Below are 72,089 nucleotides of genomic sequence, written 5' to 3' on the forward strand. Positions count from 1 at the left end.
CATATCTCTCCTTCTTCACTTCTTTCACCAAATTCACCTTAAAACCTGCACAAAAACACTGAAATCAAGCATAAACCTGTCCAACTCTCTTATTTCTAAAAATATGAAGAAAAGCATGATTTGAAGCTAGTTTCTAAGTATAAAGGTTGCTTTTAGTATCAATTTTAAGCATGAAAATAACAGTTTTTCAACTATTATCAGTGTGCTAGATGTCCAGTTGTGGTGGAGAGGCGTTAGTTCAGAGTTAATCTTATTTGCTTACCTCTACAAGGGTTGGAGGTGATTTTAGGGATGGTGGTTATCTACCAATCGCATTCTCATAGATTGTGGTAAGAAAAAGCTGTTATTTCCAAAGGTTGAGGAGTCAGCATTGTTGTCTTCGGCCAAGTGTGGCAAGAGTTAAATGGAGGTTCTTGTTGTTTTCTGGTGTTGACTCACATGGAGGTGGAGCAATGTGGTCAGAATTTGAATCACTTCGTTATGAGTGATTTTCTTAATGTGTTCCCTGAGGAAGTGTTAGGGTTGCCTCCTCAGAAAGAGGGTGAGTTCTCTATTGATCTGGTGTCAGGTGTAGGGCCAGTATCAATAACTCCTTATAGAATGGCTCCAATTGAGTTAGTTGAACTGAAGAAGCAAATTGAAGATTTTCTTGAGACATAGTTTATAAATTCGAGTGTCGCACCATGGTGTGCACCAGTGTTACCGGCAGTTGAACAAGTTAACCATCAAGAATAAGTATCTTCTGCCAAGAATTGATGATATGATGACCAGCTGCATGGAGCTGCTGTGTTCTCCAAGATAGACCTAAGATGAGGTTATCATCAGATTCTGGTCAAGGTAGGTGATGTGCAGAAGACTGTCTTGAGGTCCAGATATGGTCAGTATGAGTATGTAGTTATGCCTTTTGGTGCGACTAATGCTTCTACCATATTCATGGACTACATGAACATAATCTTCAACCCGTTCTTAGACAAGTTTGTTGTTGTCTTCATATACGACATACTTATCTATTCCAAGACTCGTGAGGAGCATGTGGATCATCTTAGGACAATGCTTGGGGTGTTGAAAGAGAAGAACTTCATGCCAAGTTGTTCAAGTGCGAGTTTTGGATGGAGGAAGTTCAATTCTTAGGGCATGTGATGTTAGCTAGTGGTATCTCTGTGGATCCAGCAAAAGTGCAAGTAGTGCTTCAGTGGGAGAGACCTAAGTTTGCCACTGAGATAAGAAGTTTTGTCGGGTTAGCGGGTTACTATCGTAGATTCATTAAGGGATTTTGTAAGATTGTGGCGCCTTTGACACAGTTGACTAGGAAGGATCAACCTTTTGCTTGGACGGACCGGTGTGAGACTAGCTTTTAAGAGCTAAAGCAGAGGTTGACTAATGCTCCTATGTTGGTGATCCCTGACACAGATAAACCTTTTAAGGTTTTCTATGATGTGTCCTATCAGGGACTAGACTGTGTGTTGATGCAGGAGAAGAAGGTAGTTGCATATGCTTTAAGGCAACTCAAGGTTCATGAGAAGAATTATCCCACTCATGACTTGGAATTGGCAGCAGTTGTGTTTGCCTTAAAGATTTAGAGGCATTATCTTTATGGTGCACAGTTCCAAGTGTTTAGTGATCACAAGAGTTTGAAGTATCCCTTTGATAAGAAGGAGCTGAACATGAGGCAGAGGAGGTAGATGGAGTTTTTGAAAGATTACAATTTTGATCTTCCTTACCATCTTGGAAAGGTGAATGTGGTAGCAGATGCATTGAGTAGGAAGATGGTACATGTTTTTTCTTTGATGTTCAGGGAGTTGGAGTTGGTGGAGAGTTTTAGAGATTTAAGGTTGTAGGTAGAGTTGGAGTCAGATTGTATTAGATGCAGCAACCTTGTAGTGTCGAGTGATCTTTTGGGTCGTATCAGAGAGAAGCACTTATCATATGTCAAGCTACAGAGATCAATGAATTTGATTAGTTCAGAGCAGGGTAGAGAGTTTACTTTGGGGGCTGATGGAAAATTGAGATTCAGAGGTAGGGTTTGTGTTCCTGATGATGGTGAGCTGAAGAGATTGATCCATAAGGAAGGTCATCAGAGTATTTTTATCATGCATCCTGGCATGACTAAAATGTATTAAGACCTCAAGAAATCTTTTTGGTGGTCTGGAATGAAGGGAGATGTAGCACGATTTGTTTCATCTTGTTTGATCTATCAAAGAGCCAAGGTGGAGCATTAGAGACCTGGTGGTTTGTTGCAGCAGTTGTCGATTCCTGAGTGGAAATGTGATAGCATAGTTATGGATTTCGTTACCCATTTGCCATGGACAGTTAGAGGTCATGATGCTATCTGGGTTGTGGTGGACATGTTAACCAAGAGTGCTAATTTCTTGGCAGTAAATTTGAGGATGTCGATGGCAAAGCTTGCATGGTTGTACATCAGAGACGTAGTGAGACTGCATGGAGTGCCTTCTAGCATTGTTTCAGACAGAGATCCTCGGTTCACTTTGAGATTTTGGCAGTCGTTATAGAATGAGTTGGGCAGTCGTTTGCAGATGAGTTCAGCTTATCGTCCCCAAATAGTTGGGCAGTCTAAGAGAACGATCCAATCACTTGAGGATTTGTTGAGGATGTATGTATTAGATCACTTGGAAGCTTAGGATGAGGTGTTTTCGTTGGTGAGTTCACCTACAATAATAGTTATGAGACCAACATTGGTATGGCACCGTTTGAAGCACTGTATGGGAGAAGATGTAAGACGCCTCTGTGTTAGTATCAGGAGGGAGAGTCGGTACTGACTGGGCCAGAATTGATTCAGTAGATAACAGAGAAAGTGAAACTGATTCAGGAGAAGATGAAAGCAGCTTAGAGTAAGTAGAAGTTCTATGCTGATCAAAGGCGAAGACCGTTCGAGTTTGTAGTTGGGGATCATGTTTTCCTTAGAGTGACTCCTACTATTGGTGTGGGAAGAGCTATTCGCTCTAGGAAGTTATCTCATAGGTTCATTGGTCCTTATCAGATCTTGAGGCAGGTAGGGTCAGGTTCTTATGAGATAGTCATGTCTCCCTAGCTGGCGAATCTTCATTCAATATTCCATGTCTCACAGCTTAGGAAGTATGTGTCTGACCTCTCTCATGTGCTAGAAGTAGAGGATGTGCATATTAGAGAAGATCTTTCAGTGGATGTGCAACCTGTCAGGATTGTGGAGAGCCAGACAAAACAACTCAGAGGAAAGACCATCAGTCTAGTCAGAGTTGTTTGGGATAGTAGGACAGGTGACTCTACCTGGGAGTTAGAGGGAGTCATGAGAGAGTCTTATCCTCACCTATTCTTTAGTAAGTCTAATTTTTGAGGTAAAAAATTTTTGTTGTTGGGGAGAATGTAAAAACCTAGAAAATGGAGTATTTGAGTTGATAGATGTATGAAAATATGAGACCGAGTATTTTATTATAAAATAATCTTATAACATAAATAGAATTTTCTAAGCTCGTCTCATTATCTAAAATATCATTTATCTCTCTAAAACTCGTTCTCTTTGTTTCCTCTTGCTTCTTTCTACAATTTCTTACTCCTAAATCATTTGTTCGACGATCAGGAGGTGTCTAGGTGATCCTTGTGACAAGGGCTACCTTTCCAAGCGATCAATTTCTTGATTAGAGCAAGTAAGTTTCGTTCCCTTTTCTTGGTAATTCCTTAATTTGTGATCATGCAAAAAATATGTCTTTGCATGTGAGTAGGATCTCTCTTTCTTGATTCTTAGCTCAATTTAGGTTCTAAGGTTGGTTTCCCAACACCAATTGGTGATTTGTAGGCATTCAATTATGGAAGTATGCATGATTTAGTTGGTTTCAAATGGTTTTTATGGTTGGTAATATGGGTTCCATGGAGGAACTCCTTCGGTACGGTTTAAGGTGTATTAGAATGAATACAGGGAGCTTAGTATTGGGGGTTATCATAACACTCTAATGATCTTTCATTCTCAAATAGAGAGGATTGATACATGTGGTGAGAGTAGTAGGAGATCCTAGTGTAGGCGCTACTTAGAGGAGTATTACGCGGTAATGGACTAACCTTGTTTGGGTGGTAGGGTGAAACCCATTGGCAATTTTGCAAAGCAATAGAGGCCACCACAAGTGCAAAATTCACCATAGCTCGGTATTCATTCTAAGTCCGGACGGTTAAATTCATTTTAGTGTCATGCATAAAGTGTGTTGTGTTGGTGAATGACTATGTGTGATTGTATGTAATGTAGTTGATGAATATATTGATTGTTCTTTTATTTAGACTAGCTTACCCTGTTGTTTGTGCTCGTGTTTTGTATGTTGCGGTGTTTTGTATGTTGCGGTGTTTTCTTCTTTGCAATGATCATTTTGTGGGTGTGAGCAGAGGGAGACGAGGTTTTCCTGGAGCAGACATTGGACGAAGGTGATGTTGCTGTTTAGTTAGTTTTAGATTAGATTTGTTTATAGTTTTGTTAGCCACTTGTATATAAAGTTTAAAATTTTATGGTTATTTTGGATGATTGTAAGTTTATACTTTATACTTTAGTTTGATAATTGTTCTATCATATCATATTTGTGATAACTCTTTATATAGTATTATACTATATTATTAGGATGTTACAATGAATTTGGCGATCAATAGAGAATAACTGATTTATGATAAAGAAAGTTTTTATATATACATAAAATATTTTGGAAGGATGATGATTTATACGAAGCTAAAAATTTAGTCATGTTAGATTATTTTTAGTACTTGAGAATGTTAGAGAATATTTTAAGGAGATATAATCAGAGTGTAAGAATATTGAAAAGAATTAAGGGAAGAGGACAACAATATTAGGTTTACGTTTTGAAATATTTGTGGGTAGGTGGGTTCGCTTAGTGCACCATTTTGTGTCGATGGGCGACATGTGTATTTGTTTGCTCTGGTTAGATAAAAAAGATGAGTTGTTGGTGACTTTAAGTTTTGGTGTAGATTTCACTAAGCGAGACATGAGGCGTTGGGTGTCATCAGGAAACTAACATGTTGTTTTTGAGTTTTGGGCACTGTTTGTTTGTATGTTGATCAAGTTTTAATTTTATATTGATTATTTGAAATAATGATAATGAGTTAGAATATGAGTTATTTCAATGAAATATATGTAATGTTTGGTTGAGAAGCATGTGTGTCTCATCAAAAGGTAAGGGAGATATGAAAGCTGACTTTGAAAATTTTGACTATGTTTTTAGGAGAGTAGCAAGGAATGACAAATTCAACATAGCTACATCAGAAGTGAACTTCATTGATAGAGTTCTTAAGAAAAGTAATGGGAAATGACACGTGCGTATTTTGTTGTAAAACTGATGGCAAATTCCTTAGCCATGGTCAAACACTTTCAAGAGAGTGGAAGTCATTTATGGAGATGACATCAACTCTACCCTGTGGACCACCTTTGGAACCATCATAGAGCATGGATTTAAGAGTAGTGTAGGATATTTAGGCCATTGTATTTGACCTTGTAGTGTAGGTTTGTTTAAGGCTTGTATTAAGGCCTGTATTAAGGCCTAAGTAGTATATGATTTTCCTTAAGTTAAACATCCAAACCAAATGAAAAGCGTGTGTCATGTGTCATGCTTCCATTGGAGAGGATTTTCTTTTAAGAAGTGGTCACATGGCATCCTAGGAGTGGAGAAAATATCTTTTTGGTAGTGGCCACATGTCCCTCCATCTTTGGAGATAATTTGCTTTTAGTAGTGGCCACATGGCACAATAGGAATGGAGATGATTGTGTTTTGTTAGTGACCAAATTTCCTCCCATCACTGGAAAGGTTAGAAGGCCCCATTTTTGGCCAATGAGAGAAAAAGGTGGGAGATCATTCTTTTAGGATTAGAAGGAGACACCCTTGACCTATAAATAGAGGTGTCTCCACTCTTATATTTCATCTTGGACTTAAGTAATGTTATTTTGCCAAAATATGGTCATACTCTTCTTTGATCAAAACTAGAACAATCCTAAAGGCCCTTCTAGTCACCTTCCTCCTTGAGTTGGCCTAACCTCTCTTGGAGCCACCAAACACTACATCATCATCACCATATCTCTTAGAGGCTTTGAGCTCCTACCCATCCATACCTTAGCTCATCATCCTTGGACTATTACCACCACATTTCCGCACCATTCATCCAAGAAAACACACCTACATGCACATCTCTTAGCTTTGGCCCAACCTAGCTAAGGAGGTTGCCATAAGAAACCTAGGGAGAAATAAAGAAAGTAGACTCTATCTGGAGATTCTTGGAGAGTAGGAAGGAAGAGTTAGTTTGTCTCTACAGGTGAGCTAATTTGAATGGTAAATTACGTGCGGAAGTTATACTGATAATTTAACCTCTTGAGCTGAGACTACACGTGGATTGTTATTATTGTATGAGACAACAATTGTTGTAATTGATTATGTGATATTTGATGAAAAGGCTTGGATGAATTGTGGCGTGATAATTTTATGATTGATATAACTTGAGTTAATTATGATGTTTTAAAAGATGATTATGATTTTTATATGTGATAATCTTATGACTTGTGTCATTGAGAACAAATAAGGTTGTAGATAATATTATGTATGTACATACTGATGAACTTGGGATTGCATTGGAAAGAAAGATTTTTATTTTGAATATATATGGAACAATTTTAATTATATGTTTTCATTATTGAATAAATTTTGAAGTGTAGAACATGAGGAAAAATGAAATTGTATCTTCAATATTTATTTTAAGATATGAAATAAATGTTTAGAAATGTGTGAAAAATTTTCAAGTGTTTTTAGGAACATTATGATGAAGTATTCTCAAGTGTTTTTAGGAGCATTATGATGAAGTATTATTTTGGTATCAAAAGCAGGTTTTTCTGTTTTGAGTGTTTATGATTTTTTTCTTGTTATGTATGTCCTGAATGACTCGTACATCAAGTAGTCAGGTAATAAAAATTTTAGAGAAAGTTGTTTTTTCAATAAAGTTAAAATGCTTTGTTGGATATTTCATTTACGTGGGTATTCTAATTAAGAAAAAGCTAAAATGATTTTAGTATTAGTATATTCACTACAAAAAAAAAATTTAGGTTTTCCGACGATTTTTTAAACTCCAAAAATTTTTTTGGCGGATTTTAACTAAAACTGCAGTTATTTTATTTTATTTTTTTGAAAGAATATTCTGGCGGTATAGAACAAAAACTGCCCCTAACATGTAAATTTTTTTATTTTTAAAATAATTTTCCAGTAACCCCTAAATAATTTCCTAATTATTTTCTCCCACGCCTTGGTTCCTTTCGCACCTAATTCGCTAGTTTTTCCCTCAAACCCTAATACCTCCCCACTACCGTTATTTCCCCCAAACCACAGTCTTTGTTTTTTTTGTCGCTTTCATTTTCTTCCAAACCATAATCTTCATTTTACTGCACCACAAGCTTCATTGTTGGTTGAGCTCGTATGGCTTCATGTTGGCTGAGTGAGGTCTTCAACTTCAACCTCTATGCTCGATCCGTGGATTTTTCCGGTTAAACCTTTCGTCTCTTACCAAGGTATGTGATGAGTCAATATTTTCTTGACTTCATTTACCTTATTGTATTAGATTTAATTAGGGAATTGTTCTTGAATGTTCATTATTTCCCCATTTTTATTAAGTGTGCTTAATTTGACAAGAAATTCTTATTTTAATTAATTTGAATTATTTGAGGCTAATTATTGTCAATTTTAAATACAGGGGAATTTTTGGAAATATATTTTGGGACATTAAAGAGTTGCCACATCATTCTTCACTTGCCACATCAGCATTTTAGCTTAGAATTAAATTATAATTTCGTTTAAGTGGATTTTTGGGCAGAATTAGTGTTTGGGCCGTTTTTAGTCATTTTTTAGAGAGGCCCAAGTGTAATTTCTGACCTACGTTTTAGTGCCCATGAGGGGGCAACCGTCACTACTCTCCCACACTCTCTCATTTTCACGTTTTGCTTATTCTTGGGGAGAGGAGAGCTCTCCAAGTTTAGGTTCCATCTTCATTTGCGTTTTCTTATTTTCTCTTCATTTTATTGAATTCAAATTTGGTTTTAAATATATTCTCCATTTTCGTTTCTCTCTCAACACTTGCATTCTCCAATTTAAATTTCGTTTTCCATTTGGTTCCAGCATTGATTTTCGTTTCTGCACCTTGCTTTTAATTTCATTTCGTTTTCTGAGTTTGGTTGTTGCATCTAATTTCGCATTCGGGCACATTCCAATATTTGGGTTTCATTTTCGTTTTAGGATTAGGGTTCTTGTTTCTGGGTTTTCACTTCTGCAATGGGGTTTGTTTTCTAATGTGCAATTCTATTTTGAATCTTTATTTCAGTAGCGTTTTTATTTTTCCACTGCAGTTCTGCATTTTCCAGTTCTTTGTTATACGTTTTTAATGCTTGGTTGTAGTTTCAATTCGTTCATAATGACCAATCTGTCTTTTCATTGTGTGAAGTTCGTGTTTTAGTTTGTTAATTTGTAGTTCAAAACTGTCCAATTCTTCCCACTACGTGTTTGAATTAATTCCTGAACCAAATTGGTCCTTGAGAGACGACCTAGGATTATTCTTCTAGTATACTGCATTTAATTGAACATTAAATTTAATTCGGGTACAACCTCGATTAGTATGCATAGAAAAAAGGTTTCTCTTCTTTTTAATTTATTTTCCAATCGATTTCTACTCCCACCCTCTGAATCCCTTTTTTTTCCCTACTATTCTCAAAATGGGAGAGAATGTTGCATTCAATTATTCCATTTGGTGAAAGTAGTGTTTCAATTTAGTTGGAGGGAGTCTTGTCTGATTGAAAAGTGTGCTTGAGTTACATAACTTTTTTTTCTAAAAAAATAGTTAGGAAGCAAAGCGTTGTCTAATGTTTTAATTTGGAGATTTTGGCATTTTTGTTACATGGTTCTAGGCCATTTTTGACTAACTACGAGTCATTTCTCAATTCTAGGATTGATTTTCTATTTTTGTTTGATTTTTTATTTTTGCTGTCGAACTTTCTAATTTTTGTTTAATAATTAGGTATAATGTCTCGGTAGGTCTCTATTTTTGTCCAGAATCTCAAATAAGTCCCCGACTTGTTTGGCGTCTCAATTGGGTCCTTATTTTTGTAAAACTGAATCAAATAAAGATTTGTCGTCAAATTGAGCAAACCCTGTAAAGGAGGGTGTTATGTGAAATGCTGACAATGTAGTTTTAATTTATGTGACATTAAAAACGTGTGTCATTTGTATTTTTTTAATTTTTGAATTGAAAAATTAAGTGTACAGTGTGGAAACATAAGTTAAGTAAGGGCAAAGTTGGGAAATCAAATTAAATTAAGTGCTGAAAGCCCCTTTCTCCTTTGCAATTACGAAATCGAAATCTGATTGGGGAAGGTGAGTTTTAGGGTTCGTGGGAGAAAACAAGTAAGTAGTGGAAGTTCCTTTCAGCTGAAACTACACATCGAATGTATTCATGTGTAGCTGAGGCTGCATGGAATGTTTTTCCTGAATATTATTTTATGTGATCATTTTGCTAAAAATTAATACGCATTTGATTTTCACTCCAGTACTGTTCTCCATTTTTTGGTTGTAGTGAGTAATAACAGTTTGAACAATTTGCCATTTGTTACTGTATTGCAGGTTCTTGGACAGGGCAACATTTATATCTTCAAGAGATCTAGATGATCAGAAAGGGAACGGTTATAACCCCTGGCGCCTCTGTCCAGTAAGTCAAGTTGAAGAGGTGAAGTGCATTAAAGAGACTTCTTCCAATTTGGCTCTGCACCATAATATACTCTATGGTTTTCACACATATGGCTTCACTTTTTGTGGAGCAAGGCGCTGCCATGAAAACCACTGTCTCCACTTTTAGAATACCACTAGTTAGCATGTCCAACTTTGATATACTCAATGTGGCAGTTTTCATTTTCTATTACCGTCGAGTTCTTGATCCGTTTGTGGGAAAACTCAAAAAGACAGATTCCAAGGGACTTAGAGAGCTTCAAAGAATAGGAGTTGGATTTAGATTTCTCCCATGAACCCTAAAACTCACATTCCCCCAATTTGATTTAGATTTCACAATTGCACATAATGGGTCTTTCAGCACTTGATTTAATATGATTTCCCAACTTTGCCCTTACTTAAATTATATTTTCACTCTGTACACTGAAGTTTTTAATTCAAAAATATAATTGACACACGTTTTTAATGCCATGTAAATTAAAACTACACTGTCAGCATGCCACGTAACACCCTGCTTAACATCGTTTGCTCAATTTGATGGCAAGCCTTTATTTGATTCAATTTTACAAAGATAAGAACCCAATTGAGACGCCGACCAAGTCAGAGACCTATTTGAAATTCTAAACGAAAATATGTACCTACCGATACATTAAACCTAATAATTACTACTTAAGGTATAACCTTCATAGTTATTGAATATATTTACGAGTCATATTTTTAGTATTGAACATTTGTATTGAATATATGTATTGAACATATGTATTGAACATATGTAATGAACATATGTAATGAACATCTTTCTTTTTAATTTTTATGTATGAACAATTAGTTGTATGAATGATATTAGGTTGAACAATGTAGTTTATTTTGTACAATATTATTCAATTTTAGTTCATATTAATTTATTCTTTGTTTTGTCAATAAAACCACTTTTACAATAATCTAATTTGTTAACAAAATGATGAAGATGAAGTTTTGATGATGTCCAAATCAAGTCAAGGGAAATCAAGATTCAAGAAGATGTTATGAAGACTGGTATTGTAATGTTTGTAATAATTGTAGTTCAGTGTCTAGGACTTAGATTTTTAGTGGTTTTGATTCCATGTACTTTTATATTATATAATTGATGTCTAGAGTCAAAATCACGCTATTTTAATCAATTAAACATAATATTAATCGATTAAAACAAGTAAAAGCTGAAAACTCAACTTTTACCGATTGAATAGATTAAAATAAATTTTAATCTATTAGCTAATCATTAAAATACATTTTAATCGATTAAAAGTGACCGTTGGAGTTTTCTAGCCATTAAACTAGCCGTTGTACTCATTTTAATGGATTAACACTAATATTCATCAATTAAAAGCGTTAAATGGCTGGAAACGAAGAATGGAAGAGTATTTGCTTGAGTCTATAAATAGGCTCTCATTTTCCATCAACAATAACTCTTCCCTTGTGCTCTAGTACTCATAAATCATTGAGACTTGTGTGTTCTTGTTCGGCTTGTGAAACTCGTGTCTGTGGAGCTGGTGAAGTGCTGCTACGGTGACAGAGGAAATAGTCGGTTAATCCTTGGTGTGTTTGAGGAGGTGTTCGGAAGAGGAAGTTCATCCTTCGTGAAGTATTATGAGGAGGTGTTCATCCTTTGTGAAGACTCAAAGGAGGTGCAGGTTCATCTCTTGTGGTATCAAGAAAGATGGTTTCTAAACGTTTACAAATTGTTTCTTTGTGATTGTAATTTGTAATTGTTTTGTGAGTAGTAAACTATTTATCTTGGTTTGAGATAAGCGACTGGACGTAGGATTAGTAAGATCCGAACCAGGATAAAATCATCTGTGTAAATTTCTCTCAACTTTACTCTCTTTATTTGTCTTTATTATTTGCTTAGTAAGTTTAATTGAGTAGAAATTAAAAGGCACAACTTCGTATTAAAAACCCTCTTGGTTTGTTATCCCACGCTAACAATTCCGCTACAGCCACTCTGATAATTGGCATCAGAGCTCGATTTGATAGTTATTCAAATGGGAGGATCATATAAAACTTTTACAGAGGGTGCTTCTATCAATAGGCCACCTCTATTCACATGTGAAAATCATGCATTCTGGAAGGTTATAATGCAAATATTTATTGAGTCTATTGATTGTGATATTTGGGAAGTTATTGTATTTGGTCTGTCTATTCCTACTAACAATATGCAGGAACCGAAGCCCCATGTTCAATGGACTGCTGAAGAAAAGAAAAGGTTTACAGGATCTCTGTTTGTAAGACCACTCAAGAGATGTGGGAAGTGATGAGAGTGACCCATGAAGGTACAAATGACGTAAAGAGAGCGAGAAAGAATACCTTGATCCAAGAATACAAAATGTTCAGGATGAAGCACGGAGAAACAATCTCAGACGTTCATAAACGCTTCACCAACATCGTTAATCATCTCATTGGACTAGGTAAGTCTTTCGAAAATGATGAGCTTAATATCAAAATTTTAAAATCTTTAGACAGGTCGTGGCAACCAAAAGTGAATGCAATTTCTGAGTCACGAAACCTCAACACAATGACTATGGTTGCACTATTTGGAAAGTTGAGAGAGCATGAGCTTAACCTCGGAAGACTAGATGAAGAAGAAGCAAAAGCAAAAACTAAGAAAAAGAGTCTAGCCTTAAAATCTGAGGTAGAAAGGAGCAAGAGCAAAATAGAAGATGAGGACTTAGAAGATGAAGAAAATTTAAGACTCATGATAAAAAGGCTCAACAGGTTCATGAGGTCAAAAGACAAAGGAAGTGCCAAATATGAAAAGAGAGAAAATCAAGGATCTTCCTCAAACTATAGATGCTACGGTTGCGGAGAAAGGGGGCATTTAAAAGCTGACTGCCCAAATCAAAAGAAGGATGAAGAAATAAAAGAAAAGAAGTTCTTCAAGAAAAAGAAAGCCTACATCGCATGGGACGATGACAACGAAACAATTTCCGACTTGAGCGAATCTGATGAAGAAGCAAACATTTGTTTGATGGCAAACGACGACGCTAGAAGCCAAGTAAGTACATCTAGCGATTCTGATAATTATAGTCAAATTAGTGAAGATGAATTGCATGAAACTCATGCTGCTTTAATAGTATAATCAGAAAAATTAGATAAAGCTCATAAGAAACTGAAAAAGAATTTCAAAGAATTAAAATTCAATTTTGAAAATATTCTTGAAGAAAATAAAAATTTTAATTTGAATTTTGAAAATATTCTTGAAGAAAATAAAAATTTAAATTTGAATTTTGAAAATATTTCTGAAGAAAATAAAAATTTAAAATTAAACTTTGAAAATATTCTTGAAGAGAATAAAAATTTGAAAAATAAATTTTTATTTTATGAAAAGGGTAAATTTACTAGTAGTGATGAATGTGCATCTTGTGAAAATTTTAAGAAACTACTAGAACAAACAATCTTAGGAGAATGTAGTAAAAATAATGAAAATAAGGTTGTTAAAAGTAAGTATGTTCCTAAAATTAAAAATAGACATAATAATAGAACGCGTAGAATGTTGGTAGAAAAGGAACAACTTATAGGAACATAAAAGTTGTATCATGCTTTTATTGTATGAAAAATGATCATACTTCAAATAAATGTAAAATTAAGCATTATGGTGTTCCAAGTGGTAGATATGTTTGGGTTGTAAAATGATTTCATTTTTCTAAATCTAACCCAAAGGACCCATACAAGTAGTTGGGTACCTATTGTTTAATTTTTAAGAATTTATTTTTAAAACAAAATTTAAGAAAATTTTATTCCAAGGCCGATGAAACAATTTTTTTTGGATATCTTCTAACATACAAAACATATATAGTTTCCAATCGGAAAACATTTGAAATAGAAGAATCTGTGCATGTTGTCTTTGATAAAATTGTAGACCTTGAGGCAAAACCTCTTGAGTCAGTTGAATCAAATGCAAGTAATGATGAAGACTTGTAGAAGACAACAAATGAAGCGAAGAATGATGTCAATCCTCAAGATGAAGATCAAAACAAAATATGGAAACAACCTAGAGGATTATCATTACACAACGAAAATGGAGACATATCTAAAGGGGTAAACATGAGAAGAGATCTAGGAATTTTAGAAATCTCTTAGGATTGCATTTTGATCCATTTTGTGCATGTTTAAGTGTTTTACGAAAAATAACGTTTTTAATCGATTATTCTTCAAAATAATCGATTAAAGCTAATCGATTAAACCTATCTTTAATCGATTAAATGCGTTCCAATTTCGCAATTTTGAAAAACTAGCCATATTTTGGTATGCTTTAAAATTCCTATCTTGTATGGTTCAATGTTTGTTTAAACAATGGTCTATAAGTTTTTTATCCTAAAATTATATGCTTTAAATCTCCTATGGTGTATGTTTGAAATGAATCTTTAAATTTGAAATATATTTAGCTCAGATGCATACATGCTTTTATTAATGGGGAATATTATCTTAGGGGTAGAAAAATTAAACACAGCTTTTTAATTATGATCAAAAAGGGGGAGAAAATGTTTAAAGCTTATTTGGGTTTATTCACTAATGCTTTTTTCTTCCATAAGTTGTGTTTTTATCCAGATTATTACTAAAAGCTTTAAATCAAAGGAGTTTTTTTATCATCATCAAAAAGGGGGAGAATGTTAGCAAAATGATGAAGATGAAGTTTTGATGATGTCCAAATCAAGTCAAGAGAAATCAAGATTCAAGAACATGTTATGAAGACTTGTATTGCAATGGGAAGCTTTTGTAATAATTGTACTTCAGTGTCTAGGGCTTAGATTTTTAGTGGTTTTGATTCCATGTACTTTTATATTATATAATTGATGTCTGGAGTCAAAATCACACTATTTTAATTGATTAAACATAATATTAAGGTTTAATCCTTTTCGACATCCCTATTTATGTACGAATGTCTCAATTGGGTCCTCGTTTTCTAAAGTGTATCAAAATGGTCCTTAATTTTGAAAAATGATATCAATTGAGTCCTTTTCGTTAAGTTGGCTGGACGGCGTTAAAAAAATTGATGAGTGGATGCTGAGATGACGAGCGAACGCTCGTCCACCAGCGAACGAACGCTCGTTCATCAGCGAACGAACGCTCGTCGACCACCGAACGAACGGTCGTCCAGTTTGGAACGAACGGTCGTCCAGCAGTAAGAGGTCGACGAGCGTTCGTTCTCTGGTGGACGAGCGTTCGTTCGCTGGTGGACGAGCGTTCGTTCGTCATCTCAGCATCCACTCATCAATTTTTTTAACGCCGTCCAGCCAACTTAACGGAAAGGACTCAATTGATATCAATTTTCAAAATTAGGGACCATTTTGATACACTTTAAAAAACGAGGACCCAATTGAGACATTCGTACATAAATAGGGATGTCGAAAAGGATTAAACCTAATATTAATCGATTAAAACAAGTAAAAGCTGAAACTCAACTTTTACCGATTTAATAAATTAAAATAAATTTTAATATATTAGCTAATCGATTAAAATACATTTTAATCAATTAAAAGTGACCGTTGGAGTTTTCTAGCCGTTAAACTAGCCGTTGTACTCATTTTAATCGATTAACACTAATATTAATTGATTAAAAGTGTTAAATGCTGGAAACGAAGAATGGAAGAGTATTTGCTTGAGTCTATAAATAGGCTCTCATTTTCCATCAACAACAACTCTTCCCTTGTGCTCTAGTACTCATAAATCATTGAGACTTGTGTGTTCTGGTTCGGCTTGTGAAACTCATGTCTGTGGAGTTGGTGAAGTATTGCTACGGTGACAGAGGAAATAGCTGGTTCATCCTTGGTGTGTGATAACAGTTGAAAAACTATTATTTTTATGATTAAAATTGACACTAAAAGCAACCTTTACACTTAGAAACTAGCTTGAAATCATACTTTTCTTTATATTTTTAGAAATAAGAGAGCTGGACAGGTTTATGCTTGATTTCAGTGTTTTTGTGCAGGTTTTAAGGTGAATTTGGTGAAAGAAGTGAAGAAGGAGAGAGATAAAATCAGAAAAGACATCAAAAAGTGCAAAAGGAGAAGTCGAAGTCACCGCTGAGCGGCAGTTTACCGCTGAGCGGCACTCAGGCACTCACGGGAGATCCGCTGAGGGGCAAAATGGCCGCTGAGGGGAGAAAACAAGACACGCACTTACCGCTGAGCGGCACTTTAATGGGCTTGGACCTAAGTTTTTGTAATTTACGAATGGTATTTAAGCTTTAGGGTTTCCTAGGGTTAGGTATCTTTGGCAGAAACGAAGCAAACACTCTCTCTTCCACCCCTTGGGGTAGATTGGGAGATGGTGACAGCTCTCCTCTTCTCTTTCACGGGTTTTTCTATCTCTTTCATTCTTTCATTATTGTTCATCTAGGTTCACCATGAATATGGTGAACTAAACCTTGTATGTTTGTTGGGGAATCAATGTAATCTTTTGAAGCTCTCATATATGGAATTTGTTTTTACATCTTTTATTTAAGATCTATGCTTTCTTTCATCATTAGTTAGGGTTTTTCCTCTTTGCTTAATGCTTGCATTGTTTAACTCATTCGATGCATGATTATTGGTTTTGTCGATACGGGCGCGTACGGGGAAGTCTAGATCCGAGGAATTTCTCCCAATATGATATTGGTTGTCGTTAAGCTCCTGCACTTATGAACTGATCATTAGGAATGCTAGCAATTGTATGAACTCATGATTAGGGAGAAGCCTTCTTGAAAGGTACTTTAGAGAGTGGCATTAACAATGATGATTTGAATGTTGGATTCCTAAAATATATGAGAGTGGATAAGATGAAATTGACCCCCAACAACATATTCATACATAAATTTCATTGAAAGTGTTTATCTTTTGCTTTTTGCCATTGATCAAAACTTCATGCATACATATTTAATTTTCGTCTTTTGCATATAAAACCCAAATATTTCGTCTTTAAGTCTTAGCTAATCAAGAAACCACACGACTAAACTAGGCCGTGAGTCCTTTGGGAAGAACGATACTTGGTCTTACCAAGTTTATTACTTGAACGATTCGGTCATACTTGCCGATTGAAAAACAAGTTTGTGACATCATATTTTGGTGTTCATAAATTTGTCCATCAAGTTTTTGGCGCCGTTGCCGGGGACTCGTGGTTTAACTGGTTAATTTGTGTGATTATTGATTATCTTTGACTTATTTTTTTTATTTTTAATTTAAATTTCGAATTTTTTTTATTTTATTTTATTTTCTGTTTTTATTTTTTAGTTTGTATTTTATTGGATTTTATTTTATTTTATTTTTCTGTTTTTCTGTTTTCTGTTTTTATTTTCTAAATCTTATATCTTCTCTTATATCTTTTTGTGCTAACCAAATCTTTTCTAGGGTTTTGTGTTCTTGTGTATGCAGGAGGCAATTCGAACTAGGAGCAAGAAAACAACAGAACCTCTGCTTGAAGGATTAGAAGACAGTAGACGGAGGAGAAGAATCAGAACATCTAGAGAACTTTTCCCTCCTCCAGAAACTCTGTTGCAACCATCACCACAAGGTTCTGACAATAGCACAGAAAATATGGAGAAATAATATCAGAAGAACTCTTGCTGATTACACCAATATAGCTGGACCTCAACACTTTAACAGCATAGCTAGACCTAGAGTCAATGCAGCAATATGGAGGTCAAACCAGCACTGATCCAACTGGTGAAGAGCAATCAATTTAATGGGTTATCTCATGAAAGCCCATATGAGCACCTTACTACATTTAATGAAATTTGCAACACAGTGAAAATCAATGGGGTGCCAGACGAAGCAATCAAACTTAGTTTGTTTCCTTTCTCATTGGGAGGCAATGCTAAGCTTTGGTTGAACTCTTTTCCAGAAGGAAGTTTCACAGAGTGGGAAGCAGTGGTAACAAAGTTTTTGAACAAGTACTTTCCACAATCAAAGGTGACAAAAGGCAAGCAAGAGATATCTTCATTTAAGCAGGGCATGGAAGAATCACTGGGGCATGCATGGGATAGATACAAAAGTCTGCTAAGAAAAACACCCACGCATGGCTTTGAAGAACAGGAAGTAGTCTTAACTTTCCTTGGAGGGCTTGGTTCACAAACCAAGATGATGCTTGATGCCTCAGCAGGAGGCAATATTAAATGGAAAACTCCAGAGGAAGCTATAGAAATTATGAAACATGGCTACTAGTGATAATGAGCTCACAGTGAAGAGGAGTTCCTATGCAACAAAAAGGGGTTCTCCAATTACAGACACATGATGCCTTGCTAGCTCAAAATAAAATTCTAACTCAACAGCTGGAGACTCTGACTAAAACTCTTGCACAATTACCTAAAGAGTTGAAAACTGCTGCACAGGTACAAACCCAGTTGTGCGAATTATGTGGAGGTGATCATATCAATGGTCAATGTGCTTTTCCAGTGGAAGCCTTGGAGGATGTTAATTTCATGGCTAATCAATTTCCATACCGTCAAGGGAATTACAATCAAGGGTGGAAACCACATCCAAGCATTGGTCAAGGACAAACTGGGCAAGCAAATCAATATAATAAGCAGCAGCAGCAACCAACCTTTTGGCAACAGTTATCTATGCTTAATGAAAAATCAACAAGGTTGGAAGAAACTCTTCAGCAATTCATACAGAAAACGAATCTTCTCAAAAGAGCACTGAAGCTGCTATAAAGAATTTGGAGATTCAAATGGGTCAGATTACCAAGCAATTGGAAGAAAGGCCAAATAGAAATTTTGGGGCTAATACTGAGGTTAACCCTAGAGAAGAGTGCAAAGTGGTAAAGAGTGTGAATGAAGAGATAATTGAGTTAGAAGAAGGAGAAACAGAAGAAAGAAGAGAAATAGAGAGCAAAAACTTTTCCTTTTCCAATAAATCAAGAGAAACAAATGGACTTCACAGAATTATTCAGAATGGTGGATAATAAAGCACCTTGGGAACAGATTTTACAGAAAATTGCAGTTTACACAAAATCTGATGAAGAAATCTCTACAAAGAAGAGACGTAGAGATGATGAGGCAAAAGAGTGTATAACTGTTAAGAAAGAGTCATTCCCTCCTAAAGCATCAGATCCAGGCAGTTTTTCTATCCCTTGTACTATAGGGAAGAAAAAGGTAAAGAAAGCTCTCCTTGATTTAGGTTCAAGTGTTAACTTGATACCTTATTCTTTACTGGAGCAAATCGGCAATGTTAAAATGAAACTGCAAAGATTAAAATAGTAATGGCCGATGGATCTTCAAAGGAGCCATGTGGGATTGTAGAGGACATTATAGTTTGTGTTGGCAAACTTCAGTTCTTGGCAGACTTTGTGGTGATGAAGATGGAGACGAGAAGATACCTATCATACTTGGAAGACCGTTTATGAAAACGGCCAGGGCTATCATAGATGTAAATGAAGGTATAGTGGTGCTCCAGGATAGAGAGGAGAGAGTGGTGGTAGATGTCTTCAAAGATGAGATGCAAGCAAAGGAGGAAGAAGCTAGTTATAAAGCTGCATTTCGAGATGCACCCATGACTAGCCGTAAAGATGAAAATCTTGAGGTTTCAGGTAACCATTGTTTGTTGTTTCAGGTACCCAAGGAAGAAGAGATTGGAAGAGGAGAAGAAATTCCTAGAGACTGGAAGAAAAGAAGACTCCAACTTGGCACACCTGTTAGAATCAAGAACAAGTTGTGGGTTGTGAAGGGCTTTAAAGAGAAGGAGATGATAGAGATAGAGTCTCCATATTCTAGAAGAACCAAAACAGTTCAAAGGAAACAGCTGAGGAGTTGGTGGAATGACAACATCAACTACAAAGAAGATGGAACTTGAACTTTATTGGGTCAAGCTAATGACATTAAAAGAGCGCTTGCTGGGAGGCAACCCAGTGAACTTTTGATTTGGTTTTGTAATTTTAATTTGTGAACATTTTTTGTATTTATTTTGTTGGATATAGCATCTACTGAAGGATGCTAGGTGGTTAAGTATCTACTGAAGGATACAATGGCTGTAACACCTACTGATGGGTGTTGGTGGATTTTGGGTCAGGCTCGTGACGTTAAACAAGCGCTACCTGGGAGGCAACCCAGTTGATTGAATATTTCTGTTTGTTTGTTTTAGTTAGGGTTTGCATAAGCATTTTGAACATTGAATTGCAGGGAGCCAGTGAGGGGCATGTCTAGGAGGCACGTAGGTTAAGAAAAGAAGGAGAGAAACATCACGAAAGTGCCGCTGAGCGGTACTTTACCGCTGAGCGGTACTCTCGCAGAATAGGGTTTTAGTTCCCCTTAGCGGGACCCGAGCCCATTAGGGTATTTTTAAACCCTAAGCTGCGCATTCTTTCACACTTTCAGACTTTTCTGCACAAACACTCCCACATACCTTCTCCAAGGTTTTCCACATCTTTTCACTCTTCCCTCTTAAGAAAATTTCTCTTCCACTCACTTTTTCACTAGTGTGCCATCAAAGTTTGGGGTTGGAAGAGAGCATTCTAGCTTGGAAGCATTCTCATTGCATCTAGTATCTCCACCCAAGTAAGTAAAATGCATTTTGTTCATTCTAGGGTTTTTGATTTTGAATATGATTGTCAAAGCATGAAGATTTAGGGGTTTTGATTTCTTTGCATGATTTGATGATATATTTGATGTTTGAACCGATTAAACTGCATGATTATGAACTGGAAAACTGAAAATTGCATTTGGGTGGAGTTAGGAAAGCTTTAAAACAGGTTTTTCAAAAATCTGCAGAGTTACCGCTGAGGGGTAAACTGCCGCTGAGCGGCACTCTGCCAGATTTGATTTTTCTGGTTTTTGTGATCTGGAATGTGGTACTGGTGGCGCTGAGGGGAATTCTGGCCCTCAGCGGTGGTTTAGCTTCGAAAGGAGTTGTGTTCTGTGTTTTACTAATGATTAACATCATGTTCTGTGGTTTTGTTTGTGTTTTGAATGTAGGAATGGCATCTCATCAGGAAAAAGATTGAAAACCATGGCAACCAAGAGAAAGGAAAAGGAACCAGAGCAACCCCACTCTAGCAGGTTCCTCTCTAGGAAACATGAGAAGCACTTTAAAGTGGTTCAGGACAGGAGACTTCTGATGGAGAGAAAGGTTGGAATGATACCTAACCTTGCTCCTCAATTTGGAGAGCAAGTTTTAGGGAATGACTGGGGAAAGCTAGCCACTTATCCTGCACCTGCCAACATAGCTGTGGTTAAGGAATTTTACACCAATGCAAAGAAGATTGGTGATTATCCAGCTGAGAATTATTTGGGCTATGTCAGAGGCCATGCTATCAGGTATGATCCTGATTCAATTAATAACTTTCTGGACACTGTATGGGCTGGTGAGCAGTGCCAGTTTGCTCTTTGCATGGAGGAAGGTGCTGATTATGAGGATGTGGAGAGAGTACTGTGTATACCTGGAGGACACTTCCAAAGGAATCGATCTGGCTCAGTGGTTAACATTAGGAGGACAGATTTGACTCCTCTTGCAAAGTATTGGATGGCGTTTTCTCATGCCAACATTCAGCCATGTTCACATGTGTCAGATATTACTCTCAGCAGGGCATTCTTCATCTACTGTGCTATCAGAAACTTGAATGTTAATATTGGGCAGGTGATAGCTGATGAGATTAGTGTGTGCGCCAATACTTCAAACAACAAAGCACCACTAGGACATCCTTCTTTGATCACGCACCTTTGCAAGATAGCTGGGGTGGACACTTCTGCTCCACCTTTTGAGAGGCCAAGAAAAGCTATTGATGAGGCCTACTATAGACAGTACTGTGGAGGTGATGATGCAGCTCAGCCAGTTCCACCACGCCGTGCTCGTAGAGAGAGAGGGCCAGCACAGAGCCAGACATCTGCTGAGACACATGAAGCAGAGCCATTCCAGATGAGGGACATGTATATGTCTCTTATAGGGGCTCAGTTGCAGTCCATTCACAGAGGGCAGGTGGCCACTGCTGAGATGATTGTGGGGATGTATGATACACCTCCAGCCCACAGGTGGACTATGGATGAATTCCATAATGTGGTAGCTTGGCCAGAGGAGCCAGTGCATGGAGGAGGAGCTGGAGCAGCTGAAGCTTCAGCTAGAGAGATGGAAGAAGATGAAGCTGATGATGATGATGCATTTGAAGATGATGAAGATGAGAGGAAGAGGAAGATACAGAGGACAGCTCAGATTGATGAGGAGCTGAGATAGCATTTACTGATGAATGCTATCATATGATTATGCTTTTGTGGTTTAAGTTTTCTGAACTTATTTGTTTTGTTTTTAGATTAGGGTTTGATGTACTCTATTTGAAACCTGGTTTCTTGTGATGGTTTGCTATTAACTGTGATTGTGTGATAAGTAATGCTGAATGATGCTTGATGATTGATGTTGAGATGATGTGCACATTAAAATGCTTATACAGGTGATTCACAAGCTTTGTGAACAAATGCATGATATCATGATTGTGATTGTGAAATTAAGCAGGATGTGTATGTCAAATGTGAATGAGCTTATATGTGAGATTTTGAGCTCCAGAGTTGTTATTGTTGAATGCTATTACTTTGAAAGCATGAATGGTTTTGCCCAGGTTTTCTATGATTGAATCAATTGCTTGTTTTGCATCATGTGATCAAGGCCGTTTGTTGGAACCCTTTTTATTGGCCAAATTCATAAATTAGCCCACTAAAAGAGAACACTTTGTGTTCAATCCTTTGAACCCTTAGCCTTGAATACACTGAAACCTTGATTGAAAATCTTTACCTTGAGTTAAGTAGAAGATCTTGTGTGGTATTGTTAAATGTTCAAGTTTGGGGTTGTTGGGAAAACATGAAAAGCATTGAGCTAAGAGCTAAAAAGTAAGAATATGCAAAGAAAAAGAAAAGAAAAGAAAAAGAAGCAAAGCTCAATGCAAAGGCAAAAGAAAGTTGGGAAAGAATAAGATGATTGTGTTGTATGATTCTCTTAACTCAAGGATTTTGTGATCCAGAAAAACCAATTTTCTTGTTAGCCCAGCCACATTATAAGCCATAGAAAAGTCCTTGTGATGATGCATGCTTGTGAATGTTTTTGATTGTGGTAAAATGAAAGGCAAAGTTGATTCATGACATTGTGATAGTAGAGTGAATGAGTGATCATCTCTTATACACTTGAGTGTGAGTGAAACACTTGACTTAGTGAGGAAATATTACATGAACACATGAACATCCATGCTTAATTGATTGATCATTCATGAAAATAGCATTTGTTGGAATTTAAATGACTTTGTGAACACTAAAGCATGTGCACATTGATTGAACTCTTGGTCATAAGTTTGAGTGAAGTTGTTACTTATCTTGAAAAGAGGATTTTTGAATGAGTGAACCATCATATGAATTGGTTGAAGATGAGTTACATCTTATTTGCTTGAGGACAAGCAAAGTTTTAAGTTTGGGGTTGTGATAACAGTTGAAAAACTGTTATTTTATGATTAAAATTGACACTAAAAGCAACCTTTACACTTAGAAACTAGCTTGAAATCATGCTTTTCTTTATATTTTTAGAAATAAGAGAGCTGGACAGGTTTATGCTTGATTTCAGTGTTTTTGTGCAGGTTTTAAGGTGAATTTGGTGAAAGAAGTGAAGAAGGAGAGAGATGAAATCAGAAAAGACAATCAAAAAGTGCAAAAGGAGAAGCCGAAGTCACCGCTCAGCGGCAGTTTACCGCTGAGCGGCACTCAGGCACTCACGGGAGATCCGCTGAGGGGCAAAATGGCCGCTGAGGGGAGAAAACAAGACACGCACTTACCGCTGAGCGGTAATTTACCGCTGAGCGGCACTTTAATGGGCTTGGACCTAAGTTTTTGTAATTTACGAATGGTATTTAAGCTTTAGGGTTTCCTAGGGTTAGGTATCTTTGGCAGAAACGAAGCAAACACTCTCTCTTCCACCCCTTGGGGTAGATTGGGAGATGGTGACAGCTCTCCTCTTCTCTTTCACGGGTTTTTCTATCTCTTTCATTCTTTCATTATTGTTCATCTAGGTTCCCCATGAATATGGTGAACTAAACCTTGTATGTTTGTTGGGGAATCAATGTAATCATTTGAAGCTCTCATATATGGAATTTGTTTTTACATCTTTTATTTAAGATCTATGCTTTCTTTCATCATTAGTTAGGGTTTTTCCTCTTTGCTTAATGCTTGCATTGTTTAACTCATTCGATGCATGATTATTGGTTTTGTCGATACGGGCGCGTACGGGGAAGTCTAGATCCGGGGAATTTCTCCCAATATGATATTGGTTGTCGTTAAGCTCCTGCACTTATGAACTGATCATTAGGAATGCTAGGAATTGTATGAACTCGTGATTAGGGAGAAGCCTTCTTGGAAGGTACTTTAGAGAGTGGCATTAACAATGATGATTTGAATGTTGGATTCCTAAAATATATGAGAGTGGATAAGATGAAATTGACCCCCAACAACATATTCATACATAAATTTCATTGAAAGTGTTTATCTTTGGCTTTTTGCCATTGATCAAAACTTCATGCATACATATTTAATTTTCGTTTTTTGCATATAAAACCCAAATATTTCGTCTTTTAAGTCTTAGCTAATCAAGAAACCACACAACTAAACTAGGCCGTGAGTCCTTTGGGAAGAACGATACTTGGTCTTACCAAGTTTATTACTTGAACGATTCGGTCATACTTGCCGATTGAAAAACAAGTTTGTGACATCATATTTTGGTGTTCATAAATTTGTCCATCAGTGTGCCTGAGGAGGTGTTCGGAAGAGGAAGTTCATCCTTCGTGAAGTATTCAGAAGAGGTGTTCATCCTTTGTGAAGACTCAAAGGAGGTGCAGGTTCATCTCTTGTGGTATCAAGATAGGTGGTTTCTAAACTTTTACAAATTGTTTCTTTGTGATTGTAATTTGTAATTATTTTGTGAGTAGTAAACTGTTTATCTTGTTTTGAGATAAGCGACTGAACGTAGGATTGGTAAGATCCGAACTAGGATAAAATTATCTGTGCAAATTTCTCTCAACTTTACTCTCTTTATTTGTCTTTATTATTTGCTTAGTAAGTTTAATTGAGTAGAAATTAAAAGGCACACGTTCGTATTAAAAACCCTCTTGGTTTGTTATCCCATGCTAACCATTCCGCTGCAGCCACTCTGACATAATTTTATTACAATGAAAAAAAAATGAACTATATACATTTCTGGCGGTTTTAAAACCCCAGTTAACTAAACCATGCAAAATAGGGGTGGTTTTGAGAGAACCCCAGCTAGTTCCGGCGGTTTTTGAGTAACCCCGCTAATATCGGTGGTTTTCACAAAACCCTTGAAAATTTCGACGATTTTCGTAAACCCCTGCTAATACCGATGATTTTCACAAAACCTCGGGAAATTTCGGCAGTTTTCAAAAACCCTCGGTAATACCGTCGGTTCTGGAAAAACCCTCAGAAATTGCGGTGGTTTTGTGAAAAAATGCCAATACTTACTTAGCGGCGCAGGTTTTCTCAACAGTTTTCCCAACCGCGTGAAATGTGCTTTCCGGGGGTTAAAACCGTTGGTAACATAAAAAGTAACCCCTAGAAAAATTGCATATTTTTGTAGTGATTATCATTTTTTCTATACGAGATTTTCTTTGTATCATAGGTATATTGTAATTATAATTTTTTGGTTTAATGATTTAGATAGTTTTTGTTTATGTCAGGTTTTCCCAAATAGTTCTTTTATTTTATATTTGGCTCAATTGAGTTTCTAAATGTGAAAAACCATTACAATTGGATCTCTGCCGTTAAATTGGGATAATAAGATTAAATTTAAACTGACATGTCGCTATGACCTAGTTTCATTAAACTACATGGCATATTAGAGCACATGATACGTGGATACTCATATTTTAAGCATTTTTAATCTGTTAACATTTGAAATCGAAAATATTTGTCACGAAATTAGGGTTCCATGATTCGAAATTGTTAATTGATTGAGTAAGAGGGATCAAAATTAGGATTGAGAGAGGGACCAAAATTGGAGAGTGATTGGCAAGGTTCTTGTTCATTATATTAGTTCTGATGTAAAATGTTAACTATAAAAATGAAGTATATTATTCATTAAATTATTGTTTTACAACAACTCTTATTGGTTTATTTCTATGTTTAAGATATCAATATATTGTAAACGTATGCAAATTTATTTTAAGTACAAAATTGAGTTAATAATTAATAAAAAAATTAATTTCTAAACAATTGTGACCAACTTAATATAAAAAATAAGACACTAATATAATTTAATTGTATTATTATATAATAAAATCTTAAAAAAATGTCAACTCAATATTATTGCAATAAAAAGAAACACGTTTATCTCTCAATTTACACATTCAGAATTAAAATGATAAAGTTTAATAGCATTTTTATTTCTAAATTTATAAGGATCCTTCAATGTTTTACCTTATGAAACTGATAGCAAAATGAAGAGTGGAGAATGCGTATCGAAAACCAAGCAGACAGAAGATCAGCGACAGTGCGAGCAACGAAGTTGTGGTTGTTCAGTGGAAGCAACAAATAGGAAGTTTTGTTGAAGGGTTTCAACGGCAGCAGAGTGCTATGGCTGAAGCATATGACGTGGTTATAGTGGGAGCTGGCATCATTGGGTTGACCATCGCTCGCCACTTCCTCATCTCTTCCGATCTCTCCGTCGCCATAATCGATAAGGAAGTTCCTTGTTCCGGTTCTACTGGCGCTGGTACTAACCTCCATCTCTTATTTGCAATACAAGAACAATTTGGATTATCATCACAGGTTAAATCAAATAAATCTAGTTACAACACTAAAAATTGACTTAAAATTGTCTTCTAAATTCAGAGTATAATACTATATTTTTAGAAAAAAATTAATTCTTATGCAAGTTTTTTATGTAATTTTTTTAAACTGATGTAATAATTTATCTCTGCTCAATCGAATTTTATAAGATAATTCCTGTGATATAGCTCATGATCTTAAGTTATTATTATTGGGTTAGAAAGAATAATTTTTAACTCATTCAACCCATTTATGGCATCTGTAACCATTGGTATTATTACAGTAAGTGCAGACCAGTATTCACACTGTCTGTATTTTACATAGGTGTTGACAGTGAAAGCCCGTAATAGAGGTGTTCGTGTGTAGTTCCTATACTTATATGTGTATACTTCACATATAAGTATTCTGTATTTAAACTTGAAAAAAGTAGTTGTAAATTATAATTATTTAAGAGATATGTGATATAAAAATATAGAAACAGATTAGATATCTAATATTTCTATTTATAGACAAGAAAAAGTGATTTACAACGAAAATGGTTTACAATTTAGTTTGTTTTAGGACAGGGATATCTGTGGATGATATACAAAACCCCTGGGAGTGCTATATGGGATCTTTCTCAGAGGAGCCACCAACTTTGGAAAATGCTGGCACACAGCATAGAAGAGGAAGGCTTGGATCCTATGGTGGAGCTGGGCTGGAAAAAATGTGGTATGTAGTTCCATCTTTCTATAAATTTCTTTGTTTCATCTGCAATTTGGAAGGGAGACATGCAAATGTATCTCGCAGAATTTGAAGCTGCATATAAAACTTGCATCTTTAGTAGAGAGAACACATAAAGTTTGTGTTACAATCATGGTTTTTCCTTTTATATGCAAATGCTTTCACAGCACCTCTGTAGAGAGAACACATAATCTTAAAGTGCTGACAATGGAAGAGATTATGTGAGTAAATGCAAAATAAATTTTGGTGGAATTCAGGTGAGATAAAAATTAAGAAATTTTTTTAAATGTTCCTAGAAGAGAATGTTTCACGATTACAAAAAAATCCAACTGCTTGTGTAAGGCTAGAGAGCCCTCGTTCTCATTAGTAACAAGTAATCACTATAAGTGCTCTTATTTACTCAAGAAATTAAGGGGAATGATGGGAGCCTGACAGTGGGTGACACCATACCATATTAAGGTACTGTGGCCTAATTCAACATACAAAACAGATTTTGGAAGATAAAATTTATTCTTTTTTATATATTATAATTTGTTCTGATCTCTACTCGATTTGAGATTTGTATCACTTGAGATTTTTCCATTTGACATACTGAGTGACTTCATTCTCACCCGGTGAAAAGTCTTATTTTAGAAACCATTTAGTTCTATTGTACTATGACTATTGTAGCTTGTTTCAAATAAGATAGAGCCTTTTTGAAGTTTGTATACCTTTTCATCACTGATAGAGCCCGACCATCTTTACCTTTGGCACGGCCAAGACGGTCTCGATGTTTCTGAAAATTTAGATCGAAAATGTAGATTGGAAATTTAGATTTTCCCTATTTGAAAATGGCTATTAAAAGAATGGATATCCAATCCAAAAAAACTAAAAAATATAGATCAGATTAAAACCCATATTTAATAAAATGGATCTTAAATGGATTGGATCTTTCATAAAATGGATTTTAAATGGATTGGGTGAGAACAAAAGTAGATCAGTGACTTTAAATGGGTTTTTTGCCCGCCCCTAATTAGAAACTATTTTTGATTTGGAGTTTTCTGTTTAGCGGTTTTTATATGTGGTTTTCTTTCTGACTTTTCAGCTTCTTTTATTCCTGTCTCAAAGTTCCTCTTGAGAAAATTTAAGCTCTTGACGCCAAGTCAAAGTCTCAACAATGGAAGATATTGTCGAGTACATGAGGAATAGATTTTGGCCTAATATAAATTAGACAAAGATGGAGGAGAAAAGTTGTTACGATATAACGTAGGGGTAATAATAAGGGTTGGAAAGTATATGAGCACAGAGAATATTTAGTATAAGTTAATTAGAGTAAATAAATATAGTATAAGTTAATTAGAGTAAATAAATATATATTTAGGGAAATATTCAATATAAGATATTTATAATTAAGGATATATGCTAGGATAATATACGGAGATATATTTATATTAAATATAGGGATATTTATATTAAATATTAAATATAAGGATATTTATATTAAATGCAGATATATTCTAGAGAAATATTTAATAAGAGATGGGCGGGAAATAATTAATATAAATAAAGTTAGAGTCTAGGGTTAAAGACATGCTTTTGATTATTGAGTTTTGTGACAAACATTATTGTCTTGTGAGGGAGGTTATGATCTCAGTAATTGAAGGAGGTTATGCTCCCAATTATTGTTTACCCTTGTTTATTCAGATATTACCATCAATAAAAGAGATTCATTCATCCAATATCATTCGTTTATTGTTCTGTTACGTGTGAGAGAGTGTGAAAGGTTGTATTTGGCTAGTTTACGTACTCAGGTACGTAACAATTGGTCCGACCTGCCGGATCGTCAAGGGAGGAAACTGTCGGATCCTATTGAGAAGAGGAAAGACATCATGGAGGAAAGAGTGAATGCAATTGAAGGGAAATTGGAGGTCATAGAAATCTCCATGGGAGGATTGGAGGCAGCAGTTCATGAACTAATGAAGGTGATGGGAGAGCAAGGTCGACGACATGAAGGAAATTCATATGGAAGTCAGGGTTCTGTCAACGGGAGAAGGTATGAGGAGTATGAGAGAGATGGCGGCAGGCTGGATAGTGGACATCGAGAGGAGCAGCCAAATTGGAGAAGGGTAGATTTACCCCTATTTGAAGGAAGTGATCTGTCAAATTGGATCAATAGAGCGGATAAATTCTTTGAGCTACAAGGAGTGTCGGAGGAAGAAAAGTTGCGCCTAGCCTATATCAGCATGGAGGGAATAGCGGAACACTGGTTCAAATTTTGGAGGGAGAAGGCCAGGAACCGTTCGTGGGCAGGATTAAAGGAGTCAATGGTGATCCATTTTGGAGGAAGAAACCGGGGAACCGTCTTCGAGAGACTGGCAGCCTGTAAACAATCAGGAACCGTGGAAGAATACATCCAAGAATTTGAAGTCTTGGTCGGCCAAACGGAAACAATGCCCGACGCACAGCTGATGGGGTACTTTATGGCAGGATTGCAGGAGGGTATCCGTAATCAACTCAGATTGCTTGATCCGCGGGAGTTGATGGACGTTATGAGACTGGCAAAGGACGTGGAAGAGTTCCAAGGGGGGGTGAAGGCTGGGAGTGGAAGTGTGATCGAGAATCAATCTGGAGAAAAACCGAACGGGGTGGATACGCGACTGGAGCTCAGTCGCCCTAACCAAGGCCGAACGGTAACTGCCGTGGAGAGCCGAGCGGACATCACGGAGAATGTGGGGACCGGACGAAAGGAAAGAAACGTGAGGGATCTACCTTATGAGGAATATGAAAAACGTAGGAAAGAAGGAAGGTGCTTTAGATGCGGAGAGCGGTTCGGTCCTGCTCACCGTTGTCCGGACAAGAGTTTGAGAGTCCTGATATATGCAGAGGACGAGGAAGAATTTCCACCACCCAAACCTCCAGACTTGAATTGATGAGGAGCCATGAGATCAAGCTCCCCAATCCAACCTTGGGGATAAGGTTGTTTTGCAGCGGGGAGTAATGTTACGATATAAGGTAGGGGTAATAATAAGGGTTGGAAAGTATATGAGCAGAGAGAATATTTAGTATAAGTTAATTAGAGTAAATAAATATAGTATAAGTTAATTAGAGTAAATAAATATATATTTAGGGAAATATTCAATATAAGATATTTATAATTAAGGATATATGCTAGGATAATATACGGAGAGATATTTATATTAAATATAGGGATATTTATATTAAATATTAAATATAAGGATATTTATATTAAATGCAGATATATTCTAGAGAAATATTTAATAAGAGATGGGCGAGAAATAATTAATATAAATAAAGTTAGAGTCTAGGGTTAAAGACATGCTTTTGATTATTGAGTTTTGTGACAAACATTATTGTCTTGTGAGGGAGGTTATGCTCTCAAAGTAATTGAAGGAGGTTATGCTCCCAATTATTGTTTACCCTTGTTTATTTAGATATTACCATCAATAAAAGAGATTCATTCATCCAATATCATTCATTTATTGTTCTGTTACGTGTGAGAGAGTGTGAAAGGTTGTATTTGGCTAGTTTACGTACTCAGGTACGTAACAAAAGTTTTGATATACTATAAGAAGAGAATGATTCACAATTACAAAAAAAAATCTACACTCAAATAATGCTCTTATTCAAAATCATTACAAGTGTTCTCATGTAAACTATAAGTATTCTCAAACTTTATGGGAAACGATTTGTTTTCATTAAATGAGCTATAAATGATGAAGAAAAGATCCATTGGAAACTCACAAGATGGTAGCTTGTCATATTGAAGAAATATCCTCAAATTCTAACTAATAAGTACATTTAGTATTGTAGGGAGTATTTTAGATTTCATTTTGTTTGATAGCATGCATCAGTGACATATGCCTTCTTGAAGTGTTGGGAACATTGTTCAAAGCCATTTTGTAAAATCCTGAAAAATATGAGATATAATTTTAGTGAGTTTAGATATTTAAAAGAGATATTATTATTATTTGTTAGAATATTTACCCTATTTATCATGATTATATTATGTCTAGGGTTATCCTATTTATCATGATTATATTGTGTCTAGGTTACCCTATTTATCATGATTATATTGTGTCTAGGTTACCCTAATTATCATATACTCTTGTATCAATTTATTTTTACAAATAGAAGATTATGAGAGGTATCAATCAAGCCTTCTAGAATTATTTTACAGTTTAATTGTCAAGTTGGTATCAGAGCAAGTTGTCTGAGTCTCTTCCTACTTTGTCTTGGTTGTCGCCGGTGGCCCGTGGCTGCCGCCACCGGCAGCCTTAAAAATTTCATCTTTTATGAAATACCTCAATGAGCAGTCTTGTTCTCTGTCTAGTCTCCAAACCCTAGTTGTTGTTCACAACTTGCCACTGTTTGGTGCTGTTTGCCGCTGTCTGGTGCTGTTTGCCACTGTTCGGTGCCGTTTGTCCGCTATCCGGTGCCGTTTGTCGTTGTCCAGCGTCGTTTGCCGTTGTCTAATTGGCACTATTTTGCCACTGTGAGGAGCTGTCCACATAAGTTTGTCACCATCAACCACTATTCCTTGCCATTCCAAGTGTGTTTGTCATGCGTGTCGAAATTACACTACAACATTGCCATTCGTCTCATCGGAGCTCCTGAGTGCGTTTTGGTACTTGTTTCTTAGTTTCGATGTCTGTAACTCAGACCTAGGGTTTTATTCTTTGATATTTTTGGAACCCTAAGTCCTTTAGATCTCTGTTTCATCATTGTTTGACTCGCCGAATCATGTTGAGTCCATATACGTCCTTGGTTCCTGATTTCAAAGTCAGCAAACCGCTCTTGACGCCACTTTGTCACTTTTTTCTTCAATCTTTGTTGGTCACTTTCTCCTTGGGCTCGTGGCTAGTTTGTTTAGCCCGTACTTCTTGTGATACAGTGCTAAGTATCACCATTTGAGAGTAGTTTAGCACAGAACCTTTGGACCTCCAACCTGTCTTTGGCCTTTAATGTCATCATAAGTCTCAATCTTTGTTCCTTGAATCTGTCATCCTTACAGTTCTCAACATAATTCTACCATGGTTCCTAGTGGTGCTTTGGTGAATAAGGGAGATCATTATGACCTTCCACCTTCACAGTTTTCGTCATTCACCGTGAGGGGAGTATCTTTCAACCACTACAGGCCCCATCAGTCACTTATTGGAATTTAATCCCTATAGTATGTTTTTGTCCACTGCAGGCTCCATCCTTACTTGATGACAATTTAGTCCCTACAGGCTCCATCAATCAGTAATGGAAATTTAGTCCTTGCAGGCCCCATCAGTCAGTAATGACAATTTAGTCCCTACAGTGAGGGGAAGTATGTTTCCAGCCACTAGTCAGACACTAGTCAGACACCAGTCAGAGGCCCCAACTAGTCAGAGATGACAGTCCCTGCTTTTAATCACTGCAGGCCCCAATTAGTCAGAGATGGCAGTCCCTGCAGTTTTGTCCCTTCCAGCCACTGCAGGCCCCATCCTTACTTGATGGCAATCCATTCTCTGCAGTTTGTCGTTGTCTACCACTCATCATTCACTTTTGAAGGAAATCAACTTTGTCAAAGTCATCCGACTTGAAGGTTCATGGTGCTGGATGAAGTTTCGTGGTTGTCCAATATTATTCTCCATAAGCTTATGAGGAGTAATCCTTACTTGATGGCAATTTAGACCATCAATAGTAATGGGAATTTAGTCCCTGCAGGCCCATCAGTCAGTAATGGCAATTTAGTCCCTGCAGTGAGGGGGAGTATGTTTCCAGCCACTAGTCAAACACTAGTCAGAGGCCCCAACTAGTCAGAGATGACAGTCCCTGCTTTCAGTCACTGTAGGCCCCAATTAGTCAGAGATGGCAGTTCCTGCAGTTTTGTCCCTTTCAGCCACTGCAGGCCCCAACTAGTCAGAGATAGCAGTCCGTGCATTTTTGTCGCTTTTAGCCATGCAGGCCCCATCTTTACTTGATGGCAATCCAGTCTCTGCAGTTTGTCGTTGTCTACCACTCATCATTCACTTTTGATGGAAATCAACTTTGTCAAAGTCATCCTACTTTTGAAGGTTCATGGTGCTAGATGAAGTTTCGTGGTTGTCCAATATTATTCTCCATAAGCTTATGAGGAGTCTCTTTGGTTACGCTGGTTTGTGAGTCCAATTTGATTTATAGACATTCTCTCTTGATGGTCTGAAGCATATGTACATCTTATTTGAAGCCAGAGTTACAACGTCTATTGCCTCGACATTTTGGACAAGTTGATTTTGTTGGACTGAGTTAATTTATTCCAAGCTTGGCACATACAATTTGTATGCTCCAACTTGAGGGGGAGTGTTAGAATATTTACCCTATTTATCATGATTATATTATGTCTAGGGTTATCCTAATTTTCATGATTATATTGTGTCTAGGATTATTCTATTTATCATGATTATATTGTGTCTAGATTACCCTATTTATCATGTATTCTTGTATCAATTTATTTTTATAAACAGAAGATTATGAGAGGGATCAATCAAGCCCTCTAGATATTTAAAAGAGATATTATTATTATTATTATTAGATATTGTAGACATTTTAAATGATATATTAAGATATTATTGTATATAATTAGATATTATGGCTAGATAATAATAATATATATTATTGATAAACTATTTATAATAAATTAGAATAAAAAGTATTATTATAAGTAAGAAAATATTAGATATAGAGTTGGGTGGATTTGTGTTTAGAAACTCTAAATCAAAGAGGGAAAACAAAAGAAGAAAGGAGATTGGCGTTTTAGGAGAAGAAGAGAGAGAGCGACGAGAAACTCTTAGTGTAAAGGAAGATTGGTGGTTGTAGATAAAACCTTATGATTGGCCAAGGTATAGGGAAACTTACCTTTGTTTATTGTTGTATGTTATATGTGTTCTTGGTTATTTTGGATTGATAATCCTTGTTGATACATGTTTATATGATTATGATTATGATTATATGTTGTTATTGTTGGACAAGGATTTGTGTATGAAAGGGCATAGGGTTTATGTAATATTTGTGTTGGGGTTTTCCTATGAATGTATATATGGTTTGTTGGGTTATCCCAATAGAGGGTTTGATACTAAGGGAGAACAAAGTTATGATGTTTGAAGGTTTTCATACAAATATATGTTGTAAGTGTTGGGTTATTGGGATCCCTTTCTATATAGAGAGGCCAAATAATGTGGACCATTATGTTTCACTTTGTTTTAGTGGAGATGGGTTAGATTAGTAGGGCATATTAGAGTCATTTGAAGAGAGAGAAAAGACAAGTGAGAGACAAAGGAAGAGAGGAGATTATTCCTGCATAACACAAAACCTGCACTAGTGTTTTCGTCGTTGTAAAGTCGTTCACCGTTGGATCGGGCCAATTTGTGGATAGTGGGTTCCAGACGTATGGGTCTTCATTATGACCGTTCGGATCGTCAATCAGAGGTCTAATTTGGGAGAAAACAGCCCAAAGGAAAAGAGGAAATTATTCTCGCATAACACAAAACCTGCACTGGTGTTTTCATCATTGTGAAGTCGTTTACCGTTGGATTGGGCTAATTTATGGACAGTGGGTTCTAGACGTATGGTTCTTCATGATGACCGTTCGGATCGTCAATCGGAGGTCTAGTTTGGGAGAAAGCAGCCTCGCATCAGCAGCTTTGTTTTGGAGAATTTTCATCTTCTTGGTTGTCATTTGTATGCATTATGCTTAGTTAGTTTGGCTGATCGAAAACCCTATTTTGTTGTTTTTATCGGAGACTCTTTTGTACCCTATTATTGGTGGTATAACATGTCCATGATTGGATCTGGATGATTCAAGTGATGTATTATATGTGTCTTAGTATGTTTACATGGGTATGTGATGCTTGAATGCATGTATGATGTGTTAACTATGTTTGCACGTGATCTAGGGTTGATGTATGTATTTTTGAATGCTTGAATCATGTCTACGATGTGTTTCAATTTGGCAATAATTGATTATCATTAGTTATAATCGATTATCTACGCGTTGGTTTTGAGTGTGGTTTTAGGAATAATTGATTATTTGGGATGATAATAGAGTATCCCTTCCTGTGTGATATTGTTCAAGAGTAGGAAGTTATTCAGTGTGGTGGCGCTGATACTCTTAAAGTTAGGGTCTCTCTTTCACCTGTGTGAGGCAGGGAAAGAGAAGAGCGATAATGGTTTTCCGTGATCATTGGTTAGCTTAGTGAGAGAGTCACGAGGTTCAACCAACCATGTGGTGTGATGGTGGGTTATGTTTTATATGTCTTCGGGCTATACTTCGTTAATCCGGTGTTGTACCTTTCCTCCTGTAAGGGGTAGAAAGGTAGATCATTTCGTCTTTAAAAGGCGGTGGAAGAGATGAGTCTCTTCGTCCATGATGGGCGGTGGAAGAGCTGGGTCTCTTTGTCCATGATGGGCAGTGGAAGGGACTAAGATTTGAGTGCTACCTTTTTCTCTTTCGAGGGGGTAGAAAGGTAGTCACCTTTCCTCTTATGAGGGGATAGAAAGGTGGATCTCTTCGTCTTTAAAAGGCAGTGGAAGAGATGGGTCTCTTCGCCTATGATGGGCGGTGGAACCTTTCCTCTTTATAGGGGGTAGAAAGGTAGTCATCTTTCCTCTTGTGGAAGGGTAGAAAGGTTGATCTCTTCATCTTTAAGTGGCGGTGGAAGAGATGAGTCTCCGTCTTGGAGGGGCAGTGGAAGGGACAGAGATTCGAGTGCTGCTCTTTCCTCTTGCGAGAGGGTAGAAAGGGATGAAGGTCTCACCCGAAGGGTTCCGACTCGTGTTGAGTTTAGTGCTGGGGTGAACAGTTGGGAACAGGGGAAACAGGTCCAAAGCTACGGCTGAGGACCACTAGAACCATCTTGTTTTGATAAACATGAATGATATGGTGACGTATGGAAGTTGACATACATTTATAATGATGATTGGATAGACACGAGTTGCCTTAAATGGACAGATGGTGCAAAGCTAATGGGTTAAACATGATTTCCTCTAAGGGAATGTAGGTGTTGTTATCGCATTGGTTGTTATAATCTTATTATGAATTGATGTTGTTTGGTGTGATGGAATTGCAATAAGAACTTAACTACTGTGATATAAATGTTATATTGGTGATTTGATGTTTATTTTAGTATTATTCTGAATGCATTGATCAATTTATGATAATGTTGTAAGGGGAGATAAATCTCTATGGTTGTGATTATAGATGTTGTGTATTTCTTAAATCACGTTATTTGGTTTAAACGGTGGAGTTTTTGGTGGTGTAACTTATGCACGAGGGGTAGAGTTCTCTACCGTTGTAGGTGTGGTTCTTGGGGTGTGTTGCTTTGATTTTACTCATGGGTGGTTTGGGTAGTAATGAATCGATTATCTTAAGTGATAATTGATCATCACAGTGCATTTTGGTGAAAAATGACGAATTTGATGAAGAATGAACGTGAACCAAGCCTGAGGAGCTGTGGAACATGATGATAATAAGAGATTGAGGTTAATGGTTATGTTTAGGTTAGTTTGACTTGTGGTTGAGAGTGGAGCATGAGTGAGTGTTGGGATGCACCTGAGTATGTGATTGCTGAGCATGAGAGTGGAGGTTAAGTCTACTTGTTGTACCTCGTAAATCCTGGTTCTATCTGTGGATATGTGCTTCCTTTTGCCTTGTATGCATTGGAAGTTGATGATCTGTATGGGAGACTACAGGTGTCCTATAGGGGAGGCTATAGGTGGACTGTAGGAGCGGCTACATTCGGTGAGGTAGGGTACATGAGTGAGATGGACTCTTTCCACTATGGTATTATGGTATAGTGACGATCATGGTGTTGTTCTTGATTGGGATAGTCATGAGTGTGGTGTATCGAAGACGATGATGCTCCAAGGAATGCTATATTGATAGTAATGGGATTATGTGGTGTAGACAACATAGGTGTTGGTGAATGGATAGATTGCGGTCTAGATATGTGATGATCGAGGATCGAGGATCGGGGTTCAAGGATATACTAATTTATCGTGATTGATTGTTGGATTAAAGGTTTAGGAATCCTATTATTATTACTTCTATGTATGGGGTGTTTGACTATTGTTGATATAATCAGTATGTATGTATCTTATTACTATGATTGTTTTATCGGTGGCTTATCCCATACATGTTTGTGTTTGTGCATGTGAATGCGATGATCATATAATATGTGATGTTATAGGGAGCAGATGATGCTATAGATGAAGATAAAACATGATAGATCCGTGAGATGATGGGGAACAAACTTGGGTTTTATTTAAAGCTATTGCAATTGAGTTTTTAAAACAATGTAATTGGAGTTATTTTATTTTTTTCATTATTTTGGTTTTTTTTAAATAATGCAATTGGACAAGTATTTTGAAACTATTATGCGATGTAAATTTAAATGCTGAGGTTTTTGAAAATACGTTTCCGTATTATAAGAAAGTTTTGAAAATTACCGGTTTTTGTAATAACCAATAACACTCTGAAATTTGGGGCGTAACACATTTCCTCTTCTAAACAGTAGATCTTTTGGTGCCATGTGGCTACATATCTAAACATTTCCTAAAAGCACTTTCTTGACATCAGCACCTCTAATTTGTATGAAAAAAGAGAGATCACTTGCTGTATATCATGCTGATTTCCAACAGAATGTATATCTACCTGCCTAATTCTCTGGAATGGTAGATATTATTATATACACTATCCTATGATTGTGAGCTTGAGATGCTAATTGGTTGCTATGGATTATCCTGAAGCAGTTAGGGTGTGTCTATTGATCCTTAGTCTTTAATAAGTGTCATATCATATGCAGTATGCATGAGGCATTGATATTTGTAATCATGGAAATTTAGGTCTCTTTTCCCAACTATCATAACAATGGTGTGACATATCTTTTGATCTACAGGGAGCCTATTAATTGGTAGAACTGAAGAAGAATCAGACATGCTAAAAGGGTGGGTGAAACAACTTTGTGAAGCTGGGTTGAAAGCAGAGTACCTAAGTAGCAATGAATTGATTAGAAAGGAACCTGATCTGTTGGTGGACAAATATAGTGGAGCTGCATTTCTACCAGATGACTGCCAATTGGATGCTCGTCGGACTGTTGCATATATTGAAAAGGTTTTGTATTCTTGGTTCATTTCTCTTTCCATATCTTTTACTTGCAACATGTAAATAATTATTAAAGTTTACTTTCTACAATAAACTTGCAACATAACTGGTATATGACTTCGGACTTAGAGTTACAAATTTACTCCTGTTGTGTAGACTAACAGGAATTTTGCAGCAAAAGGAAGATATACTGAATTTTACAATGACCCAGTGAAACGTTTCATCAGGTTTAATTTGTTTCCCCTTCTTTGGGTTGCACTAACTCTGACACTGAAAGCAGTAGTCAGGAAACAAATTTTGTTTACTGCTTTGCATCATTCTGTGGTTAGGTCAGATATCAATGGGGAGGTCAAAGCTGTTCAGACTTCCAACAACACAATATACAGCAAGAAAGCAGTCATAGTTGCTGCTGGTTGTTGGACTGGTTCCTTGATGCAAGACTTGTTTAGAAATTGGAAAATGGATTTACATGTTCCGGTAAAACCCAGAAAGGTGTGCTTATATACATATTGATCCTTGATCACCCTCTGGTACACTTTATTTTGTATATTGAATTGAGTTGTGACAGTTTTTGGAATTTTCTTTCCTGACAAATAACAATGCAGTTTGTTTTTGCCTTGAACCAAAGGAATGGGATGTATTGTTTTTGCATTATTGTCTAATATTTCCTTTCATTTCAAGAAGCTTATGACTATTAGCAGCAGCCGGAATATTTTTAGCATGTTTTGCTGATTGCAATACCAGTTTTCGTGGCTTGTTTCTGTAATCTTTTACATGTGCAAACTTTATTTGGGTAAGAGTGATTGTTAGGTTGATTCCTATATTCCTTTTATACATTCTTCTGTTTGGTGTGAAGGGTCATCTACTCGTGCTTGAGAATTTCAACTCCCTTAAATTGAATCATGGCTTGATGGAGGCATCTTATCTCAAACATTCAACGATTTCTGGTATAGAATCGTCTGATCCTGAACAAAACTTATCTGTTTCAATGACAGCAAATATAGACGCAGCAGGGAATCTTCAACTTGGTAAACTTCTTTTCCGTGACCCATATACATCAGATGATTGCATATGTTGCTTTTGAGTTCTGACTATAATTTATACTGAATAATCTTTTGTATTTGAAAGGATTTCCTATCAAACAGTGTCTATGGTAGCTGTTATTCAATTGTTTCCCCCTTTATTAGACCCTTATGGTTTCATTTGCATATACAAGATGGTGTTTTGTTGTTTATTGGGGAGCAATGTATTGCGATATTGAATTGTTCAGATGTGCTTTTGGATTGAAAACTCTTATCTTTTGGATCAACATAACCAACCCTGTCATGATTTTCTTGATAAACAGTTATCTAGTTTTTATGAAGCAGATAAAATTTTGTACTTGATGCAAATGCTTCAGTATCGGTTTAGAATTTTAGCAATTCTTGTGCTTCTTCAAACCAAAATCTTGTCTATTGTCTAGGGAGTAGCCGTGAATTTGTTGGTTTCAACACCGATTTGGATGAGTCTGTGGTAAGTCACATATGGAAGAGAGCTGGAGAATTCTTTCCCAAATTGAAAACGCTTTCCCTTCCAGATCTAAGTGCAATTAGAAAAGTGAGAACAGGATTACGACCTTACAGTGAGTCACAATATCTCTTTGCAATCTTATGCAGTTCAGCTATTGATACTGTATTTAAATTTCCAAAATCTATGTAAATACAGAGACCATGTTATGTTTGATTTGCATAATCTTATCTTTGTCAGTGCCTGACGAAAAGCCAGTGATAGGGCCTGTGCCTGGCCTTTCAAATGTGTTCCTTGCAGCTGGACACGAAGGGTGTGGGCTTTCAATGGTCAGTTCTCACTTGGCAATTATACTAATTTTTATGCATGTTCAGATAAAATATATATAAACATTTAAAATCATATTTTTCTTAACTTTAATGTAGTATACGTTGAAAATCTAAGTATGAACCTAAGTCTCATATTGAGTAATAACAAAAAAGTTTAGCACCTTATTCAGAAGAAGACCTATAAAATTATTGTCTTAAGATGTTAGGTTGTAGTTGATGTGAAGCTTTTAGACTCATGTTTCACTGGCATTTTCTCTTTCTCCTCGACAATCCTCTAGTGATATTAAAGTCCGGTGAATGGTTGTATCTCAAGTTTTTCTGATAGAGGACCACACAAAGTATGAGCTTAAATACCAAATAAAAATAAGAAAATTAAGAACCTTATAAGAAAGAAAATAAGTTAATTTATATGAATTTCTTCAAAATCTGTTTCTTAACTCAAATATGAGCTATTTTTAGTTTATAAATTTCTTCAATTAGATCCTAAAGTAGTTATATAGAATCAACTTATAGTGTATGATAATTTATGGTTAACACTGCAAAATCTGTTTGCTTTGTTAACACTAGCATGCACTCTGAACAAACATTTAGATAATTTTCTTCTGATTATGGAGAAATTATTGCAGGCTATGGGGACTGCTGAAATGATAGTTGAGATGGTCCTGGGATATCCAGAAAAAGTTGATAGCACTGTTTTTGCTCTACATGAAGTTGGTTAAAATTTGCAGAACTTATAAGTAATGGCTTAGAATGTGAAGGAATAAGGTCACTTGGAATTCTTATACATAATTTCTGAGTGAGTTGTGTTGTGTTCCTGATGAAGACACTACAGACTTATCATTACTGTTTCTCAACCTTGGACATCAGAACTTTCTTTTATTTTCTCAAATTACCCTTCTTTAAAAGAAAATAATAAGTATAGAAAGCGATTACATAGTAGTATAATGAATTATTTGTATATACATTATTTTTGTTATAATTTAAAATAGTTCTCTCTTTTCTAAAATATTTCATTAAAAATAAATAATACTAATAATAATAATGATAAACATATGGAACATTTTAAAAGTGTAACAGTAAAACAATATTTCATAGTACAATAATAATTTATAAAATTGTAATTAAAAATAATGTTTGAATATTAAGATTTATTATCTACGACTATAATTTAGATTAATATCATATCAAACGTATACTAAGTTTGTAAAATGGTTTATTTTGATCATTTTTATTATGAAATTTTTAGTCTCTAAAATTTTTAGACTTTAATTAATCATAAATTAGTATATATAGGTTAGATATTGATAACAGTTGAATATATCGTTATTTGTGATGCAATTTTGATATTAAATTAACCCTTTTTTACTTTGAAGCTTGTTTAAACTTTTGTTTTTAGTTTAATTTTGTGAATAAGAGAGTCAAGGTTATACTTGATGATTTTATCACTAAATTACCTTGATTTTGTAGGTTATTGGAATGATTTGAAAGAGGAGTTAAAGTATCAAGGAGTTGGAACCTAGGAAGGACAGAAAAAACACCAGAAGAGAAGGTTACAGAAGGTCGCAGGATTCCTGGTTACCCTTTTTTGGGGTCTTGGGCACAAGAGCTAAATCAACCACGCCTGGTTGCCCTTTTCTGGGGCCCTCTGCGTCAGCGCAGGGCGCCTGGTTGCCCTTTATGGGGCCCTCAGCGCCACTCTGCACCATAGCACGCCTGGGCGCCCTTCCAGGGGCGCTGAGCAACAATTTCAATCCACCGTTGAGCACCTGGTTGCCCCTTTTAGGGCCCTCAATGCCACTTCTCTCGCAAGCTCACTCGATTGCCCTAAGTAGGGGCGCTGAGCGCCGGCGTGTTGGGCCTTTGGACTTATTTTTTATCTATTTAAGGACTTGAACGCCCTAAGGTTCACATCTTTTGATGGCTGAAGCTCAGAAACACACTTTTCGACCCTTTGGAGGCAGATTTGGCATGAGGGAGCTATCCTCTTCTCTTTCTAGGGTTTTTATCTCATTCTTCCATCATTATACACCTGGGTTCTCCATGAAAATGGAGAACTAAACTCATTTGTTGTTGGGGAAGATGTAACCTCTAAACTTTCATGTATTTGAATACGTTTTTTGAATTATTTTATGCTTCTTTCATTAATTGTTAGTGATTTTCTCCTTTACTCAATGCTTGTTATGTCTTGATCACTCATAGCATGATGTATGACTTTCTTTGTTATTGGAAAATACCTAGGAACCAGGATCCGGAGAATTTCACCCAAAGGGACCATTGCCTAGACATAGGGATAAAACGTTTGGTTGTCTTAAGCTTCTTTTCATAATGTAAAATTGATTATTAGGGATGCAAGATATTGTGGTCTAATAATTAAGGATATGCTTTTTATGCCGAGACATCGAGTTCTAAGTAATTTAGAGAGTGACAATAACAATTTAATGAAGAAGATGAATTTTTATATGCATGAAAATAAGGACGGTGAAATCTAAACCCCAACAACATTTTCATCTCATATTCTCAACATCATCTATTCATTCTCCTTAATTGATCAATTTGCATTCATATTTACTTTTGTTGCATTTGCATTTAAACACCAACAAAATAGCTTTTCAGTCTTAATTAGTTAAGTAATTACACGATTGTTTAGTGTCGTGAGTCTATTGGGAAACGATACTTGGTCTTACATTTTATATTACTTGATACGATTTGGTACACTTACCAGTGAGTTAATAAGTTTTTGGCGCCATTGCCGGGGACTCGTGGTTTAAACTATACTTTGTGTGATTTTTAACCAATTTTGACTTTATTTGTATTGTTCTTTAATTTTTGTTTGTTTATTTTTATTTTTAGTTTTTAGGCTAACTGGGTGCTCTAGTGTTTTTTTTAGTGGATGCAGGATAAGATTCGCACTAGGAGCACAAAAATATCTCAATCTCTATTTTTAGGTCTGGAAAATAGTAGAAGAAGGAAGAAAAGGATTTCCAGAGAACTTTTCTCCTCTCGTGAGACTCTTCAACAACCTTATTCTTGTTGAAAGCCTTTGAAATTGATCCACAACAAATATTTCAAACTTAGTGTGTGGAGTGAAGGTAGAAGGAGTTTCGTCAACATCCTTGAACACCCAGCCATCTTTTGTTTTCTTTAGACCATTAAAGGTCAATGTCGTTTTTCCTATTTCATTTGATTTGGTGCACCCAATTTTTTTTCACCAGTAAGATCAACTTGACGATGCTTCAATACACTGTTGATAAAAACACCATATGGCAAAATATGTCCACGACGACTTGCAATTTCAATCATGTGCTCACTCATAACAACAACCCAATTGGTTGGTATCCGGGTTTTTATGGCATGAACCAAAAATAAATCTTCAGTAGTTAGACGATCACGTATACATCTTCCAGGCAGTATTACCCAAGTAAGTACAAAAGCACACATATTTTCTTCCATTTTCAAACCATCAAGTAGATACGGCTTGTATACCTTTAGCCTTTCTGAACTTCTCAGATATTCCTTATAAATTTTCTTCTTGTTGGTCCATTGGTTGAGTTCATAATTTCTTTCATGAGACATGAAGCCTTCTGCTTTGAGACCAGTAAAAGATAGCCATATTTCATCATCAATTTTAATATCGACACCTTTCACCCGAGAGCATATAACACCATCGACAACCTTCAGATTGTGGTAGAAGACTTCTACTAGGTCACGGTAGCAATCACCGGTCATTTCTACAAATTTTGCAAGACCAACATCTACAAGCCATTTTTGAAAGAGAAACCCCTCCCTTCTGAATAATTCCAGATCCAAGAACTTGTGAGGGTCCACCTCAAAGAGTTTTCTATAACATCCAAATTTGTATCGTTCTTCGCCATCACTGATCCACCCATTTGGACTAGCATTTCTTACAAATTGTGCAGCCTTCTTTCCACACCGTGAAGATGAAGAAGCCATTTGAGAACAGGATTTAGAGATTTATAGGAAGGGTTTAAGAATCTAGTTTCTGACAATGATACATGATAAATTTACCGATTATATAAGTTCAGAAAAGCATGTCCAATACCATGACAACATGACGTTCTATGGTGGTAATAATTCAAACCACCGTGCTACTATGTATTCTTTTTTTTTAATCAAACTATATGATGACTAATACTGTTAGGGCTTCGACGTTTCTTTTTTGCCTGTAGAAAGACATGAATGTTGAATTTTGACAATAACCGACGTCAACTTTAAACTTTTAAGTTCCCTGTTAAAGGTTGTCATCAAATTCGATTTCTATTCAACGTCCTATATCCTAGAGGATTTCAAAAAGAAATCACATTTTACAAAACATAGCGTCAAACATGAACATGAAACAACATTAAAAAAACACAGAAAGTAAATGAAAAAATCAGAAAAATAATGGAGAATGTTTTCGAAATTCATAAGTGTTAACATTTTCCTCTGGTTTTTCACCATGCCTTCATCATTAACAAAGAAATGTCTTTGTTTAGTAGAGGAATTGATGGAGAACCAAAGGAAAAAGTTAGCATGAATTTTCAAAGGGTAGTTCCAAAGGATTTGAAACTATATTTAAAGAAAATGGACATGTACTTTGAAGGATTAGTTACGAGAAATTTTACAAACGGAGGTGTAGAGGTTATCGAAGGCTCCAAAATTGTATTTATAGAAAAAAGGAAAACCGTTGGGAGCCACTAATGCGCCCAACTACTCCAGTGCCCATCACGTCAAAGCCCCCAAGAGTTCGACGTGATACCGGTACAAGGACAATTCAACTTCAATAAATTGGGCTACATATTGACGTTGATGAAATTATATTATTGGGCTATATATTTTTGAAAATTTTAATTGGGCCTGAATCTAATAAGATTTTATGCACAACTTTATAAATACTAGATTTGAAAACGCACTCAGTGTTTTCTAAACTGAAGAGTTACAAACCCTAGAAATGTGAAAGATGTTCCAAAATCTGATCAGAAATGGCTTCTTCATCATCATCAAGAAGAAAATGGAAGGTTGCCCAGATTGCAAGGAATGCTAATCCTATAGGTTGGATTAGTGATGAAGACATTCGAGGGAAGCTTTTTAGTCTAAGGAAGATTAAAAACGTGGTTTCTCATAGATATCTGAAACTGGTGAGGGTGTTCTACTCCAACTTAAGATGAGTTATGAAACATTTTGTAACACAGCTGATCAAAGAGGTTTGGATTGGGATTGTCGTTTTTCACCCGATCAGGAAAGAAGGCTTTCTCTTTCAAATATGGATTGGTCATCAATGACTTATTGGATTCACCATGATAAAAAATGATGACCATCAGCAAGTCTAACCCATCTTTGAATCTTGGAGTGCAAACAAAACAAATTTGACAAAAACTGAAGAAGATGAGTGGGCTAGATGGTTATGCTGTGAAAATAGATTGTATGTCAGAATCGCTCAAAAAGATACTTGGAACTCAAGTAAATTGAAAGTTGACACAGTCATTGACAAAAAATTCTAAGGATTGAAAAATCACCGATCAAAATGGAAAGGAAGGTGATGCAAACAACTAGAAAAGGATAAACAATAATTCTACAACAAAAGAATATGGATTTTCGTTATTTGATTTTAACTTTGCAATCAGTGGCTTCTTAAGCCATCTTTTGTTTTGCTGGTTGTAATCATCTTTTGAATATTAATGAAATTCTCTTTTGGCAAACATTAGTGAATGGTGATTGAATTGTTTAAATTGATTAAATCACTTGTATGATTTTAATTGAACATTTTAATGTTACATCATTACATTGCATATTCATACTCAATCTGTGATAATGGTTATTGCAGAATATACCATTGCACTTTTTTTTAGAACACCAATAGTATGTCAATTGGTAAAGCTACTCGACGTGATATTAATAGAAAAATAAAGACAAAAAATTATAAAAAATGATATTTGATAAAGAAAGATTTATAGGGAAGCAAATGTTTGGTGAAGGAGGAGCAATGTTTTGAAACGAAGAGGTTAACATCAATTTCTTTAGACTTCGACGTATCATTGTCAGCCACATTACTCCCCTTTTAATTCTTTTTCCCTTTAAACAAACAGTAAACGTCCAATTCCTTGGGCATGTGACGTATTATTTGTTATTCGAACCCAAAGGTCGCTCCCTTTTTTATTTTTCCTTTTTAAATTCCAATAAAACGTCGAACTCTAGGGGGCTTCGACATGAATAGTTGTGAGCATTAATTTTGTGTTGTTACCAGAGGTTCTGAATTGACTCTGTAAATATTATCTTTAACTCTATACAATTGCACAGTTTGATCGTTTTTGAATGATTCATTTTTTAAGTTTTCCTAGAGTTGTTTTCTCCGAAATTAGATCCACTGATTCTGTAGAAAACAACTTCAAGAAACTTAAAGATTGAATCATATATACAATGGGACGTCTACTTAATGATGATAAATGTTGTTAGTAAGAATCGAAGAGATTCACGTCAATCATTGGCACCACTCGACCTATACTTTTATATGGAAAAACGCAGTTGGTTGGGCTTGATAAATGATGTGATAGAAACAAAGAGATCCATGTCATATACTACCACCACTCGACGTCCAGGTATATGGGAAAAGGGTGTTGGTAGGGCATGATAAATGGTATGTTAAAACAAAGAGAGATACACGTCCAATGTTGACACCACGCGACGTCCACGTTATTTGGGAAATACATAGGGATGTCTTTTTTCTTCAGTATTCGACGTAAAATTATTTAAAAGATTTCTAAAAGAAATCCAATTTTACATAACATAGGTTCATAAATGAAAACGAAACAAAGGAAAAACATAATAACACTAAACATAGGACAAAATGAAAATCAAACGACAAAAAGATATGCGGGATTATTAAAATGTAAAAGGATTTTTGTGAATGGAGGTTGTAGCGTTTTGAAAGGGTGCAAAATCCAAATCTTTCAATGTTTTTCTTTGGATTTCTATCACTCTTTCAAGCTCTTCGCAATGACAAAGAATCAAACCACAAGGAAATTACTCGCTTTTGTGAACTTGAAAAAGATGATAGAAAAACAAAGAAAAGCATAATAACACTAAACATAGGAAAAAAAATGAAAATCTAACCATGAAAAGATCCACGGGATAGTTAAAATATAGAAGGATTTTGGTGAATGGAGGTTGTAGCGTTTTGAAAGGGTGTGAAATCCAAATGTATCAACCTCTTCTTTGTGTTTCTATCACTCCTTCAAGCTTTTCAACATGACAAATGATCAAAACCACAAAGAAATGACTTGTTTTTGTCACCTTGAAAGAGCAGATTCACGTCAATTATTAAAAAATGGGACATCCGCTAGAGAGTCTGTTTTAAATTCATAAGTTTTAACATTTTCCTCTGGTTTTCTACCACACCTTCATCGTTAACAAAGAAATGTCTTCGTTTGGTAGAGGAATTGATAGCAAACCAAACGAAAAAGTTAACATGAATTTGGTTACGGAAGTTCTGTAGTTTAGTGAAGGAGGAGTAACGTTTTAAAAGGATGCGAAATCCAAATCTATCAACCTTTTGCTTTGGTTTTCTATACTCCTTCAAGCTTTTTTGTGTCCTTGAAGGAGATAACAGAAAACACAAAGAAAAAAATTAACAGATGAATTTATAGCAGAAATTTTATAAATGGATGTCTACAGGTTATCTAAGGCTCTGAAACTGTATTTATAGAAAAAAGAATGACAGTTGTGAAAGGCCTGATATGGGGTGACCCTTGCTTCAATAATAAAAGGCAGTCTGAAGGCAAAGGTCGCTCCTTTTTTTCTTTTTCCTTTTTAAATTTGTTGAAACAATCGGAATTGATATTGCGCAGGGGAAATAACAAGACTCAAAGTACGATACAGATTGTTAAAAGCAAAGAGCTTGTTCGGTCAATTTTAAAAAATGGTTCCTTTAATTTTCTCTTAAACGTTTTATCAAACAGTTGATGTGAAGAATATGTAAAAAGTGTATGGAGTAGAAAAAATCACACAGTAGATTTTTATCCTGGTTCGAATCAAAAGATTCTACATCTAGTTGTTAATCACTATAAAAAGTGATTAACGATTTCACCAAAAACAGTTTTACAGATTACAAAATAGTGAATGAAATAAGAATGGTAAAACCTTCCTTCGACGAACGAACGGGAAGGAAACTTCCTTCCACAAACGAACTAGAAGCAAGCAGCGAACACTTTCCTTTGAAAGACGAACTGGAACAGTGTAGCAGAAAATCTTCCTTCGACCAACGAACCAGAAGAAAAACAGCTCTGCCAACTTGAAGATAACCGCTCTGATCTTTGACACACAAATCGCGAGCTTCTCCTATTCACAAGACTTTACAAGAGCAATGAACTAATATTTTGAGAACTTCCTCATATCACAATGTATTCTCAAGTGACTTAGATTCACCCTCTAAGGGTTTTTGGACCACTATATATAGCTCACAAGTATGAATTTAAAAAGACACAATACAACTTCTAGTGATAATCGATTATTGTAAGTAATAATCGAATATTGAAGTTCGTTACAGGATTTTCAAAAATGTGATAATCGATTATTCTGAGGAATAATTGATTATCTGCGAGACTTGGGCAATTCTCATCCAGACCAGGATAATCGATTATTTCAAGCAATAATCGATGGTTTGCGAGAGCAATGGTTTTTCAACAAGGCTCATGATAATCGATTATTACATCACATAATCGATTATAAGCGCAGATATCCTAAAGATAGTAAATTTCTAAGTGTTTACATGTTCAAGGTTATTCCTAATACATTTCCAATCTACAAAAGTGCTTTTAAATAAATTACAACTTCATTCTTCGAGTTCTTCACTTGAAGCATCATCAAAATTATTATCTATAAAAATACCAATGCACCTCATTGTTAACAAAATTTCCATAGAACGTCAAACTCTAAGGGACTTCGACGTGAAAGGTTTGTGAGCATTCATTTTATGCTATTACCAGAGGTTTTGAATTGACTTTATAAATATAATGTTCAACTCTATACAATTGAACAGTTTGATCGTTTTTTAATAATTCATTTTTTAAGTTTTCCTGAAGTTTTTTTATAGGATGGTTTAAAAGAAAAAATTAAAAACATAATTTCTAGCAAATAAAATGTCGAACGCAAAGAAGAACCTGACGTTCTGTGGTTGGCTTAAAAGAAAAAGAAAAAATAATAAAAAAGTAACTAAATAATAAAACATCGAAACCCGTATAAAATGACTATTTATAGGTTGATTTAAAAGAAAATTAAAAGTATAACTGTTGACTGTAATATACAACGTCCTTCTTTTGTTACGGTTGACGTCATATTAATTAAATCAATATTTTGTATTTATTTATTTTGTATTGGACGTCAGCTGTTTCCTTAGGGATGTTATGTGATTACGACCATCACGTCCAACCCCAATTCACATGACGTTCTATATTGGTTTAAACGTCGAGCCTATAAAGTTGACAACGTTCTGTTTGGTTTATAAGAGAAAAGAAATAAAGAATAAAAAAGGGATTCACTTGCTAGCATATAAAACGTCGCATATTTGTCATGGTTGACGTCAAATGTGGGTATGAGTAATACTAACAGGAAGCAAACCACTAATTCGGTATTTTTTTTATTTTGAATTGAACGTCAGATGTTTCTTTAGTTGACGTTATGTGATTCTAAGGTCATTGTTTAACGTCAATCTAGGCGTTGTTTGACGTTAATACATTTTAGATGGTGACCTGTTTTAGTAAATGACGTGGAGCGATTGAATTTATTTACGAAAATGTCACCGGTCACTTTTAACGTTGGATATTGAGTGGTTGGACGTTGAACACGTGACGTTATACGTAGTTTTTGCACTAGTGATAAAAAAATCAATTTATGTATTAATTTTATAGTTTGAACCATAAGAAAAACTAAATACAAAATTTTAAGAAGAAATTATGAATAATTAAATCTTAAAGAAACTAGAACTAGAATAACTATTTTTTAGATTATGAATTCAATTTAGGATTTTACTTCAAACAAGATGTTTTGTTAGCATGTTTGGAGGAATAGGAAAGAAAACAATTTCCAACAAAACAACTTTTTCCCATTGTTGTTGTGGTCGCCATGATGGTGTATGAAAATATTTGTTTATGTTGTGTTTATGGTCCTCATACAAAGTTGTTTTACTTGTTTATGGTATGTTAATGTTGTGCTTATGGTTCCCCATAGTGTTGGAACAACCAATATCACGCAGCGGAAAGGGTTTTTAAAGTGGAAAGCGTGTTACAGTCAATAGCCAAGTTAAAAACAATGAATGGTTCTTTTTAAATTCGTGATTTTCTTTTAAGACTTTTAACAAATAGTTGGTGAATAAAGAGAGTAGAGTAAGAGAAAATCACACAAAGTATTTTACTTGGTTCCAATAAAAAGATTCTACGTCCAGTCGTTAATCACTATGAATAGTGATTACCCTTTTTTCTAAAATGTAGTTGTACAAATTACAATCAGGTAATGAAATGATTAAGAACAGAAAACACCTTCCTTCGACAAACGAACGGAAGAACCAACTCAATCAAGTTGAAGAGAACTACTTCGACCATAGATCCACTAAGCGCAAACTTCTCCTATTCACAAGACTTGATATGAGTAACACTAACACAACTTCCTCATAGCGTTTCTATATTTTCAAGTGGCTTAGATAACCCTCTAAAGGGTTCGGTAAAAAATATTTATAGCCTAGAGGTCAGAAACTGAAAAGACTTATTATAAGTTATAATCTATTATTTGTGTCCGTTATGGGGTTTTCAAAAAGTGATAATCGATTATTCTAAGGAATAATCGGTTATTTACTTGACTAGGGCAATACTGACTCAGACTAAAATATTGTATTGATAAAAATAATTTACAATATTTTAATTTTCAAATGTAAAGTGTGCTTATTTCAAATAATTTTATTCTTACTTGCTAACACAATATTATGTTTAATTATAAGGTCCATGTTATAATGATATTGCGATATTTAATGATTGATAAAGATAAATCTATTCACAATTTATTTGACACAAATGAATTTTTTTTATTTCTTGGATAACCGAAGAGGTATATTAAACATTGAGTTAATGATTAACTAATATAATATATATATATATATATATATATATATATATTATATAAATAAATAAATAATTATATATATATTGAAAGCCAAGTCCAGATAATAAATGTATTTTAAAAAAATAATATTGTTATTATCTCCTGAAAATTAAAAGAATAAAAAACAAAATAGTGAGTGTATTATATATAAAAAAATGAATTTATGTATTAATTTTTAATTTCAACCATAAGAAAAACTAAATACGAAATTTTAAGAATAAAAGTTATGAATAATTAAATCTTAAAGAAACTATAACTAGAATATCTATTTTTTAGATTATAAATTCCATTTAGGATTTTACTTCAAAACGAGATATTTTATTGGCATGTTTGAAGGAATAGAAAAGAAAACAATTTCCAAAAAAAACAAACTTTTACGTATTTAACTTAAATAATAATTTATTTTTTATGAGAGGGCCCTTAATTTTAGTTCCTATTATTATCATTTTGTTTATACTACGAAATTTGTTTTTCTATTAATAATTATGTTTTCGTTTAAGTTATCAATAAATATTGATGATTTTATAACACATCATAAAATAAAAAAATATTATATTGTCGAAGGTTAAAATTTTCATATTTTAAGTGTTAAGAATAGTTATAAATAACATTTCTTTCAATCAAAATATTAGCCAAAATCATATATGTCAAAAATTGGATATAACAATAAAAGATTAAATATGGTATTATTGCAAGAAAAGAAATTTTTTTTTACTATTGTGTAAAAATCGCCATTGATGTTACTTTGTGTAATATCGTATTTTGAGTAGAGTTATCGAAACGAGCCACCCGGTTCAACCCGCATCAGTTCACCACGGGCTGGTCACTTAGTGAGTCAACCCAACCTGGCTTATTTATTAGCGAGCTAGAAAAATTCGAACCCGGCCCAACCCACCACGGGTTGGTGGGTAAACGGGTTGGTTCACTCGCTCACTTAATTACAATTTTTTTAAAATAAACAAAATTAAGGAACTTAAATAATTTTTTCAACAAAAAAAATAATAAATATTTTTTTATAAAATTAAAATTAAATTTTAATAAAATAAAATTAGGTAGGTGGGTTGGTGGGCCAACCCGGTCCACCACGAGTTCAACTCGCATGAGCCGGGTTTAAATGAGCCGGGTTGAAATCTGACCCGCATAAAAAAATACATTTTTTTCAAACCCAACCCGGTCTAAACCCGTGGTGGAGTGGGTTAGCCCGCGGGTTGTGATCCATTTTGACAACTATAATTTTGGGGATTAAAAACTGTTTGAAAAATTATATCATATTCTATTTGATTTAACAACTATTAAAAATATTCAACCACAAAAAGTTGTTTAAGGTATATTTTTTTTTCTTTTCAAAATTAAAAAAAAATATTTTTAATTTCTATTCATGATTTTCATATTCAATAATTCAATTATCTTTTTTTTAAAAAATATATTTTATTTGATGATAATAATTATTATTAATAATAATTTTACCGTTATAAAACAATTAGTGGTTTAATTGTATCAAATAATGAATAGTTATTTTAAAATAATCATTCGCATACATAAAATGTAGTAATCTATAAATTATTAGTTTGAGTTTTTGGATTTGGTGTTGTTATCAGATTAATCACTTTGGATGGTAAAACATGGTTTAGAGAGGAATGTGCACAGAACTATGTTATAGATGTATTTAAAATTTATGTGATTTTGGTGGGTTTGATACAGGGGAAATGAAATGAGATTGCAACTATTGAGTATCTAGGGTGCATTAAATATATTTGGAGATTGATGATTGCATTATTAAATTGAAAAATGCTAAAATGGGTGTCAAAATGACGTTAAAGGATAACTTTTAGAATTGAATTTATGTGCAATAATTTGAAGATTTTGATGAAATTGGTGGTTAAATGGAGATATTAAAGTAAAGTTTTATGACTAAATAAGTTTTCTACATATTCATGGTTTCATAGTAGTTAGTCTAATTTGGGGTTATTAGTAACAGGAAATTGAGAAACTAAAAAGTATTTTTAAGTGTGTTGGTTTAGACAGTGTAGTTTAGGGGTTGATATATTAATATGATATGAATAAATGCTTAAACTTCTGTTGGATACCGTAGAACCATGTTATTTTGTTTTGATTTTGAAGCAAAGTTTAAGAAGTGATTTTGTGAGTATAGATATGACTTATATAAGTATTTGTTAAAAGTCTCACATCAACTTGATATAAGACTCATTCACAATATATAAGTGGATGTAAACCTCATCTTAGAATTTAATTATTTTCTTTGGTTAAGTTAGAATTAAAGTCTACTTCTCAGGATGGTATGTAAGTCATCGGTTAGAGTTTATCCTTGTTTGTTGGGTTTATTATATCACCTCTATCGGATCACTATCAAATCAATCACTATTGTCTAGTCCCACTCTCGAGATATATATTCCTCAACATGAGGTGGGTGTTGGATATCCCATATCCACTAGAGACAAAGCCAAATTATAGTACATAAATGGGTGCAAATTACACCTTACAAGTTGATTTTGTAAAATTGAGTTAGGCTTAAAATCCACTTAAAATATATGCTGGAAGTCCCACAACAGCTAGAGATAAGACCAATTTATTGTATATAATTGGGTGCAAACCTTACCTTACAAGCTGGTTTTGTAACATACAATTAGGCTTAAAGACCACTTAACATGTTATATGAGTCGTGGGTTATAATATGTTCTTGAAAAATTTTATGATTGTTGGGTCTATTGTTCCAATTACTATCAAGCGCTATTGAACTAACCATCAATGTCTAATCCCGCACATGAGATGTATATACATCAACGTGAGCAAGGTGTGTTGAAAGTCTCACATCTACTAGAAACAAGTTCAATTCACAACTTCTAAGTGGGTTCAAACCGTAGCTTACAAACCAATTTTGTGGGGTTGAGTTAGGCATGAAGTCAACTTCCTAATAGTTTTTTTAGGTTCGATTTATCTCGTTACCGATGGAAATTGTTAATTGAAGTAAGAATTTTCTAGAAGTAATCAAGGAGAAGCCAACACTAGATAATTATTTAAAGATAATTGAGAAAGGGAGGGGGGATTAATTAAGTTTAAGATTTTATGACAAGATTGGATGGTATTTTGAGATTTTGGGGTAGGGTATGCCGACCTTTGGATCGATAATTAAGGAAACAAATATTGGAAGAATTACAAAAGAGTTGTATTAGTCTGCATCCAGACATGATTAAGATGAATAAAATTTTAAAAGATTCTTTCTCGTGAATTGGATGAATATAAATAATTTAACATTAAAATTACACTTCAAGCAAAATCTAGCAAAATCCATATTCTATGATATTATTATAAATATATAAAAAATATTTTTTGATGGATTTGGTACAGGTAAATGAAGTTCTTGAATAATCTAATTTCAAATTGAAGCTACACAAGGATGTCCATCACTGACTACATCATCCGAAACGAATTTCCTTCAAAACCAATGTGATTTCCAAACTTTGTTCATTTCTTCAATTCGAACATTTCTTGTCTCGGGTAGGAGCAAGGCAACAAAAATGGTCATGATAAGCACAAATACAACAAAGAAAAAGAAAAGACCAAACTTCAGGTGACAAAGCATGGTTAGGAAAACTTGAGCAATGACAAAGGTAAATAACATGTTTACAGCAACATTGGTGCCTTGGCCCGCAGATCGAACCTCAAGAGAACATATTTCACTAGGAACCAACCACCCAAGGGGACCCCAAGACGATGCATATGCTGCAACGTATGCGCATATAAAGAGTAAAAGAATACTGGCTTCTCCATTGGTAAAATAGCCTCCAACACTCACCCCAAACTTTAGAGCAATCACGATTCCAACATCAAGCTACACATATTATGAACTTCAAATTAGTTCTTCATGCTAGCAAATGACTTTAGGGATAAAAGTGTTATTTTTTAAATATTAAAATAACAAAAAAAATTATCGATTAAGTTAAGGTTTCTACCTGATAAATAAGCATTTGAATGCCCCCTTCGAGGAACAATATCCTTCTTCCAAGCTTGTCCACAGAGAAAATGGAAACAAAAGTGGCAACCACATTAACACCTCCAATGATAATTGAAGACATAAGGGAAGTATCATTACCAAAGTCTAAAGTTTTAAAGAGGACGGGTGCATAAAACATGATGACATTGATGTCAGTGAATTGTTGGAAAAATGGAATCAAAGAGCAAAACGTGAGTTAAGGTCTATATTTTTGTTGTATAATGTTCTTCCATGGATGTCCCACACCTTTGGTTGCTTTAGTCGCATTAACAAGGTCTTGGAACTCCTCATCAACATTATCCATGCGACAAATCTTTTTCAACATTTTCTTAGCTTCTTCTTCTTTACCTCTTTCAATTAAGGAGTTAGGGGTGTTACCTAAGAAAAGAGATCCTACACATAACATGATTGTAGGAACTCCACCAACACCTAAAGAAATTCTCCAATCATATTCTAGTTTGGCAATGCCATAATTGATAAGGTTTGCAATCAAGATACCAATTGTGATCATCATTTGGAATCCAATGTTAAGTGCACCTCTTATCGATGTTGGAGCCATTTCAGACAAATACACATGTACAAACTATTGGAAATAATACTAATAAAAAGAAGACAAAGGAAAAGTTAAAAACAATTTAACCATGAAAGTCTCTACATATTCATATAACCAAATTTTAAGGCTTTAGAAATGATACAAAGTCTCACCTGTACATTATCCAACACCAAAACCAAGTAATAATCGACCTAGGATGAACATTTCAATTTTGATGGCAAAACCATTCAACAATGCACCAACAAGGAAGAATAAACCACCTGTAAACATTGAGGTCTTATGTCCCATCATTCTTATGGTGGTGGAAGTAAAGAAAGAAGCTACTAATGCAGCAAGATATAAAGAAGAGGTGAACAAAGTAAGGAGTTCATTGTCAAATTTGCAGTATTGACTTTCATGGATAAATTCATGTTAACACTCCGACAAGTCTACTGAGTCGTATCAAGTAACAAACACGGTAAGACCAAGTATCATTTCCCTAGAGACTCACGACCTAAACAGTTATGTGATTTCTTGATTAAATAAGACTTGAACACAAAATCTTTTGGTTTAAAATGCAAATACAGAAAAGTAAATATGTATGCAACTTGATCAATTGGACAAAAGTGCAGAGATGAACGGATGAATTTGATATTATGGGATGAATATGTTGTTGGGGTTAGATTTCACCTAGTTTGCTCTCATGTATATACAAATACTACTTCTTCCTTAATGTCAATGTCATTACCTAAAGTACTTAAAACCCGATTCTTCGGCGAAGAAAGCCTATCCTTAATTACTAGGTCACAATTCCTTGCATCCCTAACAATTAATTCTACATTACAATTAGTAGCTTAAGACGACTAGAACTTATACTCCCATTCCTGAGCAATACTGCTTCTGGGAATAATTCTCCAGAACCTGAATTGTAAGATACCTTCCGGTACTCATGAAAATCATACATCATGCTAATGAATGAGTTAAACAAAGCAAGCATTGAGTGAAGAAGAATTACCCTAATAATTAATGAAAGAAGCATATATAATTAAGAATCAATTCAATACATGAGAGTTTACAATGGTTTACATCATTCCCCAACAACATATAGAATTTAGTTCCCATTGGCATGGTGAAACTAGATGAATAATGGAAAACAATGAAAGATAAAACCCTAGAAGTTGAAGATAGGAGCTTCCGCATACAAATCTGCCTCCAAGGGATCAAAGAGTATGTTTTTGCGCCTCTTCTGTCAAAAGATACAATCACTAGGATGTCCAAGTCCTTAAATAGAACATAAAAATAACAGAAAATGGGTCCAAGCCCAGGAAACTGGTGCTCAATGCCCCACTTAGGGCGCCCAAGCGTGCCGAATCATATGACGCTCAGGGTTAGCTCAAAAGGAAAGCAGGCGTGGTGCAACTCGAGGAAGTGGCACTCAACGCCCCAAAAAGAACGCCTAGGCGCGAGCCAGGGACTTCCAACACCGAAGGCTTTAGAAAAAGGGCAGCCAAGCATGAGACAGTGTACTCCGGCGCTGAGGACCCCTAAAATGGCGCTCAGCGTTGTGTGATCCTTCTTTCTGATGCTTTTCCAGCTCTTCCTGAGTTCCAACTCCTTACTACTTCAACTCTTCTTCCAAATCATCTCAATTCCTGTTGAAAACAAGGAAATCTAGCATAAAATCATTAACTCACCTTAAACTCTCTTATTCACACAAAAATATGATTTCAAGCTAATTTCTAAGTAAAAAAGGGTGTTTTTAGTATCAAATAACGGTAAATTCAATCGTTATCATAACCCCAAACTTAGAACTTTGCTTGTCCTCAAGCAAACAAAATGTAATTTAGCCTTCAAACAATCAATACAATGGTTTCAAGACATTTCAAAACCTTTTCTTTCAAGACAAGTAATTGCTCATGTCAGCTTATTATAAAGAATATAAGTCAAGATGAATAAATGCCTTGATTCAATTAACTCATTGTGGTGCTCACCTAGTCATAAAATATTCAACAGATGCTATCCTCATGAATGATCAATCAACCAAGCAAAGATGTAATCATGCATACATGGAAATACTCCTTACCAAGGAAAAGTGTTTCTCTCAAACACACAGGTGTATATAGAGGTGACTCATTCACTCTACTATCACAATGTCACATAAATCAACTTTGCCTTTCATTTAACCATAATCAATCAAACTCACAAGCAATTTGTCATCACAAGGACTTTTCTATGGCTTGTAATGTGGCTGGGCTAAGAAGAAAATTGGTTTTTCCGGATCACAAAATCCTTGAGTTAAGAGAGTCATTCATAATTTCATCATTTAAACACAATCTCTCTTTTTAAGAAACCATTCTCACTTATTCCCAACTTTCCCTTGCATTGAGCTTTTATTTTCTTTCTTTTCTTTTCTTTTGCTTTTCATTTGCCCAATATTTAGCTCAATGCTTATTCTTTTTATTTTCCCTTTTGAGATTTCCCAACAACCCTAAACTTGAACCTTTATCAATACCACACAAATATTCTCAACTTAACTCAAGGTAAAGATTTTCAAAAAAGGTTTTCATATCATGTTTAAGGCTAAAGGTTCAAAGGATAGAACACATTGTGCTCTCTTTTATTGGGCTAAAATCATGCATTGGCTAAGAAGGGATAACAACAGATGGCTTTGATCATATGACACATGCAAGCAAGTGATTCAATCATAAAAACCTGGGCAAAATCATTCATGTTTTCAAAGTAATAGCAATCATTCACAAAAACTCTAGAGTTCAATCCTCACACAGGCTAATTCAAGTTCCAACATTTAGATAAACATCCTGCTCAATATCACAATCACAAGTTACCTTATGCATCTGTTTCACAATATTGTGAGCAACCACCTGTATATTAGCATCATGCATCATCTCAACATCAATAAAGATAATCAGCATCATAAATCAACACTCATCACAAACATCATATTATCATCAAACCATTGCATCACAGATTAAGTTTTAAGCCTAGTACATCAAATCCTATACTAATAACATAAAGACAAACATAAATTAAAAAAGATAAGTTTAGAAAGCTGGGTTGCCTCCCAATAAGCGCTTCTTTAACGTCACTAGCTTGACCCAATAAAACTCAAGTTTGATTTTCAATGTTGATATGCTTCTTCCTTTCATGTTTAACTCCACCTGCTATCTTTAAAAATGTTATTTTTTAAATAGAACCTTTTCTTCTCTTAACTTTTCTTTGTTTTCTACATATAAGTTCTCAAGTATGAACTTGTTTTAAAATTTAAAATAGGCTAATAATAACTTCTAACCAATAATAATGAGTCATAAAAACTAAATAACATTTAACAATATTATATATATCTTCGTAATCAATTTAATTGTCAATGTGTTGTTTATATCCTAAATTGTGTGTATTGTTTGTTCGGTCAGAACTAATATATTATTGTAAAGACTTATGATAAGAACTAATTAGTCAAAATGTATATAATTGTTAAGGTAGGTCATTTAATTCGCGATAGTAAGCTAAAAATATTGATTTAGAATATTTATAAAAAAAATTATATATTCATGTAGTAATATTGTATTGATAAAAATAATTTACAATATTTTAATTTTCAAATGTAAAGTGTGTTTATTTCAAATAATTTTATACTTACTTGCTAACACAATATTATGTTTAATTATAAGGTTCATGTTATAATGGTATTGCGAATTTTAATGATTGATAAAGATAAATGTATTCACAATTTATTTGAGACAAATGAAGAATTTCTTTCATTTCTTAAATAATCGAAGAGGTATATTAAACTTTGAAATAATGACTAACCAATATATAAAATATAAATATATATATATATATATATATATATATATATATATATATTTATATTGAAATTCAAGTCAAGATAATAAATGTATTTACAAAAAAAATAATATTTATATTGAAATTCAAGTCAAAAAGAATAAAAAACAAATTAGTGAGTTTATTATATATAAAAAAAATCAATTTATGTATTAATTTTATAGTTTGAACCATAAGAAAAACTAAATACGAAATTTTAAGAAGAAATTATGAATAATTAAATCTTAAAGAAACTAGAACTAGATTAACTATTTTATAGATTATAAATTCAATTTAAGATTTTACTTCAAACAAGATGTTTTGTTAGCATGTTAGGAGGAATAGGAAAGAAAACAATTTCCAACAAAACTTTTTCCCATTGTTGTTGTGGTCTCCATGATGGTGTGTGAAAATATTTGTTTATGTTATGTTTATGGTCATCATACAAAGTTGTTTTACTTGTTTATGGTATGTTAATGTTGTGCTTATGGTTCCCCATAGTGTTGGAACAACCAATATCGCGCAACGGAAAAGGTTTTTAAAGTGGAAAGCGTGTCAATAGCCAAGTTAAAAACAATGAATGGTTCTTTTTAAATTCGTGATTTTATTTTAAGACTTTTAACAAATAGTTGGTGAATAAAGAGAGTAGAGTAAGAGAAAATCACACAAAGTATTTTATCTTGGTTCAAATCAAAAGATTCTACGTCCAGTCGTTAATCACTATGAATAGTGATTACCCTTTTTTTCTAAAATGTAGTTGTACATATTACAATCAGATAATGAAATGATTAAGAACAGAAAACACCTTCCTTCGGCAAACGAACGGAAGAACCAACTCAGAGCGTTTATGTATCCACAAGACTTGATATGAGCAACACTAACACTTGAAAACTTCCTCAGAGCGTTTCTGTATTTTCAAGTGGCTTAGGTAACCCTCTAAAGGGTTCGGTAAAAAGTATATATAGCCCAGAGGTCAGAAACTGAAAAGACTTATTATAAGTTATAATCGATTATTTGTGTCCGTTATGGGGTTTTCAAAAAGTGATAATCGATTATCGTAAAGAATACTCGCTTATTTGCTTGACTAGGGCAATACTGAATCATACTGAAAATACAATCTTTTTTGCATATGGGAACTTAAGTGGTTACAATGTGAAAGGTCATTTTGCATGTCCGATTTATGAAGAAAATACTAGTTATCTTCAACTGAAGCATGTGCAGAAAACTGTGTACATAAGGCATCGAAGATTCCTTCCTCGAAATCACCCTTACTATAGATTGAAAAAAGCGTTTAATGGAAGTCCTGAAGATGATATAGTGTGCAGACCCCGTAATGGGGAAGAAGTATACAACTAGGTGAGGAACATTGATGTTGTCTTCGGAAAATATAAAAAGAAGACCATTGAGAAAAACATTTTGAAAAATCGATCAATATTCTTTAATTTTCCATATTTGTGTAAACTTGATGTGTGGCATTGCATAGACGTGATTCATGTTGAAAAAAAATGTATGTGATAGTGTTGTTGGGACTTTACAAAACGTAAAAGGAAAGACAAAAGATGAGTGAAAGCACAACAGGACTTGGTTGACATGGGAATCCGTTCTAAACTACATCCGCAATCCACAGGAAGACACACCTATCTTCCTCCAGCTTGTCACACTCTTTCAAAAAAAGAAAAGCAATTCTTTTGTCAATGTTTACATAACATGAAGGTTCCATAAGGTTATTCATCGAATATTAGTAGCCTTACAAAAGATGAATGAAAGCACGACAGGACTTGGTTGACATGGGAATCCGTTCTAAACTACATCCGCAATCCACAGCAAGACGCACCTATCTTCCTCCAGCTTGTCACACTCTTTCAAAAAAAAAGAAAAGCAATATTTTTGTCAATGTTTACATAATATGAAGGTTCCATAAGTTTATTCATCGAATATTAGTAGCCTTGTTTCTATGCAAGATTTAAGTTAGTTAGTTTAAAGTCTCATGATTGTCATGTCTTAATGCAACAACTTTTACCAGTAGCTATTCGAGCAATATTATCTGCATCTGTTAGAGGTATTCTCACACGTTTGAGTTTGTTTTTCAGTGCCATTTGCAAGAAAGTTGTTGATCCTCGACAGTTAGATGATTTGCAAAATGAGGCCATCAAACTATTGTGCCAATTGGAAATGTATTTCTCACCCTCATTTTTTGATATCATGGTTCATTTGATTGTCCATCTAGTGAGAGAAATTCGAATATGCGGGCTGGTTTTCTTGAGGTGGATGTACCCGGTTGAAAGATACATGAAGATCTTAAAGGGATATGTTAAGAATCAATTGAGATCGGAAACTTCGATTATAGAGCGCTTCATTGTAGAGGAAGTCATTGAATTATGCTCAAGTTATATGCCAAGTTGTGAATCAATAGCACTTCCAAAGAATAGACATGAAGACAGACGTGAAGGAAAGGGAGTTCGAGGAGTGAAGATTGAAAAGTATTAGTGGAAAAGTAGTCAATCAAGCTCATTTGTACATTTTAAACAACACAGAGGATGTTATTCCTTATATTTCACAACACATTGATGAAATTAAGTCTGCACATCCACGTATGAGCAAAAAGTGGACACTTCATGAACATAACAAATCCTTTTTAACTTGGTTTAAGAAAAAGATTTACGCGACTCCAAATGTTTCTGAAAATCTATTGAGACTAGCTCGTGGACCTAACACTGATGTGATAACTTTCGGCGTCTATTACATAAACAATTACTTGTTCTATTCAAAGGAGGAAGTTGATAAAAGCAGAGTTCAAAATAGTGAAGTTACCCTACAAGCTGAGGCTGTACACTTTTCCAGTTCCAAGGATAAGAATTCAATCACAACATCAATTAGTTATTTTGGAATAATACAAGAAATTTGGGAAGTTGATTGTGTCACTTTTAGAGTTTCAGTTTTCAAGTGTAAATGGGTTGATAGTAATTCTGATGTGGTGACAGAGGACCTTAGATTCACTTTGGTTGATCTTAACAAAATGAGTTACAAGGATGAACCATTTATTATGGCTAGTCAAGCAAGACAAATATTCTATGTTACTGACCCAGTGAATCATAAATGGTCAATGGTGTTGGAAGGCAGAGCCAAGCACACAACTGATGATGAATACTCTTTATATATACTTGAGACAAGCTCCTTCTCATTAAGAACCATTGAAAATAAGGTTAATGATGTACCCGATGAAATACATGCAACTCGATGTGATCACAACGAAGGCATATAGGAGAAATAGGTTTCTTTTTATTGTTTTAATTACTTAGACAATTTATTTATTTTGTCTGTTCTAACTTTAACTTACTAATTCTTTGTAAATAGGTATGATGAGCTTTGGATCAATCGGACGGGAGGACGTGGTAGATCTGTGACTAGATGCCTAAGGTCACATCCCATTGGGTTGCGGAGCAGAAGTTGACGATGGAGTTTGATCCTCGATCGGGTGCTCCTAGAGGGGCACATGCAGAAAAATTTAGGAGTTACTTGGGCACATCATGTCTCTATTGTTAATTTGTTGGGATGATGTCCTAGAGGTTGAGAAAAATCTTCTATCATTGACTTATTTTTTGTTGAATATGCTTTAACATAAATTTTGTTTTTAATAGCAAAATTCCTAATGATGAGAGGATAAGGAAAAATTCTTTATCCCACAGTCCGATGGAGGGACTTCAAGACTAGACTGACACGTCTATACGTCTTTGGCTCTAAACAGAACGACACTCCTTGTGCAAAATATAAAAAAATAACTAAGGAGGAGTGGGCGCAGTTTAAAGCATCTAGACTTTCTGATGACTGGTAGGTATGTTTTTTAATATTTTTCTCTTGTCTTAGAAGATGCTAATTTGTGATTTATGCTTAATAATTTTAATTGTTTCATAGGAGAAAAGGATAGCCGCCTAGCACAAGAAGAGACTTAATGATACACCACACATACTATCACGTGGTGGTTATACATTATTAGAGAAAAGGATGAAAAAAGTTGTGTTGAGGCTTTAGGTATTGAGTCACCTGACCTAGCACCTAGGCTGCACGGAACAAGGCCAATGGCCAGTATACATCCCAGTCGGCTCAAGAGATATCCTAGAGAATTATAAGTAGAAACTTTTAACTAATTACTAGAGTTCATATAAATTTTATGTAACAAACTTTTTTATGTGTCTAGGTTCATTATTATATGCATGATGAGATGGTTGAGCAGCAGACTTAGGGCACATTTGTGGGGCAAGGAAGGGAGGACCTCCTAGTAGCAGCCACAGGTCGGCTAGACCGTCTAGGTTGTGTGTGTGCTGTTGGAGGAGCTATTGGATTGAGGGACTACTTTGGCCCTAAACCAAGAAGCAAAGAGGCCATGAGTGAGGAAGCGCTTAGTAGCCTAAGGCAAGTCAAAATGGAGGAGCGCATTAATGAACGCTTCCGACAACAAGAAGCAGCATATCAAAAGCTTTTTGAAGAAAAACTTCAAATGATGTCCCAACTACAACAACAACGGGAGGACGTCACCATAGATGATCCTGCCGCACCTCATGTGAGCACCAAAGGCTCATACTCTACTGTAGATCCTACTTATTACACTTGTCAGTATGAGTTTTTGGTTGATGAGGATCCTGATAACGGTTGAAAAAGAGTTATTTTTATACTTAATTTTGATATTAAAAACACCCTTTATGACTTAGAAACTAGCTTGAAATCATGTTTTTGCTTAAGTTGTGAGAATAAGAGAGTTAAAGGTGGTAGTATTGGTTTTATGCTTAGTTTTCCTTGTTTTGGCAGGAATTAAGATGAATTGGATGAAGAAGTTGAAGTAATGAGTTGGAGTCAGGAAAGGTTGGAAAAGTGGCAAATAGAAGAATCCTAGATAGCGCTTAGCGTCATTTTGGGGCGTTGAGTGCCACTTTAGAGGTGCAACCACTGTTTCACGCCTGAGCGCCACCGCTGAGCGCCAATTTGGTTCTGCAACCACTGTTTCATGCTTGAGAGCCATCACTAAGCGTCATTTGAGTGCCACACTTACCGTTGAGTGCCCTTTTGGGGCGCTAAGCGCTGAGGATGTGGGCTTGGACCTATTTATGTTATTTTTATGAACTATTTAAGGTTTTGGACGACCTAGGGTTCATATCTTTTGACAGAAAGAGGCGAAAACACACTCCTTTCATCCCACGGAGGCGAATTTTGGATGCAGAAGCTCCAATCTTCAACTTTTAGGCTTTTATCTTTCATTCTTTTCCATATTTTCATTTAGTTTCACCATGTCTATGATGAACTAACCTCCATTGTTGTTGGAGAAACGATGTAATCCTTTGAGACTCTCATGTACGGGTTTAAGGTAAATTAGAAAGTGACATTAACATTAATGAAGAAGATGAATTCATAATACATGAGAGTGGATAGGATAAGTCGGAAACCCCAACAACATAATCATTCTATATTTTATATCAATCACTTGTGCATTCTTCAAGTCAATTGATCAAAACTTGCATTCATATTTATTTTCTACATTATGAAAACTATGATTTTGTTCACAAATCTTAATTAATCAAGAAACCACATGAATGTCTAGGTCATGAGTCTCTAGGGAAACGATACTTGGTCTTACCATTTATTATTACATGATACGATTCGGTACACTTATCGAAGTGTTAACAGATCCTCCGCGCGTAGTGGCCGTGAGACGACAGATTGCAAGAGGCCAGACCCTTAGTGGTGCTCCTTTATTGCCCACTCACGCGCGAATCATGATTGATGAAGTTAAAGACCCCAGGCTCTAGTTCTAGTGCCTACATCTGAAATCCAATTCGTGGGGAAGGCCTTTGGCACATTTATAGCTTGGCCTAAGGTTATGATCATGTCATATTTTGGCCCACCAGCGGTATTATATTCTTATTTTTATTATTTAAAATCTTTAAGTTATAATTAAATGATTCCTAACTTTTGTAAATGTGACTCGCAGTTCTACCGTCCTAAGAAACAACCAATGGCTCAACCTATGAATGAGGCTCATGAGGAAGTAGAAGATGATGATGATCCTCTATCCATATTGACCTCGAGATTAGTCAAGTTGAAAAAAGGACCGATAGAGCTAGAGTGGGAGTTAAGCGTCGAGTGCTATATTCCATTGTATATTGATTTCAATGATGCAATGGAGATCGTTGCTAGAGAAAGAATGTTGAACATTTCATGCATACAACTATGGTGCATGTAAGTTTTTTAATTGTTATTTTCCAATTTGTATATTAGTATTATTAGTTTTTAATAAATATACCTAACTTTATTGTCATAGGTACATGGACACCATCGTAGTAGATTCTGGTCAGGCTTTTATTTATGGCTTTCTTGAACCTCAGACCATTCAATATATGCAAACATGGATGACTGAGTCTAATAGAGAGTTGTATATCACGCCATACATTGATGCGTATGTGTTTCCCAATATTGTTAACTTTATATAAATTTTAATCAATAAACTCACTAGTTGTTGGTACATGATAGGGGCCATTAGCAACTAATGGTAATCATTCCAAAAAAAGCACAAGTTGTATGGCATCGAGTGCCATATTCCATTGTATATTGATTTCAATGATGCAATGGAGATCGTTGTTAGAGAAAGAATGTTGAACATTTCATGCATACAACTATGGTGCATGTAAGGTTTTTAATTGTTATTTTCCAATTTGTATATTAGTATTATTACTTTTTAATAAATATACCTAACTTTATTGTTATAGGTACATGGACACCATCGTAGTAGATTCAGGTCAGGCGTCAATTTATGGCTTTTTTGAACCTCAGACCATTCAACCATCTGGAAACACATTAGATTCCAGAAAATCATATATGCGTATGTGTTTCACAATATTGTCAACTTTATATAAATTTTAATCAATAAACTTACTAGTTGTTGGTACATGATAAGGGCCATTGGAAACTAATGGTAATCATTCCAAAAAAAGCACAAGTTGTATTGTTTTGTTCTCTTCATATGAAGATGAAATCAGAATTGAAGTCCTTGTTATAAACGTAAGTATTACATTCATTCATATCAATTCATTATGAAATTAATATATTAAATTATGTTTCTAATGTTTCAAATAATTCAAATTTGTTTAGAGTTGTGGCTAGGACCAGAGGAGAACAAATTGAAATTATATATCCTAAGGATGGAATTCGTTGATCTTTAACCATTAATTTTCGTAGTCAAATTTAAATCATTACATTTGGCTAAGTTCTTTCACATGTTTAGTGTAACAAGCAGAATGATTCTTAGGCATGTGGAGACTACATCATGTCATGGATGAAGGCAATCATCCGAGCAAAAATTATAGCAGATTGGATTGAGGTAGAAATTTACATTTGAAAATCTTACAAATACCAATAAACTTTTCACATTAAAATGAATGTAATAGTAAAGTTTCATTGATTTTGCAGCGGTTCAACACTACCTCTACATTGTCGGATGCAGTAATAAAGAAGATAAGAGAGGAATGGGCATAATATTTGAATAAACATTTTAAATAGCTATACCTTTAGGTTTTAACTTAAAGTTTTGTAGCGTTTTAATTATAATTGCATTTTCTTAGCTTTTAGTTTTACTTGTGCAACCTTTTGAATGGATGAATTGATAATAACATCATTTAAACTATGAATAGATGAATACTGTGAATATACGAATTGGAAATTGGGTTCTTTTTGTTTTGATGATAGCCTTTGCAGTCTTTTAGTTTTACTATTTAATTGGAATTGATGAATTGATGATAACATGGTTTAAATTAATTAATTCTGTGAATATATGAATTGGAAAACTGGTTTCTGTATTTCAGGTTTGGTTAAATGAGCGAAAAAGAACCTAGTTTACAAACAAACATTGAATGTGACGTCAAATTATACACTATTCGACATTCATATTGTATGTTAACGTCAAACTATGTACTGATCGATGTTCAGTAAGGGCGAGCTTCTCTCTAGCTCAGCGAGGGTAACGTCATCCACCCATAAAATTGACGTTAAATTTACATCAAACCTCCTTCTGCCCGACGTCAACTTTACGTCCAGTCCCCTTATAGTTGACGTTAAATCTTCATTTAAATATAAATATTTATTCAAATATTGGACATCGAACTCGTTATTACTCGACGTGCATTTAAACAATAGGAAACGTCGATCTACATAATTTGACGTCAATTATATGTCCACTCCCCTTATAGTTGACGTTAAATTTCCTTTAAATATAAATATTTATTCAAATATTACACGTCGAATTCATTACTACATGACATGTCTTTAAACAACAAGTAATGTCGTTCTACATAATTCGACGTCAAAGTTACGTCTTGTCCCCCTTACAGTAGACGCTAAATCTTCCATTAAATATACTATTTATTCACATATTAAATGTCGATGTCTTTATTGATTGACGTGTCTGTAAACAATTAACGTCAAGTTTCGTATTTCGACATGAAAATTATGTCTCCCGCTATGAAGTAGTTAGCATAGGTGCTAAGGAATGGATAGACCAAGAGTCTAAGTATGAGATGTTAGTGATGACATCAAGGGTTATAGATCGAGGATCGAGTAATTCATTTGATTGAATTGTTATGTTAGAGGACTAGGAATATTATTGTTATTATTATTATTATGTATGAGGTGTCTGATTATTGTTTATTTAATCAGTATGTTTATATCATGTTATTATGAATGTTTTACCGGTAGCTTACCCATATATGTTTGTATGTGTGCATGTGAATGTCATGATCATATAATGTGTGATGTTATACATGAGCATATGATGTTGTTGACGGTGTTGAAGCATGATAGATTCGAGAGATGACGAGGGAAAACTTGGGATTTTATTTACAGTTATTACTTTTGATCTTTGAGACAATGTAATTGAAGTCATTTTAATTCCTTCGTTATTTTCATTGGACAAATGTTTTGGAACTATTATGTTTTATGCACGTTTAAATATTGAGGTTTTGAAAATATGTTTCCGCATTATGTTAAAGTTTGAAATTTTTACTTATTTTTGAATAGCCTGTGACACCATGGAAATTGGGGCGTGACATCGTAAGCCTGATCATATTGCTAAATGTTGTTAAGTTGACAAGAAAAGTGAGATGAACCTTCTTATAGAAGAAGATGAAGAAGAGATGGAGATTTTTTTGTTTTCAAAACACTCGGACATGTTCAAAACTAAGTTGTTTGAGGTAGTGCAAGAGGGGGCCAAGCAACTTGGTGCCGAATAGATTTAGAATGAGTTGTTTGAAGTCCAATAGGAGGAGACTGAGGTGTTTGGAGTCGAGCATGAAAAAAATGGGTTGTCTAAAGCCAAGGAGGTGAAGGCCAATATATTGAGCACCGAGTTGTCAAAGAACTCGACAATGCTAATGAAGTTCTTGGTAAATGATGTGACAAACATGGAAAAGACAAACTTGGAGAAGAAACTCAAACAAAAAGATGAAGAGATTCAACGGATAGGAAGACTTCTAGATGAAACTAATGAGATATGAATAAATAGAGAGTTGAGCTTAAGGAGCTAAAGAAGGCGGTTGTTAACAAGGAGGAGGAAACCTCTAGTGTTCTTGAACCAGAAAAAAAAACAGGAAAGAGGAAGATGAAGACGTTAAGAAGAACCAAGGTATGAGAAGCTCATAAAATTTCGAACAACATGAAGAAGTTGGACAAAACAAAGAAATAGTCGACCAAAGCATTAAAGAGGTCAACTAAGGTAAAAGATAGGAAAGCCATAAGGAAAAAGAAAAACTAAAATTTGATTGAAAAAACAAGTTCGGTGTGGGATAATGTACATGGAAAGCCGAATAAAGGATGAAAAATATAAGTTTATGGGGAAGATTTGTTAGGCTAAACTTAAATTTTAAGAGTTTATTAGTAATTTTGTTTTAGACTTATTTTTAGTTTGAGTCCATTAATATTTAGTTTGATTTTGATAGAGATAAAATAAATATTGATAACCTTAATATTCCATTTTTTCAGGTGCAGTATAATTTTATTTGATTGATATAAAATAGAGATAAATTAATTAGTTGATAGAGATAAATTAATTTCAGGTGCAGTATATTTTTAGTAAGTTATATTTTGTTTAGTTGGGGAGAGAGTGCGTAAGAAAGCAAGAGACTTGGAAATCAAGCAAATGAAGTAGTTAACGAAAAGAATAACGGGATTTCGGTAAAATTGGCAGAAGTCGAAAGTGGATTGGGCTTGTCAATTAAGAGGCCCACAAAAGGAAAAAAAGGAAGTGCCACATAATAAGAACAAAGTGAAATCATATCCAAGGGGCGAGGAGGTAGTGGGAGCACGAATATCAGGGACATTAAACGGAGGGATTAATGAAAATACATGAATGTAAAACTGTTCTCAACACGTTATAGCTAAAGAATTAATGCATAGGAGATTTTCAAGTCTATAATGTTACCCACATCGGATAAAAGAAAAGTTAAACATAAATTTATATCAAATATATATACCTATATATATACTTCGTGGGTAAGACAACTTTTGAAGTTATACAAAAATAAATATGAAAGATGGAGAACAAGATGGCCTAAAGCGATATCTTATGATACGTGTATATTGAATCTTTCCAACATATTATACCTATGCTAAAAGATTGACAGAGGCAAAGGGTTCCGCCAAGGACACGCAGATACTAACGCCTGAGGGTAGTGTTTTAAGACTATTACAAAAAGATTTGAGATGTAACCTATTTAAATTCCAAATTGAAAACTTTTTTATTGTCTAACTAAAAATATAAATAGGTTTTTTTTTTACAAGGACTAATTGTGAAATAATACATATATTATGAGAAATCATGCCAAAAAAAACTAATTCAATTTTAGTTGCTGCAATTTAAGTCACGAATTTCATTAATGTTACAAGTTTCTTTATGTTTTTAATAATTTACTTATTGTTTGATATTGTGTTCTTTCGTTTTTATTTCAATTTGTGTAATCATGGTTCGTACCACTTTTGAACTCACCATTTAGTTTTTGCACTGTACTTTGTTGTCACTGCCATTGTTGCTAAAATCCAAAACAAAATTACAAAACGACAGATTGTATAGAGGAACATGTATAAAATTCTAAATAATCAAAGTAAAAGTGAATTCCTTGGACATTTGGATAAAATTAATTCACAACGTAAACAACTTGCACTTTAAATTACTCTTGTGGATAGAAGATTAAAAAACAACACGCTAATTAGATTGAAAAACTATTGTTTCCTAGTCTTTCGAAAAAAAATCACATCAAATTAGTTTAGTTTGAGAAAATAAAAAATCGAAACTAAATCCTTAATAAACAAAACTATAATATTTATTTTTAGTTTCTATTACTCATATAAGTCTTTACGAAACACTTGCAAAAATATCTTGGAACATTGTTTAAAACTATTAGACGACTCTGTTAACAAATAATTAGCATAACAAGAACAGGTTTTTCAATATATTTTAAAGTTCTAATGAAAACCCCATTTCTAGAGTTGATCATTTTGATAAAAACAATAACAATATTAAATTATTACCACAATCTTTTTGAAGTGGTTATGTTACATCCCACCCAAACTGCTGCAGTGGATTTTTCTAGATATTTTCATAGTAATTTTACTGAGAACATTCTATCCACTCAAACACATTATTGGCTTGATCGCATTTTATCACGAATATCTGCGATCACTTTCTCCGATCATAAGTCAACGAAGCATGAAAATGACTCCTGCATTCTCCACTAATCATGGTGCTCACAAGTCAGAAATGTCTGCTTGAAGGATTCAACTAAACGTTCACTATGACCCACATTCGTTCTTCTTCATAAGAAGCACTTAGCTCAGCGAAAATGGTAAAATAAATTATGCATTTCTCACACAAACCCATGTTCTTATTGTTCCTATGCATTTGGGTTGCAAAAGCTGCTGACCCTTTAGGTGAATTCTGCAATAGAAACACCAACATCAGCAGTGGAGGAAAATTATCTGCCAATATTGATAAACTATTGGCTGAACTAGCCCTCAAAACTCCCTCCACTGGTTTTGTTGCTACCACTTATGGAAAAGACCAAGACAAAGTCTATGCATTGTCTCAGTGTAGGGGAGATGTAAGCACTGAAGATTGCTCCACTTGTATTCAAGATGCCACAAAGCAAATCCGCCAACGCTGTCCAAACCAAGCTGATGCAAGAATTTGGTATGACTATTGCTTTCTGAGGTTCAACAACAAGAGTTTCTTTGGTGAGGTTGATACATCTTTCGGTATATTCTATTTCAATGTTGAAAATGTAACTGACCCTGAAGCTTTCAATGAAGAGCTTGGGGCTCTGATGAATCATATTAGAGCACAAGCTGTGGTGCCTAAAGAGGAAGGGCTTGGGAAGGGAAAATCTG

At 34.8% G+C, this 72,089-nt stretch overlaps 2 protein-coding genes, 1 long non-coding RNA gene and 1 pseudogene across 7 annotated transcripts in view; 3 read left to right on the plus strand and 1 right to left on the minus strand.

The window, feature by feature from the left end:
- Positions 1-7,684: 7,684 nt before the first annotated feature.
- LOC124837876 (uncharacterized) lies at positions 7,685-10,128 on the plus strand. The gene is made up of 2 exons (XR_007028777.2): positions 7,685-7,996; positions 9,630-10,128. It is a non-coding gene; the product is annotated as an uncharacterized LOC124837876 (long non-coding RNA).
- Positions 10,129-26,120: 15,992 nt separating this feature from the next.
- Positions 26,121-42,294, plus strand: LOC124822781 (uncharacterized). Of its 5 annotated transcripts, none has more exons than XR_015779809.1 (10): positions 26,122-26,425; positions 27,043-27,192; positions 38,103-38,317; positions 38,465-38,535; positions 38,638-38,800; positions 39,165-39,336; positions 39,771-39,929; positions 40,055-40,143; positions 40,770-40,939; positions 41,611-42,294. XR_015779809.1 is itself a non-coding variant. In XM_088091771.1 (10 exons), the coding sequence occupies exons 1-9, from the start codon at positions 26,287-26,289 to the stop codon at positions 40,860-40,862; spliced, it is 1,251 nt and encodes a 416-aa protein (XP_087947897.1). In that variant the 5' UTR covers positions 26,122-26,286; the 3' UTR covers positions 40,863-40,908; positions 41,611-42,294. The 5 variants fall into 5 exon arrangements, 4 of the variants coding, with proteins under 4 accessions (XP_087947898.1, XP_087947897.1, XP_047150793.2 ...); XM_088091771.1 differs by having other exon boundaries at positions 40,770-40,908; XM_088091772.1 differs by lacking the exon at positions 40,770-40,939 and having other exon boundaries at positions 26,121-26,425.
- Positions 42,295-54,739: 12,445 nt separating this feature from the next.
- LOC124822780 (sugar transport protein 10 pseudogene) lies at positions 54,740-55,856 on the minus strand (annotated as a pseudogene).
- Positions 55,857-71,501: 15,645 nt separating this feature from the next.
- LOC124822782 (receptor-like protein kinase-related family protein) overlaps positions 71,502-72,089 on the plus strand; it is a 1,094-nt gene continuing 506 nt past the window's right edge. Inside the window, exon 1 of the mRNA XM_047294838.2 lies at positions 71,502-72,089. This exon is cut by the window's right edge and continues 506 nt beyond it. Within this exon, the coding sequence (XP_047150794.1) occupies positions 71,561-72,089 (529 nt within the window). The 5' untranslated portion in view covers positions 71,502-71,560.

Source organism: Vigna umbellata, chromosome 5, assembly GCF_029865625.1.
Source record: "Vigna umbellata cultivar VRB3 chromosome 5, Vumbellata_1.0, whole genome shotgun sequence".
NCBI lineage: Eukaryota > Viridiplantae > Streptophyta > Magnoliopsida > Fabales > Fabaceae > Vigna > Vigna umbellata.

What these genes read in the sequence shown, in the direction of transcription:
- LOC124822781 (XM_088091771.1), top strand. Translation starts at nt 26,287, where the DNA reads ATGGCTGAAGCATATGACGTGGTTATAGTGGGAGCTGGCATCATTGGG. An exon ending in CCAGTGAAACGTTTCATCAG is followed by an intron (nt 38,536 to 38,637) that starts GTTTAATTTGTT and finishes TTCTGTGGTTAG; the next exon opens with GTCAGATATCAATGGGGAGG. An exon ending in AAGGGTGTGGGCTTTCAATG is followed by an intron (nt 40,144 to 40,769) that starts GTCAGTTCTCAC and finishes AAATTATTGCAG; the next exon opens with GCTATGGGGACTGCTGAAAT.